General features: G+C 54.3%; 5 protein-coding genes across 9 annotated transcripts in view; 4 read left to right on the top strand and 1 right to left on the bottom strand.

Moving 5' to 3' along the window:
- The window catches only part of BMP15 (bone morphogenetic protein 15), a 5,896-nt gene extending 1,569 nt beyond the window's left edge, over window positions 1-4,327 (top strand). Inside the window, exons 1-2 of the mRNA XM_087727560.1 lie at window positions 1-925; window positions 2,307-4,327. The exon at window positions 1-925 is cut by the window's left edge and continues 1,569 nt beyond it. Of these exons, the coding sequence (XP_087583686.1) occupies window positions 577-925; window positions 2,307-3,160 (1,203 nt within the window). The 5' untranslated portion in view covers window positions 1-576 and the 3' untranslated portion in view covers window positions 3,161-4,327. The remainder of the gene's footprint in view (window positions 926-2,306) is intronic.
- Window positions 4,328-7,274: 2,947 nt separating this feature from the next.
- On the top strand, window positions 7,275-29,770 carry PHKA1 (phosphorylase kinase regulatory subunit alpha 1). Of its 4 annotated transcripts, none has more exons than XM_087728326.1 (31): window positions 7,275-7,440; window positions 9,589-9,747; window positions 10,713-10,760; window positions 10,952-11,120; window positions 11,266-11,348; window positions 11,782-11,862; window positions 12,175-12,273; window positions 12,518-12,664; window positions 12,781-12,834; window positions 13,287-13,409; window positions 13,530-13,625; window positions 14,972-15,079; window positions 15,465-15,543; window positions 15,782-15,916; window positions 16,158-16,267; window positions 18,824-18,968; window positions 19,106-19,184; window positions 20,360-20,439; window positions 22,263-22,439; window positions 22,613-22,701; window positions 23,860-23,999; window positions 24,272-24,428; window positions 24,521-24,600; window positions 25,474-25,552; window positions 25,641-25,770; window positions 25,910-26,011; window positions 26,188-26,303; window positions 26,886-27,056; window positions 27,601-27,654; window positions 27,917-28,117; window positions 29,204-29,770. In XM_087728326.1, exons 1-31 carry the CDS (start codon window positions 7,363-7,365, stop codon window positions 29,375-29,377), a joined length of 3,543 nt encoding a protein of 1,180 aa, XP_087584452.1. In that variant the 5' UTR covers window positions 7,275-7,362; the 3' UTR covers window positions 29,378-29,770. The 4 variants fall into 4 exon arrangements, with proteins under 4 accessions (XP_087584452.1, XP_087584450.1, XP_087584451.1 ...); XM_087728324.1 differs by having other exon boundaries at window positions 20,360-20,535; XM_087728325.1 differs by having other exon boundaries at window positions 19,103-19,184.
- A 603-nt stretch (window positions 29,771-30,373) lies between these two features.
- HDAC8 (histone deacetylase 8) lies at window positions 30,374-37,173 on the top strand. Of its 2 annotated transcripts, XM_087727253.1 has the most exons (11): window positions 30,374-30,502; window positions 30,868-30,920; window positions 31,000-31,130; window positions 31,220-31,361; window positions 31,479-31,591; window positions 32,903-32,980; window positions 33,118-33,226; window positions 34,720-34,892; window positions 35,572-35,666; window positions 36,603-36,708; window positions 36,810-37,173. In XM_087727253.1, exons 1-11 carry the CDS (start codon window positions 30,416-30,418, stop codon window positions 36,830-36,832), a joined length of 1,110 nt encoding a protein of 369 aa, XP_087583379.1. In that variant the 5' UTR covers window positions 30,374-30,415; the 3' UTR covers window positions 36,833-37,173. The 2 variants fall into 2 exon arrangements, 1 of the variants encoding a protein (XP_087583379.1); XR_015698283.1 differs by lacking the exon at window positions 36,810-37,173 and having other exon boundaries at window positions 35,568-35,666.
- A 1,066-nt stretch (window positions 37,174-38,239) lies between these two features.
- On the top strand, window positions 38,240-44,924 carry LOC106551801 (small ribosomal subunit protein eS4). Its single transcript, XM_087728260.1, has 7 exons — window positions 38,240-38,352; window positions 38,681-38,758; window positions 39,263-39,443; window positions 40,393-40,490; window positions 42,278-42,449; window positions 43,453-43,610; window positions 44,766-44,924. Exons 1-7 carry the CDS (start codon window positions 38,350-38,352, stop codon window positions 44,865-44,867), a joined length of 792 nt encoding a protein of 263 aa, XP_087584386.1. The 5' UTR covers window positions 38,240-38,349; the 3' UTR covers window positions 44,868-44,924.
- A 528-nt stretch (window positions 44,925-45,452) lies between these two features.
- LOC106551797 (uncharacterized) lies at window positions 45,453-49,003 on the bottom strand. Its single transcript, XM_014069952.2, has 3 exons — window positions 47,899-49,003; window positions 47,209-47,289; window positions 45,453-45,996 (listed from the first exon to the last, which is right to left on the bottom strand). Exons 1-3 carry the CDS (start codon window positions 49,001-49,003, stop codon window positions 45,830-45,832), a joined length of 1,353 nt encoding a protein of 450 aa, XP_013925427.2. The 3' UTR covers window positions 45,453-45,829.
- Between the last annotated feature and the right edge of the window lie 17,632 nt (window positions 49,004-66,635).

The following is a 66,635-nucleotide window of genomic DNA, read 5'->3' as shown; positions in this document are numbered from 1 at the left end:
GGAAACGGCTCGAGGAACGGGGGTGCTTTCCAGATGTGGCTGGCCTCCAAATCCCAGAGTTCCCGGTGGGCAGCTGAGTATAACTTCCCATTCCTGCTCGGGGCTTGATGCGCGGAGGAAGGCGCTGCTTTGCAATCAGCCAGAAGGGCCGCCTTTCCCGAGGCTTTTAGTCTGCGGTAGGACGGCTGCGGCAGCGGCTTCTCTCCCAGGGAAAGGCCGTCGAGCCAAGCGAGGGAGACGTTCCCAGAGGAGGAGCGGGCTGAGCCCCCGGCGCCTCGCCCACCTGCCTCCACCCGCCCCCCCCCCGCTAGCCGGCAAGCAGGAGCCCCCGGCCCTTTAAGGGCCGCCTTTAAACGGAGCCCCCGACGGCGGTGCGCTGCTTCTCTTCTCTCGGCCGGCGAAGCCCCCCCGGTTGCCCCACCCGCTGGCCTGGCTGCGGCTGCTCCTAGCATGGGACTGCGGGGGTGAGGCTTGCCCGCACCCCTGCTTTCCCTCCACCCCGGGACACGATGCTCCCCTTGGGCTCCCCGGCTCCTGCCTTGTGAGCCCGCGCCTCAGCGCAGCCGGAGGACCGGCATGTCGGGGCTGAAGCCGTGGAGCGCCGCTCTCCTCCTGGCCCTGCTCTTCCGCCTGGCGCAGCCGCTGGAAGGCGCCAGGGAAGCGCTGGAGCCGCAGGCGGCCGCCGCCTCCTCCTCCGGGGCTCCTTCCCTGCCGCTCATCCGAACGCTGCTGAGCCAGGCGCCCCCCAGATCTTGGCTCCCCGGGCGAAGCCGGAGGCAAGTCAGCGGGCAGCCGCTGCGCTACATGCGGAACCTCTACCGGAGCGTGGCGGATCGGCACGGCCAGCCTCGCCGGGACGAGCGGCTCTCCAGCAACACGATCCGCCTGGTTCGGCCCTCGGCGAAGGCCCGCCAGGCTGGGGCAGGTGAGCTGGGGCCGGGACTCTCTCCGGGACCGCCTCCTACGGGAGCCTGGGGTTCGGCGCCTGCTCGACGTTACTGACCGGTGCAAGGGCGTGGCAGTCGGCAAGCCCTGGGGGGGGGAGGCCGAGGGGCGCGTGCTGGCCTTCAGCTCGCTCTCCGGCACGCAGCTGGCCAGAGGAGTCCCAGCCGGTCGGGGGTGGGGCAGCCGCCCGAGCAGCAGGGACGTTGCCAGCCTACAGCTCAGACTGCCCGCCCTGGCTAGGGTTGCCCTGCCCTGGCCAATCGCCTCTAAGCGGGAAGGCGCTTTCCTTGGGCGGGCGTTCCTGCACCGCCCTCTGCATGCGGGCATGAGCTGCACGTCTGTCTTGCACACAGGAAGCTTTTGGAATTGGGCTCTTTCACGAGTCCTTATTCCGAAGGCTCTGCCTCCCCCAGGCCGAGGGCTGGTAGCCCCTCGAAGGCCTTCGGAGTTGGGGTGGGGTAGTGGGGGGCTCATCAGGTCCTGGGGTGAAAGCAGCTTCTATGATTTTTTAAATTGTGAATGCCCCAAAAGTGGCATGCAGCCCACCCCCATTGGGGAGTTGGATTAGCGTCGCAGAAAAATGGGCGGGGGGCTCTTCTTTAGTAAGGCTGTGGGTCTGTGGTGGGGGGGCTAAGGAGGGCTCTTGGGCAGGGTAGTTTCTCCTGCTCCAGTTCCAGGGGTGGGTTCCTGCCAGTTCTAACCTCTTCTGTAGAAGAGGTTCCACAAATCTACAGTGCCGTTTAGAACAGGTTCTAGTTCCCTCCCCCCCCCCCATCCACACATCATCAAGATGAAGAGCGAGAGGAGGAATTCTGGGAGTTGAAGTCCACAAGTCTTAAAGCTGTCAAGTTTGAACACCCCTGGGATTTTTTTTCCTAAAGGGTTAGGGGTGCAAGGGTCTTATAACTTGACAGCTTTAAGGCTTGCACACTTCAATGCCAGGGTTCCTGAGCCAACATGACTGGAGGAGGAATTCTGGGAGTTGAAGTCCACAAGTCTTAAAGCTATCAAGTTTGAACACCCTTGAGCTTTTTTTCCTAAAGGGTTAGGGGGTGCAAGGGTCTTGTAACTTGACAGCTTTAAGGCTTGTGTGCTTCAAATGCCATAGTTTCTGAGCCAACATTTTGGTTGCTAAGCAAGAGCGTTGTTAAGTGAGTTTCACCACATTTTACAAGTTGGCCATGCCCACCCAGTCACATGACTGCCAAGCCACTCCCACTCGGTCATATGTCTGGAAAGCCACTCCCACCTGGTCATATGGCCAGCACGCCACTCCCACAAAGCAGGCCACACCTACAGAAGAGGTTCTAAAAAAATTTGAAACCCACCACTGTCCAGTTCTGACTCCTTCTTTCTACCAGCAGGCCCCTGGTTCATCTGGGCCCTTGACTACCACCTGGAAGTTCAAGCGCCAGCCCAGCGCCTGGTCAGAGCCGTTGCTGTCTACGCTCAGCGTCCATCCTCCCCTCACGGCCCCCTCTGGTGCACAGCCACCCCGCTCCCTGGTGGAAGCGCCCCGCCGCAGGTGACGGTCAGCCCGGCTTTGCTGAAGAACTCCACCGCCACGCCTGCTGGGGACAGTTGGGTCGAGCTGGATCTCTCCGCGCACCTCCAGCCGTGGTCCTGGGCTGCCCAGAACAGCCACCTGCTCCGCCTGCATCACGTCTGCGCCTTCCTGGAATGGGCCTGGGGCTCTCCCCGCGGGCCTGGTGGGCGAAGCCCCCCCTCCCTGGAGGATCCTTTCTTGTTGCTCTACCTCAATGACACTTGGAAATCCCTCCGGGCCCCCGCGCGAGGGGAGCTCCCCCAAAGCTCTGCCATTGTCCACAGGGTGCGCCGGGCTGAGAAACTGGACCCGGACCAGCCTCGCTACAGCCGCCGGCCCCCCAGCGCCAAGCAGAACGAGTGTGCCCTCTACCCCCTGCGTGTGACTTTCCGCCAGCTGGGCTGGGACCACTGGATCATCGCCCCCCACTCGTACCGGCCTCAGTACTGCAAGGGAACCTGCCCCCGGGTGCTGCGCTACGGCTATGACTCCCCCAACCATGCCATCGTCCAGAACCTGATCAACGAGTTTGTAGACCCGAACATCCCTCGCCCCTCCTGCGTGCCCTACGAGTACAGCCCCGTGGGCGTCCTCATGATTGAGCAGAATAACAACATCCTGTTCAAGGTGTACGAGGACATGATTGCCAAGTCGTGTACCTGCCGCTGAGCAGCCTCGTCTCGGGCAACAAAGCTGCCTCCTTCCCTGGGCCTCCTCCTCCTCTCGCTCCCACCCACTGCCTCACCGAGAGAGAATCCAGATTTTAAGGCATTTGGCAACTTTTCACTTGGATCCAAGGGCCCTTCTTTCCGAGGGGCACAGAGGACTAGCACCTTGGCTGGGCTGTTTTACAAAAGGATTTTTATGCACAGGTTGGCAAATTCTCCTCCTCTTCCTTTTTTTTTTAACTCCTGGAATGATTTCACCTTGCCAGAGCTCGGTGGAGGATAGGTGAAAGAATCGCAGCTGGCACTCCCGGGAAGGGCTGCGGTGAAGCAGGCGGGCCCACAGGAGGCAGGAGGTGAGAAGATCGGCTGAGTCCTTCTGGTTTCCCTCGCCAGCGATTGTCTCGTTGCCTGCCTGCATGAGCATCTTCATGCCCGGAGCCACTATCCCTTTTGGCCCAGCAGGGTGGCTGAATTCTGCAGTGCAGCTTGAACAAAAAATGGGTGTACGGGTATTCCAGCCACAGGTTTCTCCCCCCACCACCAGAAGACCTTTTCTTCCCCCCCCCCGCCCCCAGCCAGTGCCCCTTCCTCCAGCAAGAACTGTGTGATCTCTGGACTACTTGAACCCCCCTTTTCTGTTCCCGTTGCTTAAGGGGCGCTGCTGTGTGGCCAGTTTTTTGCTCTGCTGCTTCTACCTCTACTCTGCAAATGAAGGCACACACACCCCTGGGAGATGCCAAGCAGGGAATGCCTGAAAGAATTTGAAAAGAAGACCCCCTGGAGGCGCTCTGATCCCCGAGGAGGCTGTTCTGGAAGCAAAGGGGACTTTTAAACCAAGGGAGAAGGGCGTTTAGGCGTGTGGCCCCCTCCCCTCCCGTCCTAGGCTTGGTGGAGTCTTGGGCGGGAGGGAGCTCCTGCCTTGGCCTTGTGCCTTGGCCTTGTCATCCACTGGAAGATGGAGCAGGGGGCCTCCACCTCCCCTGGCCCTCCCCGTGCTTCTGTGGCCTTGTCCATGGCTGTCTTCCTCTTCACCCTTATTTCTTTGCACTTGTCGCCTACCTGGCCAGAAAGAAAAGAAAAACTGCCATAACTTGGGAAAACTTTAATATTTATTAAATGGTGTATTTAAATGAGAACCTGCAATAAATGTAGTTTCTGTTTTGCTAAAGACGAAGTGAGGCCTCTGATTTGGGGGAAGAAGGGAAAATTGGGTGCTGGTCCTTGGATATGATTATTCTACACTATCATGCTCATATTTATAAAACTCAGTGCCTCTGTGAAAGGTAAGGATGACTACTGCGTTTGTGGTGCAATCAGAACATTGTGTGTGTTGAAGTTGTTGTAACGCAAACCAAAGATGCCTTTTAAAAGTTTACATCACATTCTTATGCATGCCAGTGCTGTGTGAGAGGTAATTTAAGGTGGTTCTGACAAGTGTTGTCGGCATCTTCATATCCGGTCACATGGGGGCAAACCACTCCCATCCGGTCACATGGGTGGCAAGCCACTCCCACAAAGGAGGCCACACCCACAGAGTAGGTTCAAACAATTTTTGAAACCCACCACTGGTGCTGGACAAGGAAGGGGGAGGAGCCCAGAGGAGCCCATCTGACCCCCAATTCAGCTCCCACACCAGGCGATTGTTGCCTCTGCAGTACAGAATCAGCCATTCCCCAACTCGTGGCTCATAGCTACTTCTCTGCGGCCACCTGGGCATCCTAAACTCTTGGCACCAGTTGCTGTCCCAACAAGGATGATCTGGGCCAACGCAGGAATCGGTGCAAAAGGATAACAACACATCCTGCCCAGCATCTTTCCAACTGGCAACTGGGTGCAATTGGTGGTGGGGGAGGAGCAATTCCAACTCCCCAATAATGGCAGTCCCTACTTTGCAGTCCCAGCTGGAATGGGCATCATGCCAACCCCCAAGGAGAGGATTTGGTTGGCTCCCCGGAGGCCCCAAAGCCTGGCTGCCAGCTGGTTGCAGAATGTGAGCCATTCACTCTTAAGCACATAATGATTTATGGTGGAAGGAAGATGAAGGCTGAAATGTTCCCGTACTAAAGTGCAGACTATCAGCAAGACATTTGAGGAACATGTTGCTTTATCAAATTTGCAGATGGCAGAAATTGGACAAAACCCTAATAACTTCAGAAATTAAATTTCGGAGCAATGTTGCAGAGATGGGCTAAAAACAAGGGAAGAAATCATTGCAAGGCTTTTCAGTTAAGAGATGAGGATACCTGTCTTAGTCAAAGCACACGTGGAAAAAGTAGAATAGACTGTGAACATACATACAACAACACCTTCTCCACCCCCACCCATTAAAGCAAAAGCAGAGCCAAGGCAGTGATGAGCTGCACTGTTTCCAAACCATCATTGTTTCACTGTGGCTTGGTTGGGCTTAATTGCAATGCCTGTCAGTTCTGAGCATGACTCACAGAAGGAGCCTGCTAGGTATGAGCAGGCTCAGGAAGGGCCAGGAGGAGGACTGGGGCCCTAGGCTAATGCTAAGTAAGAGAGGGGAAGTCTCAGTGACTGGGAAGGGTGTTTTGTTAGGAAAACAACAGGTAGCTATCACACCGGAGGAGTACGAGGGCTTGGAGGGCTTACAGCCGAGGTGGCGCAGTGGTTAGAGTGCAGTACTGCAGGCCACTTCAGCTGACTGTTAGCTGCAGTTCAGCGGTTCAAATCTCACCGGCTCAGGGTTGACTCAGCCTTCCATCCTTCCGAGGTGGGTGAAATGGAGCCCAGACTGTGGGGGCAATTTGCTGACTCTGTAAACTGCTTAGAGAGGGCTGAAAGCCCTATGAAGCGGTATATAAGTCTAACTGCTATTGCTATTGCTATTGGTGGTCCGTAAGAGGGACTCTTCCTCCTGCTTCACACCCCAATTATCCTTTTTCGGATCAATGGAGCCTGATTTTTACCACTGCTACACCAATGATGAAACTCACATACTTGGCCACTTAATGAGAAGGAAGAAGGACTCCCTGGAGAAGAGCCTCATGCTGGACGATGGAGGGAAAAGAAGAAGAAGGGGACGGCAGAGAAGGAGGTGGCTGGATGGAGTCACCGAAGCAGTCGGCGTGAGCTTCAATGGACTCCAGAGGATAGTAGAGGACGGGAAGGCCTGGAGGAACATTGTCCATGGGGGTCACAATGGGTTGGACATGATTTTGTGACTTAAGACTACCACCACCAGAGTTCATGAGCTCCCATTGCCCAAGGGCAGGTTTTTGAAAATAGGCCCTGCCAAAAAATACCCCTGCAGTTCATCTCTCCCAGAATTCTTGACATGGAAACCAGTATTACCAATGGCCTCACTGGCACCCTCTCAGTCCTGCTCGACTCCTCACCTAGAGGTAACCTGGACCCTCCTGTTCTTCCATCTGTGGCCTCACCCGCCCTTTGGCGCCTTGCCCTGTAAGTGCCCCAACTGTGGGAGAGGTCAAGATTGTTGCCAGCTGAGAGCCTTAGAACAGGGGTGTCCAAACATGGGAACTTTAAGACTTGTGGACTTCAACTCCCAGAATTCCCCAGCCAGCATAGCTTGGGAACTTTAAGACTTGTGGACTTCAACTCCCAGAATTTCCCAACCAGCGTAACTTGGGAACTTTTAAGATTTGTGGACTTCAACTCCCAGAATTCCCCAGGCCAGGGGAATTCTGGGAGTTGAAGTCCACAAGTCTTAAAGCTCCCAAGCTTGCCCCCCCCCCCCGCCTAGAAGATTCTCAATCTCCTTCGCGAGGAAAAGTGCCGCTCCCGCTCTGGGCAGCAGGGGGCGCGCGCCTCCTCCCCGCCAGCCCTCAAGAAGTAAACTTCCGAAAAAGCGCTGGAAGCGGCCGGTCCTGGCAGAACGCTAGTCTTCGGGGACCGCCACAGGCCGCCCCCCCCCAAGCCGCTGGAAACAGGTCTTCGCTACATCGGGGGCTCCTCGTTCCCCCTCTTTCGCTGGTGGGGAGGGCTTCTTCCTCCGCCCCCAAAGCCAGCGGGAAGGCGAAGCCTCCTGGCTACGTGGCTTCCAGGACCGCCCGGCAGACGTAGTTCCCCCTTTCTCCGGCAGGGCGGGGACTTCCAGCTGGCGGCCCCTCCCCTCCAGCAGGTGCCAGTAAAGAGGGCGGGGCGGGGCGAGCCGGGCCGGACAAACGGCGGAGCTGCGGGCTCCGGAGAGGCAACCGCGGCGACTGAAGGAACGCAGCCATGCGGAGCAGGAGCAACTCCGGGGTGCGGCTCGACGGCTACGCCCGCTTGGTGCAGCAGACCGTCCTCGGGCACCAGGTGAGACCTCGGGGGCAGCTTGGCAACCGCACCCTCGCCGTGGACCCTCCGGGCGGGCAGCCTCCCCCCACCTCTACCCAGTCTCAGCCGTCGGGGGGTCCGGACGCCGCGCAGCCTCTGCTTCCCAGCCCCCAAAGCGCTGCCCGAAGTTGCCCTCCGCTCCTCGGACTGGGAGGCTTTGGGCACAGAGGGGGCTCCGGGGTCTGGGACACCCCGCTCGCTGTACCATGGAGCGGCTCCGGACCTGCCCTCTACTCCGTCCGTCCCCCCCCTCTCAAGGCGTCTTGCAAAGCGACCCCATGGACGCCGCTCGCTCTAACGCCCCGCCGCTTGCTTAAGACGCGCCCGGGGCTCCCGGAAGGTGAAGGGAATGATGAAAGCACCTGCCTCTACAGACTTTTACCGTCCCCCCCCTTCCTCGTGGGCTTCCCGGACAGGCGGGGAGGGGGCACACCACACGCACTTTTTCATCAGTTGCCCCCCCCCCTCCTCTCAGAGCAGTCCTTGCGGTAGAGTCTCCCGGGAAGGGCGTGTCTTCTAACTTTCCTTGTGCCACAGGTGGCGGATGTTACATGCCAGGGGATTATGGCTCCACAGAAATCTGTTTAGAGGCTCTGGGGGAAGGTTATCCACTGGTGGGGAGGGGAGCTCCTTTCCCAAGGGAGAAAGAGGGGCCAGAGACCCTTCTCCCCTCATGAATGGGCAGGACTGAAGCAATGCCAGGCTCCCCTGCTCCCCAAACTGCAAGAGAAGGGAGGCTGGCAGAGCAAGCCCAAGAAGGGATGCCATGGGGCAGGAGGCAGCCAGGAGAGCTGTACCTTCAGGCGCTGGGACAGCCGGTGGCAGAGCCCACTGGGCGGAGGTTAGGAAGCAGGGGTGAAATTCAGCAGCTTCGGGAGAACCGGTAGTGTAAAATTTGAGTAGTTCTGAGAACCGGCAAATGTCACCTCTGGCTGGCCCCAGAGTGGGGTGGGAGTGGGAATTTTGCAGTATCCTTCCCCTGCCTTGCCCACCAAGCCACGCGCACAGAACCGGTAGTAATTTTTTTTTTTTTTAAATTTCACCACTGGAAAGAAGCCAGCAAGGATCCTGGCTGAGTGTTTTCAGCAACCCCCCGCTGGTCAGTGGGCCGGGGACGCCCGCCTTGCAAGGGTTTGAGAAGTCCGATGAAGGAGTCCTTTGCACGCTGGGCCCGTTGGCAGAATGCGTGGGAAGGGTGAAAGCATTTGAGAGGGTGGTGGGGTTACTTTGAGCCAGCTCTAGCGGGCCCAGAAGCTCCCCCCCTCCCCATTTGCTGGTGGCTCTCGAGATGCTGGCCCCGAGCAGCTTCTGGCGTGGTCTTGAGCAAATTTGCTCGGTCAGCAGCCTCTGAAGGAGAGTCGCGGGGGGGGCCCTTGGTCTACAGCAGTGTTTCTCAACCTTGGCCATTTGAAGATGTCCGGACTTCAACTCCCAGAATTCCCCAGCCAGCGAATGCTGAGTGTTTCTCAACCTTGGCCACTTGAAGATGTCCGGACTTCAACTCCCAGAATTCCCCAGCCAGCGAATGCTGAGTGTTTCTCAACCTTGGCCACTTGAAGATGTCTGGACTTCAACTCCCAGAATTCCCCAGCCAGCGAATGCTGAGTGTTTCTCAACCTTGGCCACTTGAAGATGTCCGGACTTCAACTCCCAGAATTCCCCAGCCAGCGAATGCTGAGTGTTTCTCAACCTTGGCCACTTGAAGATGTCCGGACTTCAACTCCCAGAATTCCCCAGCCAGCGAATGCTGAGTGTTTCTCAACCTTGGCCACTTGAAGATGTCCGGACTTCAACTCCCAGAATTCCCCAGCCAGCGAATGCTGAGTGTTTCTCAACCTTGGCCACTTGAAGATGTCTGGACTTCAACTCCCAGAATTCCCCAGCCAGCATTCGCTGGCTGGGGAATTCTGGGAGTTGAAGTCCGGACATCTTCAAGTGGCCAAGTTGAGAAACACTGGTCTACAGGATCAAAATCAAGGGCACCTTCCGGGCATCGCTAATCTGCCTTGCTCCCCAAGTGTGCTATGGGTCAAAAGGACCTAGGCATCCCTAGCAGGAATTGCCACCACGGGTGCCCGTCTCAGGTCCTCCTTTTTAAGCCGCCTGCCCTTCTGCTTTTGGTCCCAGAATCCCGTTACAGGGTTGCTTCCGGCCAGCTGTGACCATCCAGACGCCTGGGTCCGAGATAATGTCTACAGCATCTTGGCCGTGTGGGGGCTGGGATTGGCCTACCGGAAGAACGCGGACCGCGATGAGGACAAGGCCAAATCCTACGAATTGGAGCAGGTATTGCCAGCAGTGGGGAGGTGTGTGTGTTTGTGTGTGTGTGTGTGGCTGGCCGGCCGCCCATTGCAAAGCCCTCATCCTCTCTCACCGGCCAGTCTAGAACAGCTGCGGAGCAACCCCTCCTGCGGATAGGGTGGAAAGAGCTGGGGGGTGGAGGGGAGTGAGGCTGGTGGGATTTTGCTTTCTCAGCGCCCTTGACACGTTTCGCGCCCCCCCCCGCCGGGGGCTGAGTAGGCGAGGTGCGTCTCACACAGTTCCCCATTAGAGCAGCTTTCAACTGGTGAGGTTTGGGGGACAGAAGCTCTCTTTCCTGGGGGCAGAAGCTGCAGCCCTGCCCTGCGGCCCCCAGGAGGAGCCGTGCAGGAGGGGAAGGGTCTCTCCTGCAGAAGAGCCGACGGGCCTCGCCTCAGCTGCTAGAAAGGGGGGATCCTGGGACAAGCGGGCCTCTCTCCTGGCCCCACGGGTGTCCTGAAGTGACACCAGTAACCTTATCCCCTGCCTGTAAAGGTCAGGCTGGTAACACGGGATCTGGGGGCCAGGGCTGTCCTCTGAGGCCGGTCCTCACCTGGGCCTGGCCTTAGGGGCGGCTGCTCTCCCTCTTCCTCACCCACCCTGGAGGCCAAGCGCCTGGGGTGTCGCTGACCAGCTGGCTGGAATCGAGCCCAGGGAACCCGAGTGCCAGTCCAAGTATCCTTCAGCTCTTTCGGGGGAGGAGGGGTTCTATTTATGATGGCAGGACAAGTGGCAGGGGGTGGGAGGGTGATCATTTGCCCTGTGCCTTATACAAGCGCAGGAAATGGGGCTTCAGACATCCGGGCGGCAAGAGCCAGGCTGCATCAGCAGCAACTCAAGAACAGATCTGCAGCAGATGAGCCGGCTTTGGTTACAAGCCGGACCTCGGAAAGGTCATCTCGCCTCTTTGGCCGCTGTCCGACCCACTGCTCTTCCCTTTCCTCCTCTTGCAGAGCGTCGTGAAGCTGATGAGGGGCCTCCTGCAGTGCATGATGCGGCAGGTAGGGGGCCTTGACGGGCAGGAGGGCTGGCAAGGGCTGTGCTACTCCTGGCCCCAGGGCAAAGGTGGGTCCCTGAGTTTCTGCCCGGCTCGTTCCTGGCCTTCTGCAGACCAACCAGTGGCTTGCCAGCCGCTCGCTGAGGATAGCTGCGAGAGCAGCCAACTCCTCTTGGCCACCTGTTCCTTGTCCAGGTGGACAAAGTGGAGGACTTCAAATACAGCCAGAGCCCCAAGGACTGCCTGCACGCCAAGTACAATACCAGCACCTGTGCCACCGTGGTGGGAGACGACCAGTGGGGCCACCTGCAGCTGGACGCCACTTCCATCTACCTGCTGATGCTGGCCCAGATGACGGCCTCTGGTAAGTCCTTCCGTGACCTCCTCTTCAGGGCAGGGACGGGCTCTGCATGAGCGCTGGGGGCAACCCCGGCTCTCCTCTGGCCTCGCGGCAGAGCTCAGCAGGGAGAGAAGGGCCCCAGCTGCGCCTGGCATCTTCTCTCTTCCAGGCCTTCACATCATCCACAACCTGGATGAAGTCAGCTTCGTCCAAAATCTTGTCTTCTACATCGAGACCGCATACAAGACTGCGGTGAGCGGGGCGCGGCTTGCTGCTCTGGGAACCCGAGGGGGAGGAAGCCGTGGGGAGCGCTACTTCCAGAGGGCAGGTTTAGTGGGGGACGGCTTTCATCGGTGAGAACTTTGGGGCAACCGAAGTCAAAGGGCCTCGGCCAGTTGAGATCCAGCAGAAGAAGCGGGAGGAAAGCTGCTCCCTGGCTGAAAAAGCATGGCTGCTTTCCCAGGGACGTTTGTTGCCTTTGGGGGGTGGAGTCGAAGCTGGTGGGGGGAGGGTACAATCTGGCAGCCTGGCTAGGCACCCACTTTGGGCAGACCAATGGGGCCTCCAAGGGGCTGCTTTCCTTTGGTGCCCGGATGGGCAGCTGAATGCTCCGGGCCTCCCTGCCGAGAGCGATAAGCCTTCTGTGTCTTCGGGCATTATCCACACGGCCGTGTTGTTTCGACAGGACTTTGGGATATGGGAGCGTGGCGACAAGACAAACCAAGGAATTACGGAGCTGAATGCCAGCTCGGTGGGCATGGCAAAGGTGAGGGGGCTGCTGGAGGGGCTCAATCCCACTGTGGAGCAGCAGGCAGGGTGCCCCATAGGCTTTTCGTGGTCCAGTAGGTATTGGACGCACTCTCTGAAATCTCGCTCTCCCCAAAGCTATTCCCAATGTTAGGGAGCTGCAGGTGTCCCAGGGCAGAAGCATTTGGCCCCCCTGAGTCCTGCTGCTTCTGCTGGGGCTCATCTGCCATCCCCTTCCTAAACCTTCTGCTGTGCCAGAGGCCTCAGGGTCAGGATTCAGGAGGGACTGTGCCCAGCTTGCTAGCTGTAGATTGTCTCCAATGCTTCTCAGGCAGCTCTGGAGGCCTTGGATGAACTTGACCTCTTTGGCACCGAGGGGAGCCCACAGTCAGTGATCCACGTCTTGCCGGATGAGGTGCAGTATTGCCAGGTGAGGGGCAGGCTGGACCCCCCCTCCCCAGAGGCCTTGGATTGAGGGGGAGAGGGCGCAGGCAGCTGAGATTGGCAGAGGTTCCCACTTCAGGCGGGCCCTTGGATCTGCCTGCCAGGCCCCCCGTCAACACCTGGTACCTGTCCTGTGCCGCCGCCCAGACCATCAGGACGCTGTCAGTTGCGTGAAGGGCTGCAACCTGCCGGCCTGCCTCGCCCAACGTCTTCTGCTTCTGTCTCGGCAGTCGATTCTGCACTCCATGCTGCCGAGGGCCTCCACCTCCAAGGAGATTGACGCCAGCCTCCTCTCGGTCATTTCTTACCCTGCGTTTGCTGTGGAGGACAGGGATGTGGTGGAGAAGACCAAGGAGGAGATCATTGCCAAGCTGCAGGCAAGCTCTTCTGCCCTTGGCTGCCGGGCTGCGGCGATGGGGGTGGCCTGGCTGCCAATCAAGCTGCTGTCCGTGGGCTCTCCAAGAGCCTGACGCGGGTCCCCTCTGGTTCTCAGGGCCGTTACGGTTGTTGCCGGTTCCTTCGCGACGGCTACAGAACTCCCAAGGAGGTAAGCTCCAACGTGCCGGTCCCAGGCCCCAAGTTGCCCTGCCTTGAGCCGCCTGTCCCTGGGCAGTCCGCTGCAGCATGCTGCTTGGCATGGGTCGGGCCCCACACGCAGCCAGGTGAGCCTTTGCATTTTTGGAAGCTGCCTGTGACAGAAGCGAAGCCGTTGCGCACCAGGACTGAGCAGGGTGGGCGGAAGAAGCCGACCTGTGCTTTGTTGAGCAGTTGGCGACATTTTGTTGCTAGGAGAAATGTGGTCTGTTGTGTTGTTTGTGAAAAAGCAACAAGACGGGTGAATATTTGGAAAGTGGGTCGTGCCCTGGGCAGCTTCTGGTGCGGAGGCTCCTTTGCCAACCTCCTTTGTGCGGTTCTGCCCAGTGGCCTTTGAGGAAGGACGCGGGATGCTTCCAGGCTCCCCCAGTGATTCCTCCCTCCCCCCAATGCCATCCTTTGCAGGACCCCAGCCGCCTCTACTACGAGCCTGCGGAGTTGAAGCTCTTTGAGAACATCGAATGCGAGTGGCCACTCTTCTGGACCTACCTGATCATCGACGGCCTATTCAGCGGCAATGTGGAGCAGGTGAGCCGGGTAGAGTGCTGCGCTGGAGCATCAAGGGGGGAAGGGGGCTGTCCGGGACAGGGGGACCCGCATCCACCTGGGCTTTCGTGAACGCCGGGCTCTTCCCACATCTCTCTTCAGGTCCAGGAGTACCGCGAAGCTCTCGAAGGGGTCCTGATCAAGGGGAAGGATGGGCTGCGGCTGGTCCCGGAGCTCTACTGCGTTCCCCTGGAGAAGGTCAGCAAAAGAGGAGGCTCCCCTCTGCCCCCGAGAAGAAATGCCTGCCTGCCTCTGGCGAGTCCTACAGAGCCAGACTGTCAAGCATCCCAAGGGCCCGGGCAGGACTAGTGCTTAGTATCATGAGGGCGAACCTATGGCACGCATGCCGCAGGTGGCACGCGGAGCATTGCCCTGTTAGCTCCAGTGTGCATGCACGTGCTGGCCAGCTGATTTTTGCCTTCATTTTCGGCCATTTTTCACCCTCCGGAGGCTTCAGGGAAGTCTCCTGAAGACGAAAAACGGCCCTACGGGCAACCCACAAGTCCATTCCCGAACTTCCGCTTTGCCTGTTGAGCTGTTTTTTTTCGCCTTCAGGAGGCTTCCTGAAAGCCTCTGGAGCCTGGGGAGGGTGAAAAACGGGTCCACGGTGTGCCAAAAGCAGGGGGAAGGCAAGAGTCACGCGCGCATGGGCGGCGGGGGGTGTTTGTCGCACGCAAAGAATTATGGGTGTGGGCACACCCGCGCACAACCCTCCTGCGCTCCCCCCGCTTTTGGCACGCGATGGCAAAAAGGTTAGCCCTCACTGGCTTGGTACAATGGGCTCCAAGAGGCCGCAGGGACCGGTTCCGTGGAGGGAAGTTTTTCCCGCGGACCGGAGGGCGCGTGATTTCACATGCTGCCTGCATCCCGTAGATGGGGCTTGGCTTGTTCGCGCGGCCCGGTTTCTGGCATGTTGCGGCCCCGTATTGGTCCACAGACCTGGAATTGGGGAGCCCTGGTTTAGTGGATCGGTTTGCATCTTCTGATCCCAGGTTTTTTTTTTCCTGGACGCAAATGAACAGACGAACTGTCTTCACGTGTTTGGAGCGGTCCCTTCATTGAAAGCATCTCAACTGTTTTGGGGGTCCCGTTCATGGCTTTTTCCCTGTGCATGTCGTGGTTTGGTGGGTTCCGGATTTCCGTTGCAACCAGTATGCTGTGCACGGGTCCGGGTGTCTTGGTTGGGCCTGCGCGCTGCGTGCGTTTGCGCACTAAATCTCCCCTCCGACACCCAGCTGCTTGTCGGAGGTCGCGCAGGGGCCGCATTCTGTGCGCGGGTGCGCAATTGGCCTGTTGCTTCAAAAACTGGTATGGAACCCGGGCGGGAGGGTGGGCCAAACCAGCCACCATACCAGTACGGTGACCACTGTTGCCGGCTACTACCGGTACACTCGTACTGGGCCGTACCACCCGGAACCCACCACTGCTCTGGCTCTTATTTTTCCCAAGGATGTGGATTGGGCCAGCCAAGCGTCCCTCATCTGCAGCTCCCAGCCTTTTTCTGCTCTCTCCAATCTCCCATCTGTCTTGGTCTGTCTTGGTAGGTTGAGGAGGAATGCAGCCACCCCCACACCGTGGACCGCCTACCCGTGGGCAAGCTGCCACTGATGTGGGCCCAGTCCCTCTACATCCTGGGCTGCCTCATGGCAGAGGTGAGCTCCAGCCTCGGCCTTGCCTGGGAGTCGCCTAAAGCTCTCGGTGGGGGGCAGGGGAATCTCCACGCCTCTCCCCAGCCTGCTTGTAGCTTCTCTGGATGCCAGCTGGCAGAAGATCAGCCATGGGGGGCTTGTTAGGTCTCTGGGCTTCCTAAGATCAACGGCAGGTATCAGAGAGCTTTGCCTGCCTCCCGGCGAGTCTTTCTCCGTGCAAGAGTAATTCATTAGTGCGATGAAACCTCCACCCTCGTGAGCAGTATACCTGTCTCCCGCAACGGCAGAAGCAGACTTTTCCCTCTGGTTTTTGTGGGCAACCTTCCCAAAGAGAGCCGGCAGGGCCCTGGGGTTGGGGGAGTGCCATAACCCATGCCTCTCCTCGCAGGGATTCCTGGCTCCAGGAGAAATCGACCCTCTGAACCGAAGGTTCTCGACCATTCCCAAGCCAGTGGTGGTGGTGCAAGGTGAGAGGGAGCGGTGGGGGGGGGGACGCCCCAGGTGGGTCTGCAGGGGAGTTTCCCACCCAGTAGAGGCGGAGGTGGAAGGCTGGCACCCTGGAGGGGCCCTGTTGGGGAGGGGGTTCTGGAGAGTGCTTGTGTTGGCCAGCTCCCTTTGCCCAGCCTAGGGCAGCCAGCCAAGTGCCAACTGCCCCTCCGAGCCCTGTAGGTCTGCCCTGACCCCACCCTCCTTTCTCCTGGCTAGTCTGCCTCCTGGCAGAGACCGAGGCCATCCAGGCCATCCTACGCGAGGAGGGCATTCTGGTGGAGACAGTGGCCGAAGTCCACCCCATGCGAATTCAGCCAGCCAGGATCCTCAGCTACATCTACGCCCGCCTGGGTAAGCCCAAAGGACGCTTGGAGAGACCCCTCCCCTCTCTCCAGAGTTTTGCTGCTGGTGGTTGGGGGTAGTGGGAGGGTTTGGGGTCCTCCATGCTTGACCACCAGCTGGCACCTTGCCCCAGCAGCCCCCTTCCTCTCTTCTGCCTCTTGGTCAGCCGCAGGTCAAGTGGCCCTTCAGGATGAAGGGGGGGGGGCAGGGCTGCTTCTGCAGCTGAGCCAGCTGCTCCATCTCTTGGCAGGCCGTAACAAGCGCATGGGCCTCAGTGGGCGTCCCCTCCGGCACATGGGGGTTCTTGCCACCTCCAAGTTCTACGATATTCGGGACAACATCTTTGCTTTCACTCCTGAGGTGGGTGAGAGGAGAGGGCAGGGGGGGGGACAGCCAGGGGGGGGGGGAACTGGCGTCCAGTACATTGGAGAACCTTGTCGGTGTTTCGGGGTGGTGGTGGAGGTGTCCTTGTAATTTCAAGTGGGGAGGGTCTCAAGGCTCAAGAACCTGGCAGTTCCACAGTGATAATAACGTACGCATATATACTAGATTGATAATATGAGATTTTATATAATTTGTAAGTGAGGACTATGGAGGGGATGCAGAAAAGTTTTGTAACCCAAGATAAACAATTTTATAAAGCCTGGGACTTATCAATGGTTAGATTAAAAAAAAATTGGAAGCGAAATACGCTAGAGAATTTATAAAGATGTATTACTACTGGGTGGATTTAGGACGATGCGATGAAACGCCATAATATAAAACTATTTAAAATTTAGAATATATCTCACATAAAATGAAGTAATAATAGTTATAGTCAAATAAATGTTTAACAATGAGAATAACTGCATACATATATATCAGATTGATAATACGAGATTCTATATAAATTGTAAGTGAAGACTATGGTGAGGATGTGCAAAGGTTTTGTAACCAAACAAATTAAAAAAAAAAGAACTTGGCAATTCCTCCCCTTTTTCCTGGAGCACAGCCAGAGCACAGCCAGAGCACAGCCTGGCACACAGAAACCCCCCCCCCAGCCTCTCCCTTTAAGCCCCAACAGTCCTCCTACGCCTTGCTGAACCCCCGTGATTGAGGGGAAGGGCCTTCTCCCCCCCCCACTGCTCCCATTATCTCCGTTCCCCTCTCACTGCATCTGTTCTGCCCAGTGGGGGGTTTCAAATTTTTTTAGAACCTCTTCTGTAGGTGTGGCCTGCTTTGTGGGAGTGGCTTGCCAGCCATGTGACTGGGTGGGAGTGGCTTGCCAGTCATGTGACTGGGTGGGCATGGCCAACTTGTAAAATGTGGTGAAACTCACTTAACAACGCTCTTGCTTAGCAACCAAAATGTTGGCTCAGGAACTCTGGCATTGAAGTCTGCAAGTCTTAAAGCTGTCAAGTTACAAAACCCTTGCACCCCTAACCCTTTAGAAAAAAATACCCCAGGGGTGTTCAAACTTGACAGCTTTAAGACTTGTGGACTTCAACTCCCAGAATTCCTTCTCCAGTCATGTTGGCTCAGGAACTCTGGCATTTGAAGCATGCAAGTCTTAAAGCTGTCAAGTTACAAGACCCTTGCACCCCTAACCCTTTAGTCTCAAGGCTCAAGAACCTGGCAGTTCCACAGTGATAATAACGTACGCATATATACTAGATTGATAATATGAGATTTTATATAATTTGTAAGTGAGGACTATGGAGGGGATGCAGAAAAGTTTTGTAACCCAAGATAAACAATTTTATAAAGCCTGGGACTTATCAATGGTTAGATTAAAAAAAAATTGGAAGCGAAATACGCTAGAGAATTTATAAAGATGTATTACTACTGGGTGGATTTAGGACGATGCGATGAAACGCCATAATATAAAACTATTTAAAATTTAGAATATATCTCACATAAAATGAAGTAATAATAGTTATAGTCAAATAAATGTTTAACAATGAGAATAACTGCATACATATATATCAGATTGATAATACGAGATTCTATATAAATTGTAAGTGAAGACTATGGTGAGGATGTGCAAAGGTTTTGTAACCAAACAAATTAAAAAAAAAAGAACTTGGCAATTCCTCCCCTTTTTCCTGGAGCACAGCCAGAGCACAGCCAGAGCACAGCCTGGCACACAGAAACCCCCCCCCCCAGCCTCTCCCTTTAAGCCCCAACAGTCCTCCTACGCCTTGCTGAACCCCCGTGATTGAGGGGAAGGGCCTTCTCCCCCCCCCACTGCTCCCATTATCTCCGTTCCCCTCTCACTGCATCTGTTCTGCCCAGTGGGGGGTTTCAAATTTTTTTAGAACCTCTTCTGTAGGTGTGGCCTGCTTTGTGGGAGTGGCTTGCCAGCCATGTGACTGGGTGGGAGTGGCTTGCCAGTCATGTGACTGGGTGGGCATGGCCAACTTGTAAAATGTGGTGAAACTCACTTAACAACGCTCTTGCTTAGCAACCAAAATGTTGGCTCAGGAACTCTGGCATTTGAAGCATGCAAGTCTTAAAGCTGTCAAGTTACAAGACCCTTGCACCCCTAACCCTTTAGAAAAAACACCCCAGGGGTGTTCAAACTTGAGAGCTTTAAGACTTGTGGACTTCAACTCCCAGAATTCCTCCTCCAGTCATGTTGGCTCAGGAACTCTGGCATTTGAAGCACACAAGTCTTAAAGCTGTCAAGTTACAAGACTCCTGCACCCCTAACCCTTTAGAAAAAAAAACCAGGGTGTTCAAACTTGACAGCTTTAAGACTTGTGGACTTCAACTCCCAGAATTCCTCCTCTCGCTCTTCATCTTGATGATGTGCGACCGGGCGGGGGGAGGGAGCTGGAACCGGTTCTAAAGGGCACTGTAGATTTGTGGACCCTCTTCTATAGAAGAGGTTAGAACTGGCAGGAACCCATCCCTGGTCCTGCCTTGTCCCTACAGTTCATCGACCAGCAGCAGTTCTACCTGGCTCTGGACAACCAGATGATCGTGGAGATGCTGCGGACGGATCTTTCCTACCTGTGCAGCCGCTGGGGCATGACGGGACGGCCCACTATCACTTTCCCCATCTCGCAGACCATGCTCGGTGAGTTGCTTGCACGGTGGAAGGGTGCGCTTTCGAAGAAGGGGGCGGGGGTGGCAAGGCTGGCTGGTGCCCAGTTTGCCTGGCCTCCCTCTGAAGAGGCGCCAACCGCCGGCTGTTTTTTTTTCTCCTTTGAGAAGACGAAACGGGGGTCCACCTCCACCCAGCCATCTTGGCTACGCTGAGGAAGTTGCAGGACGGATATTTTGGAGGGGCAAGGTAAGCTCGGGTGCCTTTTCCTGCCAGGGGTGGCTCTGCTGCTCCATACCCCGGGTGGTACAGAAGTGCCCGTGGGGAGTTTTTATTTATTTATTTATTTATTTACTTATTTATTTATTTTATCAATTTCATATACACATTCACAATTATATGATCTCATAACTGTTATTAATAATATGTATTTATAACAATTTTTCCCTACAGTTGGCAATATACTTGAAGATTGCTTTCTTAACATCCCATAGATCCATCTTATCTTACAACGGTCCTACTTCTTCTTCCCTCCCTCCCTCCCTCTTTCCTTCCCTCGTTTCTTCTCTCCTACTCCCCTTCCTTCCCTCCTTCCTTCCCTCCCTCCCCTTCCCTCCTTCCCTCCTTCCCTCCCTCCCCTTCCCTCCTTCCCTCCTTCCCTCCTTCTCTCCTTCCTTCCCTCCTTCCCTCCTTCCTTCCCTCCTTCCCTCCTTCCCTCCTTCCTTTTCTCCTTCTCTCCTTCCTTTCCCCCTTCCTTTCCTCCTTCCTTCCCCCCTTCCTTCTCTCCTACATTCCCTCCTTCCTTCCCTCCTTTCCCCCTTCCTTTCCTCCTTCCTTCCCCCCTTCCTTCTCTCCTACATTCCCTCCTTCCTTCCCTCCTTTCTTCTCTCCTTCTATCCTTCCGTGGGGAGTTTTGTGAGAATGAGCCCGAGGACGCTCCTTCGGGGTGGGGGGAGGGGATGTTTGAATTGAATTTTAATTTATTGACATTTGTATGCCGCCCACTCCCTTGGGACTCTGGGCGGCTTACAGGCAAGACAAAAACATATATAAAAAATTAAAAATAAGAATGCAGTGGTTAAAATTTCACACCATGCATACTGTTAAGAGTGGGGCTGGATACTAATCAACAGCCCCAGGCCTGCCGGAACAGCCAGGTCTTAGCAGCTTTACGGAAGGCCGGAAGAGTGGTAAGGGTCCGGATCTCTACGGGAAGATCGTTCCATAGGGCCGGAGCAGCTACAGAGAAGGCCCTCCCCCAGGGAGCTGCCAACCGACATTGCCCGATCTGGAGGCCCAATCTGTGTGATCTTATTGGTCGTTGGGAGGTAAATGGCAGGAGGCGGTGTCTCTCAGGTAGCCTCAGGTTGCGCCCTCTGGCGCTTTCTCACCCGTCCTTCACCCTTCTTCTTTGGCCCCTGTAGGGTCCAGACTGGTAGGTTGTCCGACTTTCTCACCACTTCGTGCCGCACCCACCTCAGCTTCATGGATGCCGGGCTGGAGGGTAAGGTTTATGCCGATGACTATGGGCTCAGCCTTGAGAGCTTCCAGGATTTAGACCCTGAGGACTGGAGGCATGGCTTTCAGTTGGCAGAAGATGGTAAGGAGACGGGACCGCCCTGCTTCCTGCACCCGGGTGTGCGGTGGTCAGGAATGCCGGACCTCTTAATCTAGACAGTAACACCACAGCCTCCTAGCTGGAGCGTAACTCTACGGTTGTCAGCCCCGGTAATTAACCTCCAACCCGGCCTGCTAATGTCCCTTCTGGGTAGGGGCCCTGTCTCCAGGTCTGTATGGGGAGGCCAGAAGGCTCTGAGAAGGGGAGGGGGGTTTCACAACAAATCTTAAGATCCCCCCCCCCCAAACACACACCCCGAGGAATCCCAGCAGTGCTGAACCCGGAGCTCGGGAGGGGTGCGGGGCTCCCTCTGCTCAGCTGGGGGAGCCAAAGGCAATGGAGGCCGCGGTCCTTGTAAAACCAGGACCTCCCTGGGCTGGGATGAAAGAGGCCATAACCAGCTAATCCAGAGGTGTCCAAACTTGGGAACTTTAAGACTTGTGGACTTCAACTCCCAGAATTCTTAGTTCCCAAGCTATGCTGGCTGGGGAATTCTGGGAATTGAAGTCCACAAGTCTTAAATTTATTGAGCTATGCTGGCTGAGGAATTCTGGGAGTAAGTCCACAAGTCTTAAACTTATTGGCCTGGGGATAGCCTCTAATTTGCCCCACCCGAGTGTTGAATGTTGAATGCAAGTTGTGTTTTTATTACTTTATTGTGTTCACATATTGTTTATTTTGAATTGCACCCCCTCCCTAATGATTGTAAGCCGCCCTGAGTCCCCCCAGGGAAAAGGGCGGCCTATAAATCCTAATAAAATACCAAAAAAAAAACCCAAAAAAAATTGAGCTATGCTGGCTGGGGAATTCTGGGAGTTGAAGTCCACAAGTCTTAAAAGTTCCCATGTTTGGACACCCCTGAGTTAAGCTAGTGCATTGCCACTAGGCAGGTCTAGGATGAAAAACTTTCTGGTCATCCCGGAAGGTTTTTTTTTTCCACCTGACCAACCGCACCTCCAAACAGCTTTCCCTATGAAGCCATCAAAGGGCCTCTGCCAGGACTTTGCTGCCCCTAAGCCAGGTGGGAAAGCAGGCACTGGGCACGCTCACCACCTGCTGTCCATCTCCCCTCTGGAGCTTCCCCCCCACCCCATCATTGACAGATCCCTCCGCTGGCTTCTCCTGCTGCCACAGACACCTTTCTCCCCCTCCGCTTTCCCTCTGGATTCTTCTGACTCATCACCACCATCATAACAATGTCTGTAACCAGCCTGCGGTCACCCCCTCCGTACCACTTCTGAATACTGGCATGGATGCTGCATTGCTGCATGTCTGCAAGGGGGCGGGGGGGGGGCGGGGCGGAAATGCTTCAACTTCTTGGCTGCCACATGTGGGAGGTGGTGGGGTGGGTGTTAGTGTCGAGTAGGGCCCAGTGCGGGCGGTGAATCACCCGGGCAGCCTCGGAGAAACGCATGAGCATCGCTCTGGCGCTCTCAGCCTACGGGTTGCGGGAGAGAGTCGGACTTCTTCGGGGGGGCGGGGGGGCTCTGGCAATGGAAAATGGCTTTGCGATTGTTTGCTGGCCAGAGGTCCCCATTGTGGGTCTTGTGCCTTCTTTGAGGGGGTGTTCCTCCCCTGCTTTGTCAAGGAGTTGCCAGGCTGATGCCACCTTGCAGGCCGTCCCGGGGCTGTCCTCTGCTTTGGCCAAGGCCCTCTGGGCAGGCCGTTCTGCTCCTCTGGACCTCTCTGAGGCTTTCCTCTCCTTGCAGCTGACTTCTGCGATGACGTTGCCCAGTACCTCGACCAACTTCTCCATCGCTCTGCCCCCCACGCCAGCCTCCCGCCCCCAGCGCAAAAGGGGGGGCTGAACCGCTTCCGTGCCGCCGTCCACAACACCCAGGATCTCCTCTCCCTGATGTCGAAGGCGAAGGAGCTGCAAGTGGAGAGTGAGCAATTCACCTCTGATAATAGCCATGCGTAGCACGCACTGGGGGAGGGTCCCTCGCCCCAAAGGCCCTTCTCTTCTCCTGAGCCCTGCTGGCCAATCTCTCTCTGCCCAGCAAAGAGCCAGCCGTGCCACGCCCTGAAGGGGAGGGCATTGCTTCTGTCTCTCTTGCAGACGTCAGCCTGTACATCCCTTCCAAGCTTCTGCCGGATGATAAGCCCTCTGCTCACTTGCTGGGTTCTGCCCCACACCAGCAGGCCCAGGTGAGGCTCCCCCTCTTCTTCTTGGGCTTCTTTCTTTCTTTTTTGTATTACTCCTATCCCCTTTAGTTTGCTAGCCATCCTGAGTCCCCTCGGGAATAGGGCGGCATGCAAGTCTAACTAACTAACTAACTAACTAACTAACTAACTAACTAACTAACTAACTAACTAACTAACTAACTAACTCTTTCTTTCTCTTTCTTTCTTTCTTTCTTTCTTTCTTTCTTTCTTTCTTTCTTTCTTTCTTTCTTTCTTTCTTTCTTCTTTCCTTCCTTCCCTTTCTTTCTGCGCATAAGTTAAACACACCGCAGTTAGTAACATGTATAATTAGATAAAACACATCTTTCTTATACCCCTCCGGTATTATGCCTAGGAGAAAAATTTCTGGTTTGAACAAAATTTGATCTCCCACCATTTCTTCCAACTATAGCAATAGCAATAGCAGTTAGACTTATATACCGCTTCATAGGGCTTTCAGCCCTCTCTAAGCGGTTTACAGAGTCAGCATATCGCCCCCAACAACAATCTGGGTCCTCATTTCACCCACCTCGGAAGGATGGAAGGCTGAGTCAACCTTGAGCCGGTGAGATTAGAACTGCTGAACTGCAGATAACAGTCAGCTGAAGTGGCCTGCAGTACTGCACCCTAACCACTGCGCCACCTCGGCTCCCTATGACTGGATCATTTTCCAGTATCTTTTTTTGCCTCACTGCATGTCCAACCACATATGATAAAAGGAGCCTGGTGTCGTTTTGCACTTCCAAAAATTTGGGGCCAAATTTTTAAACATTTTGGGAGAGCCGTGCTGGGGGGAGATGCCATCTGTAGAACATCTAATAGAGATTTTCTTCATACGCCGTGGCCATTGTTAGTTTCCGATTAAGTATCCAAAGTTTTTCCCATTTAGCGAATTCCACATTATAACCAAAATTTTTCATCCTTGGGCTGCTTTCGTGGCCCAGAGTAGCAGGAGCCCCCCCCCCTGCTGCTTGCTAGCAAGTCGGGGGAAGACCGGGGGCCGTTTGTACCGGGGCCCCAGCCACATCTCTCAGTCCTGGTTTCCTGGTTTGGGGGCAGCTTTTCTTGTAAACTCCAGGGATGAGCTGGCTGACCCAAGAGGCATCTTTTCCCAAGCCCCCCCTGTTGTCTTTCCTCCACCAGCTGCCCGCCGTCCCTGGCAGGAGGAGCCTCCCCAAGGGTGCAAACGGGAAGGTGGATTGCCGAACCTTGGTGAACCAGCTCCGTGAATGCCAGACGCTGCAGGAGCAGGCCAGCTGCCTCCATCTCCTCCACACCCTCAAGTAGGAGCAAGGCGCAGCCCTCTCCCTTCTTTTCACCCTGCAGCCCCAGGGAGGGAGACTCGCCCTGGGAAAACTCTGCCCCTGTGGGGTCTCCCCCGGAAGGGATCGGCCTGGGGCGCCTGTAATGATTTGCGGAGAAGGGAGGAAGCCCGTTCCTAGCAGGGTTAAGCCAGCCAGTTCCGTTGTGCTGCTCTCCATGCTCTGGCCAGCTGGGTGCCCGCTGCTGCCCTGGACGGCCCCCTTTCCCTGACCAGCTCCACTTCTGCTTTCAGGGGTCCCGACTGGGACACGGAGATCCATGGCACCAGTGGGGCCACCGTCAAGAGCCTCCTGGCAGAGCTCTACGGCAAAGCTGGGGCGACTCGCCAATGGGCCCTGATCCGCTACATCTCTGGCATCCTGAAGAAGAAGGTGGAGGCCCTGGACGAGGTACTGGACCTTGGCCTGGGGCGAATGGGCCCCTTCCGCACCCCCCCCCCCTTCTCCCTTCTTCTGCCCACTGGAGCAACTCCTCTCTCTAGGCCTGCACAGACCTCCTGTCCCACCAGAAGCACCTGACCGTGGGGCTGCCCCCAGAGCCTCGAGAGAAGACCATTTCTGCGTGAGTCCCCGGCCTGATTGTCGTCTCTGGCTAAATTGTTACCGTCTTAATTGCTTAAGCAGACAGAGAAAGGAAGGAAGGAAGTATATCATTATAGCGGTCGTTACAATTCTATACTTATGTAATGCAACGGTTGAAGTCGGAGGCAGTTGGCGGTGGGCTTCTCCCTCCCGGAGTCCTGTGTAGGTCAGCCCCCCCCCACCACATGCTTAGCTTTCCCAAAGTGGCTCCAGCAGCCTCCTGGCCCCAAAGGGACATCCAGGCCCTGCTCGTGTTCAAGGTGTCAAGGCTCCAAATAGCATCCAAAAGGGAAATCAGAATCCAAGGCAAAGGATTCCTCAAAGTTCCAATTTATTCAGAGAGTTTCCCAGGTTGGCACATCTGGGAAAACCCGAATCTGAAAGCTTCCCGGTTTTCCCCACCCAGTTGAAAGCGCAAGATCTTGTCCCCCACACCCACAAGTCCATCCCATGGTCCAATCTCCCACTACCATGTTGGCAGTTCCACCCATCCAGTTCCGGTCAGGTGCAGAGACAAAGGATGACCTTGGTTTTCTACACCGAATTTTGTTATGGCTACATAGCATCCAACTCCGTACAATCCTCCCCTCGCATTTTCCCGTAATAGAAAAGGCATAGCGGAATAATAGAAAGTGTGGCAGGCCAAAGATCCAAAAGGAATATGGCTGGCACAAGGTCTCCTTCCAAGCCATTCAGGAGAGGGCAGGAAGGAGAGACGGGCCGGGTGTTTCGCTCCACTGCCCATGGGAGCGGTCCCTGCTCGGGCTGCGGGAGTCTCGCTTGGGGCAGCCTGGAGGTTGGCCTTGGATCCTCTGTGGGCTCCTCACAATCCCCGCTCCTGCTGCCTCCACAGCCCCCTGCCCTACGAGGAGCTGACCCAGCTGATGGACGAGGCCTGCGAGAAGAACATGAACCTCTTCATCCTGACACAGGTAAGCAACGGCCGGAGTTTCTGCGGGGAGCCCCCCCTACCCCGCCGTGGCCGGGTCTGCTTAGGACTGCCTCTCCCTCTCTCCGCAGGAGATCATGGTCTACCTCGCCATGTACATCCGGACGCAGCCGGCCCTCTTTGCGGAGATGTTCCGCCTGCGCATTGGCCTGATCATTCAAGTGATGGCGATGGAGCTGGCCCAGTCGCTCTGCTGCTCGAGTGAGTAGGACCGCTGGGCCGATTGGAGGCTTCCTTTTGTGCCTGAAACCACTCGGGGGTGGGTTCAAGTCAGGGGCTTTTCGGAGGGGCGGAAACCGGTGGTTGATGAGCTCTTCCTTTCCTCTTCCTTCGGCTTCAGGCGAAGAAGCCTCCGAAAGTCTCATGAGCCTCAGCCCTTCCCATATGAAGAACCTCCTCCACCACATCCTCAGTGGCAAAGAATTCGGTGTGGAGAGAAGCGGTGAGCTGCTTGCCTCAGGCGGGGGCCTGGGGAGGGGGTCCTCTGTGCACGGCAAGAGAGCCAGCCCAACCAGCTCGGGAATCCTGGGGGCTTGTAGCCCAGCTATCTGAGCTCACCTGCTTGAAGGAGGTCCAGGAACCCCCGGCTGGCATTCTGAGTCTCTGATGTTCCGGCAGTGCGGTCTACGGATTCCACCCTGACCCCATCCGTTTCCATCCGGGAGTTCGGGGCTGTGGGAGCAACGAAGTCGGAACGCGCTGGCATCGTCAAGCTCAAGAGTGAGATCAAACAGGTGGGCTGCTCCTTGCCTGGCCTTCCTTGCCCTGGCAGGAGGGTGGGGGGAGATTTTCAGAGGCAGGAGGGTAAGCGTGTGCCCCACCCCACTAGCAAAGGGAGATTTCTGGAGAAGTTGCAGGTTTCTCCCCACTGGAAGACAGCTGCTCTGCTGAGCTTCAGATGGGGATGGAGGCTACCTTGTGGGGCAGTCGAAGGCAGGGGGGACTCAAGGTGGCTGGAAAACTGGGGGGGAGGGCATTGCTTTTGAGCTGACTCCTCTACTAACTCCCCAGCCTGGGCAAATTTGCTCCTTTCTTCCAAGTGGGGTGGGTCTGGAGGAGTGGGTGGGGTTAGTGCCAGCGCTTTCTCAGCGCTTGGCTTTTGATGGAAGAACCAGCCGTGGCTCTCATGCCACGTTCTCCTGGTGCTCTGGCCGTGACTGCCCCCGCTCTTTTCAAGGGGCTGCTTTCCGGGCTGGGTCCCTGCATTCTTTGGAAGCCGGAGGGGGTCGTGCCCAGGCGAGTCCTCTCCCCCTGAGTTGCTCGGCCACCGGCCGCTTCTGCGGGCACAGTCAACCCTCCGGCTTTTTCCTCCACAGTTGTCCGGATCCTCCCTGGGTCCAGGCAGAAGATATCCCGCTGAGGCCCCCATGGATTCCTCCACCAAGGATGGTCGCCAAGGGCAGTGGCTGCGCCGCCGGCGGCTGGACGGGGCCCTCAACAGAGTCCCGGTGGGATTCTACCAGAAGGTCTGGAGGATCCTGCAGAAGGTGAATGGAGTGGCATCTCCCCTCCTCATCTTGGCTGTCCAGCCATTGGGCCACCTGAGTGGAAGCTGCAAAGGAAGGAAGGACGCGGATAAAAGGAGCTCTGGGAGGGTGCAGGCCGGCTGGGCAGCTCGTGTGGGCAGCTCCAGGCTCGCTCTCAGCTGCTCCGGAGGATGAGCAGGAGCTGGCATAATTGGGGCTGCAGGCTGGGCCTCCTGGCTCCCCTGAGAAGCTGTGCCGAGGTGGCGCAGTGGGTAGAGTGCAGTACTGCAGGCCACTTCAGCTGACTGTTATCTGCAGTTCAGCAGTTCTAATCTCACCGGCTCAGGGTTGACTCAGCCTTCCATCCTTCCGAGGTGGGTGAAATGAGGACCCAGACTGTGGGGGAGATATGCTGACTCTGTAAACCGCTTAGAGAGGGCTGAAAGCCCTATGAAGCGGTATATAAGTCTAACTGCTATTGCTATTGCTATTGCTGTGGGAGCTGTGAGAATAGCAGCCTGGTCCTTCGGAGTGTAACTGCTGCCTTTCTCCTCTTCCCCTGCAGTGCCACGGGCTCTCCGTCGAAGGCTTTGTTCTCCCTTCTTCCACAACCAGAGAGGTAATGGCTGTACTGTCCCCTTTATCCTTAAAAGGGGTGTGTGGATTTCCTGCTCCCCAAACATTGTGCCTGCAGGGGCTCCCTCCACTGCTCCTCCTAGCCCAACGCCAGAGAAGCCCTTCTGGCTTCTGAGGAAGACTCCATTCCTTCTTCTTGCCTTTGATCGGCTGCCTCGTGGCGATCGGGAGCCCTCCGTCCCTCCTTAAAAAGAGCCCCATTGGAGGGGCAGCTCGGCTCAAAAGAACCCTCCCTTTGGCCCTAGATGACTCCTGGAGAAATCAAGTTTGCAGTCCACGTGGAGTCCGTGCTGAACCGAGTCCCACAGCCTGAGTACCGGCAGCTCTTCGTAGAAGCCATCCTGGTCCTGACGCTGTTGACGGATGTGGAGGGTCCCAGCCTGGGGGGCCTCATAGCGGTGGACAGGATCGTGCATGTCGCCAACGATTTGTTCTACCAGGAGCAGGTTGGAGTCTCTTGTTGCTGGCCCTTCCCAGGCTGCGCGGCCGGGCTCTTGAGGGAGGAAAAGCTCTGGAGTTGGGCTGCTCACAATCCAGCAGGGAAAGCTGACCCCCCCCCGCTTGGGCGGCTGGACAGAGTCCTTGGGCCCGTGACGCCAAACCTGTGGCATGCGTGCTACAGGTGGCACGCGAGGCGTTGCCCTGTCAGCTGATTTTGGCCCTTCATTTTCGGCTGTTTTTCACCCTCAGGAGCCTTCCCTGAAGTCTCCGGAGGGCAAAAAACGGCCCAATACACAAGCCAGAAATCCATTCCCGAACTTCTGGTTTGTGTGTTGGACCGTTTCTCGCCCCCCTCCGCCCCCCAGGCTTCCTAGAAAGCTTCTGGAGCCTGGGGAGGTTGAAAAACACACTTACTGTGCCCGCTGGAAGTCAGAAAACGGACCGTTTCCCCCCTTCAGGGGGGCGGGGTAGGCTGTTTTCGCCCTCCCCAGGTTCCAAGAAAGCCGTGTGCGCATGTGTAGGGCAGTGGGGTTTGTGTGTGTGTGATGTGTGCATGCACAGGGGGCCCGGCGCATTAAATTATAGGGGTGGGCACGTTCACACGTGCGATGGTGCTTGTGTGGTGCTTGTGAAGAGCCAAGGTGGCGCAGTGGGTAGAGTGCAGTACTGCAGGCCACTTCAGCTGACTGCTAGTTCAGCAGTTCAGCGGTTCAAATCTCACTGGCTCAGGGTTGACTCAGCCTTCCATCCTTCCGAGGTGGGTAAAATGAGGACCCAGATTGTGGGGGCGATATGCTGACTCTGACTCTGTAAACCGCTTAGAGAGGGCTGAAAGCCCTATGAAGCGGTATATAAGTCTAACTGCTATTGTGTGCATGCTTTTGGCACCCCAGGGGGAAAAGGGTTGCCATCACTGCCCTCCCCTGCGGCTGGAGCAGACGGGGACATAAACACAGCCAGAGAGAGCGGGCGGGGGGTGTCTCTGGCAGACACCCGCTGCTTTTTGTCCCCTGCCCGGAATGGGGTGGGGGTGGGGTGTCCTTGCTTAGCCCCCGACTCTGGCCAATAACCTTCTCTTACGTTGCAACCAGAAAATCCTGGGAGCCGACGACCAGATGCTGGAGAAGGACTCGGCCACTGGCATTTGCAGGCTGCTCTACGACAGCGCTCCCAGCGGCCGCTTTGGCAGCATGACCTACCTCTCCCGCGCCGTGGTCACCTGCGTGCACGAGTTCCTCCCAAGCAGCGGCTGCGCCACCCAGTGAAAACTCTCCAGATCCCTCAGTAGCCCCGAGAGCCCACATTGGGGGCGTGATTCTCTCTGGGCTCCGCGCCCTGGAAGCCAGCAGCACAGCCAGCCCGCTTTCAAGAACTGCAGCAAGCAAGATGTGGACTGGGAGGGGTCCTGGCCCAGATCTTTTCCCATCTGAAGGGGTCCCTCTCCCCCTCCCCCTTCGCTTTGCACATGGAGCAGGAGCCCTACACTTTTCTTAGGAGGGGTCTTCTCCCTTGGAGGGGGCTCCTCTTAGCTCCCTTGAAGAAAGGGACGGATTTTTGTCAATCACGGCTGCTTTGCTCTTTCCTGGAGAGCATCTCCATTGCAGACGGAATGATGCCTTCTCTACAGCAGTGGTTCCCAAAGTTGGCAACTTTAAGACTTGTGGACTTTAACTCCCAGAATTCTCCAGCCAGCAGAGCTGGCTGGAGAATTCTGGGAGTTGAAGTCCACAAGTCTTAAAGTTGCCAACTTTGGAAACCACTGCTCTACAGGGAGGCCACTCAGTGCTTGGGGGAGGGTCTTTGCCACATATGACCGCTTTGGGAGGGGGCTTGGGCCATCCTGTGCCCATTGGTCTCCCCAGGGGCTTTTCAGCCCCACCAGAGAGGCGGCCTTAGCTGTGTGTGCCAGTGACCCCCTTGGCTTTGCTCCACTCCTTCTGCCCATGATGAACCCCTTTGAGGGGTGAAAGGAGGGAAGGAGGGAGGGAGCGGGCGAGTTGCATGTCCGGCGTCTTGTGGGGCTTTCAATAAAAGCGCTGAGCTGGAGTGACAGCTGGTCTGGGAGCCTCATCCTTGCGCGGCGGGCTCGGCAAGCCGAACGGGAGCTTCAGCCTCGGCTGCCGGTCGAAGACCTTGGGGTGGGGGGGGAAGGGGGCGCGCCTGGCAGAGACGAGGGAGGAGGGGAGGGGCCGCTCTGCAAGTGCCGCCCACCCGCCTCTCACCGGCAAGCCAGGACTTCATTTCCCGGCGCGCCACGCGGCAGCAGGAAGCCCGTCGCGAGGCTCGCTCGGCCCGGGCCGCTCATGGACGGCTCGCCGCCACCGCCGGTCTATGTGTATGGCGCCGAATGCCTGGCGCGATGCGACGCCCTCTGCAAGGTCCCGCGGCGGGTGCGTGGAGGGGTGTGCGTGGGGGCTGGAGGGGGGACGGGTGCGTGCGTGGGGGGGCGGGTGCGTGGAGGGGACGCTGGGGGTAGGCGGGTGCGTGGGGGGGTATGCATAACGGGTGGGGGCTGGGGGGGTGCGTGCGTGGAGGGGGCGCTGGTGCGTGGGGGAGGCGCTGGGGGTAGGCGGGGGCGTGGAGGGGTGTGCATGGGGGGACGCTGGGGAGCGGGGGCGTGGAGGGGTATGCATAGCGGCTGAGGGTTGGGGGGCGGGGGCGTGCGTGGGTGGAGGCGCTGGGGGGGCACGGGTGGGGGTGTTGGGGAGGCGCTGCCCGCGCGGGGAGGAGCTGAGCCGCCGCCGTCTCTCCGCAGGCCAGCATGGTGCACGCGCTGGTGGAAGCCTACTCGCTGTTGCAGCATATGAGGTAGGCGGGCGGGCGGCGACGTCCCGGGTGGGGGTCTCGCCTAGGAGCCCCCCCGCCCGCCTGAGCCTTGCCTCCCTAGGGTCGTCCAACCGCGCCCCGCCCGCATGGAGGAGATGGCAGCCTTCCACACCGACGCCTACCTGCAGCACCTGCGGCAGGTCAGCGAGGACGGCGACGAGGACCACCCGGACTCCGCCGAATTCGGCCTCGGTGAGCGGCGGGTGGAGACCCCTCAACCCCCCCAATACCACCCTCCCCCCCCCGCTGATTTGGCTTCCCTTCCCTCCTCTCCCCCGCAGGCTACGACTGCCCAACCAGCAAGGGCATCTTCGAGTACGCGGCGGCCGTCGGCGGTGCCACCCTGACGGCGGCGCGGTGCCTGGTGGAGGAGAAGAGCCGGGTGGCCATCAACTGGGCCGGCGGCTGGCACCATGCCAAGAAGTACGGGCTGGGGGGAGGGGGCGCTGGGTAGGGGGGTGCCGAGGCAAGCGCTTTCCCCGCGCCCTTCGCCCTCTGCACCCCGGGCAGCCTGGCCGAGCTGCACCACCTCCTTTCCAGGGACGAAGCGTCGGGCTTCTGCTACCTGAACGACGCGGTGCTGGGGATCCTGCAGCTGCGCCGGAGATTCGACCGGGTCCTCTACGTTGACCTGGACCTGCATCACGGGGACGGTAAGGCTCCTCCCCCCTCGACTTACCGCAGTTCATTTAGTGACCAAAGTTGCTGAAAAAAGTGACGTTGCCGTTTTTCACACCTGAGTATTGCATCGTCCCCTGGGACACGCCATCAAAATTCCCACACTTGGCAGCTGACTTGTATTTATGACGGTTGCAGTGTCCTGGAGTCACCTGAATGGGAAAGCCAACTTCCCCATGTTACTAATGTAACAACCGCAATGATCCACTTAACAACTGTGGCAAGAAAGGTTGCAACTGAGGCGAAACTCACTTAACAAATGCCTCGCTTTGCAACAAATATTGGGCTCCCTTGCGATTGTAAGGCTTCCTGTAGCAGCGGCGACGTTTGGCGAACGAACCATTCAGCGACTGTCCTGAACGAGCGGTACTTAACGACTAGTCCTCGGAGCTATGGCCGCCCTTGGTGATCTTTGCTGGCCTTCAGTGATCAAAAACGTTGGGGGAGACACGTGGCCACACGGTGTCTGTGGAGGTTGGGATTTCTCAGGGCTTAAGTTAGGTTAGGTTTATTTATCTTGTATGCCGCCCTACTCCCGGGAGACTCAGGGCGGCTAACAATAAGAAGGGAAGGGGGTACAAGAATAAAAACAGCAATTAAAAATTCAACAACAGTCATAACATCAGGTGGGGCTGGATAATTCAACAGCCCCAGGCCTGCCGGAACAGCCAGGTCTTAGTTGCTTTGCGGAAGGCCGGAAGGGTAGTAAGGGTCCGGATCTCAACTGGGAGATCGTTCCATAGGGCTGGAGCAGCCACAGAGAAGGCCCTCCCCCGGGGAGTCGCCAGCCGACATTGGCCGGCAGATGGAATCCGGAGGAGGCCTAGTCTGTGGGATCTAATAGGTCTTTGGGAGGTGACTGGCAGGAGGCGGTCTCTCAGGTAGCCAGGTCCAATGCCATGTAGGGCTTTAAAAGTAACGACTAGCACCTTGAAGCGTGTCCGGAGGCCAATGGGCAGCCAGTGCAGCTCGCGGAGGATGGGTGTAACGTGGGTGTACCGAGGTGCACCCACAATCGCTCGCGCGGCTGCATTCTGGACTAGCTGAAGTCTTCGAACACTCTTCAAGGGCAGCCCCATGTAGAGCGCGTTACAGTAATCCAGCCTTGAGCTGACGAGGGCTCGCCTGAGGTCACGCTTTACGGCTGTCGCATCCCACTCCCTCCTGCCATTGTTTGCTGAAAAGGCCCCACTGCCGGGGGGGCTGCATTCTGACCGGAGCTGGGCGAAACGGACTCCGGGTCTGTGCACAAAGGAGCAGAATCTCCCTCTTTGCCCTCTGCGCAGGTGTCGAAGATGCTTTCAGCTTCACCTCCAAAGTCATGACGGTGTCCCTGCACAAGTTTGCACCTGGATTTTTCCCAGGTAAAGAAGCGGCTTCCTTACCACCTTGGATTCTGCCTGGCGGGATCCCTCTTGCTCGTCTTCTTTATGGGAGAAAGATAAAGGGTGACCCAGCCTTGCTTTGCGATGGGCTAACCGGAGCCTTTCCGCCTGCTCAGGAACGGGAGACGTGACCGAGGTGGGCATGGGGAAGGGGCGCTACTACACCGTCAACGTGCCCCTGCAGGATGGCATCAAGAACGAGGTGTACTATCAGATCTGCGAGGCGTAAGCACCTGCTCCTCTGGGCCCCACCCCAAAAAATCCAAGCTGGTGATTCGGCTTGGCTTGCCTGCTTCCTGGATAGCCACAGGGGGGGGGGGGGTCTCTCACAGTCAGGAGAAATCGGGGGGGGGGGGCTGGGGTAGGGGGCTTTCCCCCCCACATCCTCTTTTGGAGTGGTCCCACTTGGCAGCCCATAGTGGAATTTCACCTTCTCAGAATTGCTGGCATGTTTAGTGGCTTTTTTTTTCCTTTTTTACAAAAAGTTTTTATTTTATTTTTTCCCTTTCACATTCATTCATAGATATACATTCTTATAATTGCTATTTAGCATTTATCTATTCATCATTATGTGTGTGTGTATGTGTATGTATGTGTATATATATATATATATATATATATATATATATATATATATATATATATATATATATATATATATATATATATATATATATATATATATATATATTGGTGTTTTTTTTAATTTCTGCTGATTAAAAAAACCCCACAAATATAACAAAGGCAACAGTAAAAATATTGGGTTTCTGTCGTGATGGACTCTTGTGACGAGCCGATTGACAGATGATGGAAGCAGTTAGCTTCCTCCCATAATTGGGGCTTACCAGGGGTTGTAAAAATCTAATAGATATATGTATAATATATATATATATTTGGGCATACCAGGGGTTGTGACTTTAAATGCATACCTATTTCCCTGGCTCAGCTGATAAGGAGAAGAACCTTGTGGCTTAGTGGTTAACACATCTGCCTAAGATGCAGTACAGCACAGGTTCTAATCCCAGTAAGGGTATGGCTAGCTGATGAGAGCTAAATAGATCTATAATAGTCTCCTTTTATTTATCAGCACAAATACAACACATTATATATGTATATGTATATGTATTATTATAATTATAATTAAAAATACAGTTTGGATCACTTTGTGGGCCACCCGGTGCCTCCGTCTTATTTTGCAACAACTTTACTCCTTCCACCTTCTCAACTTCCCTTCTCTGCCTTCTTCCCTCCTCTCCTTCCTCCTTTCTTCTTCCCCTCTCTTTCTCCTCTCCTCCTCCCTTCTCCTCTTTCTTACCCTCTCTCCTACTCTTAATTCTCCACCCTTACTTTCTCTGCTTTACCTTTTCTCCTTTCCCCTCCTCATCCCCCCTCCTTTCCGTTGTTGCTCTTATTTATTTTCTCTGATGGGTTTTCAGGGTGGCATTTCAGCCAATCCCAACTTTTATGTTTTCCTACAAATAATTTTCTCTGTTTACGTTTTATTTCTAATATTAGTTACACTTAGTGCCGTTTCTTATGGAGTATCCAGTATTCTAGAATCTCTGCCTGCCCCTGCCTTTGTCCCTCCCCGGGCTCTGCCCCCCCCCCCTCCAGTAGGGCCAAGGATCCTCGGAGGAGTCCGCAGGGAGGGATGGCTGACCCTCAGCAGGGGAGGAGAGCCGGGTCCAGCAGCTTCCCTCCCCTCTTTCATTCTGCAGGGTGCTGAAGGACGTCCATGCCGCCTTCCGGCCGGAAGCTGTAGTCCTGCAGTTGGGGGCGGACACAATTGCCGGCGACCCCATGTGTGCGTTCAACCTGACCCCGGAAGGGATTGGCAAGTGCCTGACTTACGTGCTGCAGTGGCAGCTGCCGACCCTCATCCTGGGGGGAGGTAAGCAAGGATGCAAGTGTGGCATCAGGCAGGCAGGCGCCGGGAAATGTAGATTGGGACGGAGCCCCAAAGGTCGGCTGGTATGTGTGTGTGTGTGTGTCAGTCTCATATTTCTTAGTCTCATATTTATTTTGAATATAATCAGTCCATCCTCTCCATTCCAATTTGTATTTCTCATCTGGAATGGTCCTTGAGATAATGCTGATATTTTAGCCATCTCCGATAAGTTTGTTACTTTTAACGTCCATTCTTGAATGGTAGGCAAATCTTCCTTCTTCCAGTACTGCGCCACCAACAGCCTTGCTGCCGTTGTTAAATTCAGAATCAAATTAGTTTCTATAACTGTACAATCTGTAGTTATACCTAATAAGAATAACTGAGGAGTAAACTTTTATCAATTTAAAGTCGTTCTTAAGGTTCCATAGAGTTAAAAATGAAATGACCTCAGTGCAATGTTCCCCATCGTCTGCAATGTTTCTTTCTGGGTCAGTGAAGTGGCTTGAGTCAACTCTGCAAGTCTCTCGTTTGTGTCACTGAGCCCGTCAGCTTGCGCAGCTGCGCAAAACGCTTCGTGCTCTTCTGAATGGGGCCAGATTGGCTGTGGTGGGCAAGTGCTTTTCACTTCACTTTTCTCTTTGCCCTCTTCCTTATGTGGTGTCTCGTTCCCTCCTGGAGATAGGAGGCTATCACCTTGCTAACACTGCCCGCTGCTGGACGTACCTAACTGGAGTCATCCTGGGGAAAACTTTGCCCTCTGAAATTCCCGATCACGAGGTAAGTCTCGAGCCCCTCCCCTCCTCCAAGCACAGGGGAAAAGGCTGCCCTTAATCTTGGACTCCCTGTGAAAATAAGCCTCTGATTTATTTATCTGGGGAAGTCGCAGTGGGTGTGGCCTCCTTTGTGGGAGTGGCTTGCAGGCCATGTGACCTGGTGGGAGTGGCTTACTGGCCATTTGTTTTCTCTCTCTCTCTCCTTCCTTTTGTCTCTGTCCCTTTTTCCTTTTTTTCTTTCATCTCACTTTTTCTTTCTTTTTTTCTTTCTTTTTTTCTTTCTTCCTTTCTTTCTCTTTCTCTTTCTCTCTCTGTATGAGTCTGTGTGTGTGTGTGTGTTTGTGTGTCAGTGCTGGGTTTCAAAAAATTTTCGAACCTACTCTGGGTGTGGCCTCCTTTGTGGGAGTGGCTTGCAGGCCATGTGACCTGGTGGGAGTGGCTTACTGGCCATGTGTTTTCTCTCTCTCTCTTTCTCTCTCTCTCTCTCTTTCCTTCCTTTTGTCTCTCTGTCCCTTTTTCCTTTTTTTCTTTCATCTCTCACTTTTTCTTTCTTTTTTTCTTTCTTTCTCTTTCTCTCTCTGTATGAGTCTCTCTGTGTGTGTGTGTGTGTGTGTCAGTGGTGGGTTTCAAAAAATTTTGGAACCTCTTCCGTAGGTGTCGCCCGCTTTCTGGTGGAACCTCTCCTAACTGGTTCGGTAGATTTGACGAACCGGTTCTACCGAAATAGGTGCGAACTGGTAGGAACCCACCTCTGGGTAGTCGAGAATGCTTGAGACCCCCTGCAATACACCCATGATGATCGACGTTTGAAGGAACTCGCCGCTGCTCAAGGCAGAGGCTGGGAATGAGAAAGGGAGGAAGTGGGCGGATGGCCCAAGGTATCCAGCCATGCATGGGCCACCCCTGGCTGGCTCTTGAGAAAAGACCTTCCCTCTCCCAGTTCTTCACGGAATACGGCCCTGACTACGTGCTGGAAATCACTCCCAGTTGCCGACCAGACAGGAATGAGCCTCAGCGTATCCAAGAGATCCTTAGCTGTGTGAAAGGTGGGTCCTCTCTACTCCCGTCTGGGGGGGGGACGGGACGATCGGAGGGTGGGCTCCGAGGGCCCCAGCAGGGCACAGGCTTGTATTTTCTCTCTTTGCAGGACACCTGAAACATGTGACTTAGTGGGAAAGAGGGTTCCCTTCTCCCCAGAGCCCCTCTGCCCCTGGGTGCAACGGTCAAAGCATCTGCAGAGAAACTGCACGGAAATGCGAGTCCCTCAGGAGTGGTTTGTGCTGCTTGGAGCAACACGGTGTTAAAGCAACACCCCTCCCACCGCCTCCAGTCCCCCAGCCTGGACTTCCAGCCTCGTCCCTTACAGAGGCAGCTCATTCTGGAAGGAGTGGAAGGCCCTGGGCCTCTCGGACTGGCAGGAGCACAGCAAGATGAGTCTCCCCTCCGTCGGCCTTTTTTTTAAAAACAGCTGTTTGTCTTGAAATAAAATAAAAAAAAACTGGATGACTTTGGCTCTTGTCCTGGTGTGTGTTCCTTGCATTCCCCTTGGACTAAGCTCCATCAAAAGTGTTTTCCATCTTTTTTTTTAATATATTTTTATTCTTTTTAAACAAAATGACACATACAAAACAAAGCAATGTTTTGACATGCATGTCACCAAGCATGTCGTTTGGTTACAAGTTTTTGTGCATCAATTCTTAAGATTAAGAATAACATCACTGGTTTTGCATTAAACATAACTGAATATTTCGCTGTCGTTGAGCATTATGTGTTCAAATTACCATTAATATTCTTTCATTTGTAACAATCCTTATTTCCTTGAATTAATAATTATCTATCTAATAATGAGTCTTTAAAGTATTATAATATCTCCAAGGAGAAAAAGGGGAGATTAGAACAAAGAATTCCCATTAATTTATAATATACGTTCATGGCAATGAATCCCACCGGTTTCTTGAGTGAGCCTCAAGATTGCACTCAACAAGGAATGTTACAATTTATCTAAAGTTAGCTTAATAAAAGTTAAAGTACAAGAGGGAGGTAGGATGCTAAAGTTAGTTAGCTTATGTTAGTGTATGATTGTTAAATGTTTATACCCTGTATTTTGCTCTGGGAGGTTGGGAGGGAGGGTTGGAGGGGAGGCAGGGTTGTGGGGGAAGGAGGAAAGGGGAAGGGAAAATATTTGTAAAATTTATTAAAACTCTTAAAAAAAAAAGATTGCACTTGATGGGAGTGACAGGGAGGAAAATGCTCCCCCCATGGAGAAATGCTTCTCCATTTCCCAGTGAAGCATCCTGCAGCATTTTCAGCGTCCGGCTTGCAGGTTCCCTGCGTGGCCCTTTGGGGTCTGCAGTCAGCTGCCCCCTCCCCCATTCCTGGCCCGGGTGGGAGACGCCGCAGACGGGACTTCCAGATGTGGCTTGTCAATAGTGGCCACGGAGCCCCCCTCCCCAATTGCATTTCGCATGCGCATGCGTGCTCTGACTTCGGAAGCTATGCGGAGCTGCGCTCCGTGGGCGGGTGACGGAGAGAGCGTCTTCTCTCCAAGTAAGAACCATCGTGGCGGCTAGGGGGAGCTGCTCGCTGTCGCCCGCGAGACTTTCTGGACGCGCGGAGCCGCCGTACTTCAGGCAGGATATCCGGCCGGGGGGGTGGAAGCGGCGGCCCTTTCTCAGCGGAACGCGGCCATGGTGAGTACGCGGCTCTTGGCTCGCGCCTCCCGGAATCCCTCGCCATCCGTCGGCCTAATCTGAGCGGAGCGCCCCGGTTGGCGGCAGAAGGACCGGCAGCCCGGCGGGGCACCGCGTGGCCGCTTTTTGGCAGCAAAGCGCCCTTCTGGTCCCAAGGAAGGCCGGCTTCGGAAGATGCGAACGGAGGGGCCGGGTCGCTCCCGCACTCGGCCTGCTCCAGGCCAGGAATCCGGGCTGGGCCGCCGCAGCTCCGGGGCCAACGCGGGGATGGGTCTCGCTTGCCTTCCTCGACCATCTGTGTAACGGCTGCTTTGCGCGGTTCTTGCAGGCTCGTGGACCCAAGAAGCACCTGAAGCGGGTGGCCGCTCCGAAGCACTGGATGCTGGACAAGCTGACGGGAGTCTTTGTAAGCTCGGCCGGTCAAGCACGCTGCCTTGGGGATGCGGGGGTGGGGAATGGTTCCCCTTAACGTGGCCTGAAGGCGGGCCGCTTGCACGCTTGGGCTTGGTCGGGTGGAGCTCCCAAGCCTTGAGCCCCTTGCAGAGATGCGGTTGTGCTAGAGGCCTTCCGCTGCAGCGGCCCTTCTGGCATTCTTGCTCCAAACCACAACTTTGGTGCGTTCTTGTTAAGATAAATGCCGCAGCTTTGAGCGTGGCATGCACTGAATGGCAGGAGGAAAGGAGCCTATGGGCTTTCCCCACAAAAAGCTGCCTGCGATTGATATTGAGAGAGGGAGGGGGAGAGAGAGAAGAGAGGGAGGGGGAGAGAGGAGAAGAGAGGGAGGGGGAGAGGAGAAGGAGAGCATCCCTGCCCTGTGGATGCCTTGACCCCTTTCCTGTGCCCTGAAGGGGGATTGATGGGGATATTGTGTGTGTGTGAGAGAGACTTTCCACTGTCTTTGTATTTACAGGCACCCCGTCCATCGACAGGACCCCACAAACTGAGGGAATGCCTCCCACTTATCATTTTTCTCAGGAATAGGCTTAAGTATGCCCTGACTGGGGATGAGGTCAAGAAAATCTGCATGCAGCGGTTTATCAAGATTGATGGCAAAGTGCGCACAGATATTACCTATCCGGCCGGATTCATGGGTTAGTAGTGAAAGTTAGGTTTGGGCTGGGCTGGGGAGGGCAATCTGTAGATTAGTAAAGGGAAATATACAAAGGAAATTAAGTACATATTAATACATCTAACTACAGATAGAATAGCATTTGCCTAATGCTGGAAACAAAATAATACCCCCTCGGATGAATTAGTGATTTAAAAAAAACTTTGGATTGTGCAGAGATGGACAAATTAACACTGAAATTAAAAGATAAAGGAGAGTCGGAATATTATGAAATTTGGAACAAGTGGTACAAATGGCTGCAAAACAGGAATTAAAATTAATGAAGCCAAAAGACGATATATATAAATATATATAGAACTGTGTATAAAGGTGTGTAAATATAGAAGCGAAATATATACATGTACAGGTACGATGACATAATGTTAATGTAATGACTGTAAGGTGTAGAAGGGAAATAATAATAAAAATCTGCTAGAAAAGAAAAGTGGGAAGTGACATTTTGATATTTCCTTAAAGGTTGCTGCTCATCCAGGAAACGTATTCTGTTCTTTAATTCTAATAGAATGCTTCGATTGTCCATTCCACAAATAATTTATCTAGCAGTAAGTAACAGCTTACCTTCTCCAGCCTAGTTCTTAGATGTCAACTTCTATAAACTAGACTCAGTTTCTGGGTAAGTGGTTATGGGAACCAACCTGGCCCATCTCCATTATGCAGTCGCCCTCACTTGCTTCCAGTTTTCCCCAAGTGGCATCTGACTTGCTTTGGCCTCTTTCTCTGGGTGTTTTGTCTTTGAAGTACGCCACGTTTCACTCTTTAGATCTCAGAAGAGTAAAAGCCTCTCTTGAGATCTGAAGAAGCAACATATCAAAAGACAAAACCGTGCAGTGGCAAAGCCATTTGTTTCGCCTCCTTTGGAAGCCAAGGACATGTCTCCCAATGCTTTTGTTTTTGGCTTGATTCCTTATCAGATGTGATCAGCATTGAAAAAACAGCTGAGCACTTCCGCCTCGTGTATGACACCAAGGGACGCTTTGCCGTTCACCGCATCACGCCGGAAGAAGCCAAGGTAAGCCTGCCAGGCAACCAGTATCGGAAAGGCAGAATTATATTCCTTGACTTAAGAAACTGGATGAATATCGGTCAGAGGAAACGTGCCCTGAAACTGTGACGTCGTTGCTCCCGGGTGTCTTTTGTCAGACTTAGCAAATCGTTGTTCCCTTATTTGAGTCCTGTTTTTGGAGGGTGCTGACTAAAATTGACCTCTGAACTTTCTGGATACCAGATGGGTGGGGGGAAAAGTCCCTTCATTTCCTGGAGTGCATCTCGCCAGGTTCCTGCTCTGAATGCTGAGGGGATCTGGGGTGGGACCGTCCTCAGAAATGTTTTTTCATGCTAGACCGGTGTTTCTCAACCTTGGCAACTTGAAGATGTCCGGACTTCAACTCCCAGAATTCCCCAGCCAGCGAATGCTGGCTGGGGGATTCTGGGAGTTGAAGTCCGGACATCTTCAAGTTGCCAAGGTTGAGAAACACTGCTAGAACTTGAGTCCCTGGATAGATAGACTAAGGTGATGCTTCCCAGCCGATACAATTGGAGGGTTAGGGTTTTCCATCTCATTCACATTCATATAACATTATTTCACTAAGCTTAATGTTATAGTATATTACACATTTAAACATCATGCTCTCCGTTTTCCTCTTGATGTCTTAATAACAATACATTTTAAACTTAAACATCCTTATCCTCATGTTATATATGTTTTTATGTTTACTAACAAATTTCCTTTTTGTTTACATCTTTATCTTAATATATTTTTACTTTCTCTTTAATCTTCATTTCCAAACTCCTTTTTTATTCTCTAGCCATTGATAAAATACCTCCCATATCACATAATATTCAGTTTTTCTCTCTCTAGCTGCTAATGTTAATCTGTTCATTTCTGCACGTTCTAATATTTTTCTTACCACCCGTTTCATCAGTTGGAATTTCTCCACTTTTCCAGTGTTGTGCAAATACAGTTCTAGCTGCGGTTAATACATGAATAATTATCAAATATACATTCTCTTTATTATAAATTTCAGGCAAAATTCCTAGCAGAAATATTTCTGGTTTCAGTTCAATACATTGTTGTGTCATCTCTTCCAACCGTGTGTTGATTTTTATCCAATACTTTTTTGCTTTTCCACATGTCCATCATATATGATAATAAGATTCAGATATTTGGAAGCATTTCCAACATTTAGCTGATTTGTCCTTAAACAATTTCGCCAACCTCGCCCATGGTAGATGCCATCTGTAAAACATCTTATACAAATTCTCTTTATATGCAGCTGACATTGTTAATTTGTAATTCCTAAGCCACAGTTCCTGCCATTTATCTAGTTCTATTGCATAAGCATTACCATGCTATCATTATCTCTTGTTCCTCTTCCTGTTTTATGCCCAATAAGTAGCTATACAATTTCTTTATTAGTTTTTTCTCGTGTTTCTGTTAAGATTTTATCTGACTCTGTTATTCCTTTGTAAAATCCCTGTGTTTCAACATCTTTCTCATATCTTGACTATCTGCACATATGAATACCACGTTACATCAACTCCTTGCTCGCTCGTGTCTTCTTTCGTTTTAAGTCCCCCTTCCTCATTTAGTTCCAGCCTGCTTCCTGATTGGGAGAGTGGTCTGAAGCGTCTGGTGGGCTCCAGGTCACCTCCCCCTACTCTAAGCAGCAGGGTCTGCTCCCCGGCAGTTGGCCAGGAGATCAACAGAAGGGGAAGACTGTTGTCCTTTTAAAAGCTTTGAAATGGCAGAAGCCCCATGTGACCCAAGTAACTCTCTCTGTTGGTTGGTTTCCCCAGTACAAGCTGTGCAAGGTTAGAAAAATCTTTGTGGGCACCAAAGGAATTCCTCACCTTGTCACTCATGATGCCCGAACAATCCGGTACCCAGATCCCCTCATCAAAGTGAACGACACCATCCAGATTGATTTGGAGACAGGCAAAATTACAGACTTCATCAAGTTTGACACAGGTTTGTTCTAAGTGACGTAACTGTGGGGTGTTCAGACTGCTGTGGGTCTGTTTTCAGGGGTTGTGTAGTTTGTGACTTGAAGCGCCTGCCCTGGAGAGCAGAACACCTGCTCTTTAGGGTTCACCGACAAATGCGCGATAGACATAACGCGCGCCGACAAAACCGCGACGTACAAATGAGCGCCGACAAAACCGCTAATTGGTTTTCGACAAATGCGCGACGACAAAATTGCATCATCAACAAACTATAGACAGCCCAGTGAGTGTGCTGGGCCGTTAACATAGTGGGACGCGTATACGTACGTTATAACCCTAACCCTAATTTTTTTCCGATTTTATTGTACTTGTCATTGCGCTTTTGTCGTCGTGATTTTATTGTCACAAATTTGTTGGCGCTATTTTGACGCCGCGTTTTAATTGGCGCTATTTTGACGGCGCGCATGTGTCTATCGTACAATTGTTGGGTCACGGCTCTTTAGATGGTGGGTTTTTGCAGCGGTTTTGGTGAAATAGGGTCGGTATTCCTGGAAAGCCATGCTGGGGCCAAGGGTTAGCGTTTGATTAGGGAACTGGGATTTATTTATTTATTTGTCTTGTGTGCCGCCCACTCCCGGAGGACTCCGGGCGGCTCACAAAAGACAAGGGAAAAGGGGGGAAACGAGACAAAGACAACATATTAAAAACAAAACCAACATTCACAATTTCCGTGGAGGTAGATGCTTCTCAGTTCCCCCCAGCCTGCTGGAACAGCCAGGACTTGGTGGCTTTACGGAAGGCCGGGAGGGTAGTAAGGGTCCGGATCTCGACAGGGAGCTCGTTCCAGAGGGCCGGAGCTGCAACAGAGAAGGCTCTCCCCCGGGGAGTCGCCAGCCGACATTGGCTGGCAGATGGAATCCGGAGGAGACCCAACCTGTGCGATCTAATTGGTCTGAGAGAGGTAATCGGCAGGAGGCGGTCTCTCAGGGATGGATCGTATGGGCAACTTCTTCCTTTTCCACCTGCAGGCAACTTGTGCATGGTGACCGGAGGAGCTAACTTGGGGCGTATCGGTGTGATCACCAACCGGGAGAGGCATCCCGGTTCGTTCGACGTGGTTCATGTCAAGGATGCCAATGGCAATAGCTTCGCCACCAGACTGTCTAACATCTTTGTGATTGGAAAGGTAAGCTGCTGGCAACGGGTATATGCAGCGCAGGGTAGAGAATTGGCCGGGCGCTTCTCCCAACCTCCTTTTGAGGAGCAGAGACGCAAAGGAGAGCCATTGTCGGCCCTTCCTGACTTGCAGGGGAGGGGCCTGGGTCTGCCATCCGCCTTCCCTCCTTTGGTTTCTACCTACCAAGAGGGAACTTGTGCCAAAGGATACATTCTGAAATCATACCGTCATAATTTTATGATTTATGATTGAGCCAAGGTGGCGCAGTGGTTAAATGCAGCACTGCAGGCTACTGCTAGATCAGCAGTTCAGCGGTTCAAATCTCAGCGGCTCAGGGTTGACTCAGCCTTCCATCCTTCCGAGGTGGGTAAAATGAGGACCCGGATTGTTGTTGGGGGCAATATGCTGTCTCTGTAAACTGCTTAGAGAGGGCTGAAAGCCCTATGAAGCGGTATATAAGTCTACTGCTATTGCTATTTCTGAATTTTTATTGATAAATTCTCAAAACTCTTAAAATCGGTTCAGAAACCATAAAACTATTCAGTACACCTTTGAAAATGAAAGCCTAAATATCCCGAATGTTTCAAACGTCCTTAAAAGAAAGATTGCTCGAATCTTTTTGCAATGAAAGCGAGAACTAGTTTTAGAAAAATGAGTCGGCGCACAAGTGTTCACAGATGGGAGCACGAGTGGCAACTGCGATTAGTTAGGTAACTGCTTCTAGGGCTAGATCTTGAACTAGTATTAGTCCATATGGTGAGAGTTGTCAAGTTTGATTCCCCCCCCCCTAATCAATAATTTGCTTTCTCAGTTTGTTAGATTGCAGCCCTCAAATTCAGTTCTATTTGTTTATTAAGGTTGCTTAATCTGAGGAGCACCGGAAGCCTCCGCTTCTGATCCATGCTGATCTGGCTATTCTGGGGGAGGGGGGTGTGGCCCAGTGGCTTTCCAGAGATTAATCTTGCAGAGCTGGAATTGGATCGTGGCTTTCTGGAATGTCTAGAACCCCTTCACTTGGGCCCAAAACTACTGACCACCCCCCTCTCAAGCAACCAGGTCGTTACGGTTCGGAAGGAAGTTAAAGATGCTTTGCTTCTAGCATCCCCAGGAATGGCTCGTGCGCGACGTGTTTCTCCCTAACGTATTTTCTCTTTCGAACTTCAGGGCAACAAGCCTTGGATCTCTCTGCCACGTGGAAAAGGAATCCGCCTGACTATCGCGGAAGAGAGAGACAAGAGGCTGGCAGCTAAACAGAGCAGCGGTTGAGCCCTTCCAATCCAGACTGATTTGCGGTTTGATAAATAAACCTTTTCCATACTTCTCTCTGGGCTTTCCTCTCCTTGGCTGTCCTAGGCCCTTTGCGTGGTTCTGCAGTAGGAAACAGGATGGGCAAGGGGAGCAGGGGATTCCACGAGGCTCCAGTCCTCATTTCTCTTGGGTTAGGGGCCAATTCTGGCAGAGATGAGTTTTCAGTTAAATATTTATGTCCCTAAGGGGAATTACCCTTAGGAGAGCCGAGGTGGCGCAGTGGTTAGAGTGCTGTACTGCAGGCCACTTCAGCTGACTGTTAGCTGCAGCTCAGTGGTTCAAATCTCACCGGCTCAGGGTTGACTCAGCCTTCCATCCTTCCGAGGTGGGTAAAATGAGGACCCAGATTGTGGGGCCGATATGCTGACTCTGTAAACCGCTTTAGAGAGGGCTGAAAGCTCTATGAAGCGGTATATAAGTCTAACTGCTATTGCTATTGCTACTCCACCCCGGGGCATTTTCTTCCTATGCCCACAAGAGGGAGGGGAGTCTAAGCCACCATCTGTTCTCTCTGTTCATGAAAGAAACAGTCAGACGCGTCTGTAGGTTTTACGAACACGTGTATATGCATGTGAAGGGAATATTCCGAAAGCATCGGAGGAATGAGGAAGAGGAGGAGGAGGAGGAGGCACTTAATTGAAGAGGTTGCAGTTGGTTACAGTGGTGTTTTTTTCCTTAGCAGGTCTTGCACGTCTACTGGGTCAGCTCTTTCTGGCAGTTCTTTATAAAATCTTTTTACAAAAACGGATCTTGGTTCTGGGAATAGAACAACTGCAGCACTGGTGCTGCAGTGCAAAAAACCTCTGAGCTGAGCTTCTTTTTTTTTGGGAGGGGAGCTACAGGTGATAGCTTGGGAAGGTGGACCAGAATATCCTGCCTTCACTGATTTTCCAGGGTGAGCGGGGATGGCCGCAGCCCCCTTACGTTCGCTTTGGTTGGCATCCGGCGCTGCCCTCTCCCTGTTCCAGATCTAGGCTTTGCAGTAAACGGCCGACCTGCGTGTCCTCGAAATCCTCCCAACCTGACAGGTGCTCCGAGTCCTTGGAGCCGAAGCTGCCGGAGTCGCTTCCACCAAAGTCGCTGTCATCTGAAAATGGGCAACACCAGAAGGCTTGGTTTGGGGGGGGGGGGCAGCTGAGCGCCTCATCCGAACCCTCCACAGGGGTGGGAGGGAGGGGCCAGGCGCTTCCCTTTGGCCACTGTGAGTTGGGTCAGAAGAGCGCCAGCGCGGGGTCAGTCAGGGTTCTCTAGGGCAGTGTTTCCCAACCTTGGCCACTTGAAGATGTCCGGACTTCAACTCCCAGAATTCCCCAGCCAGCGAATGCTGGCTGGGGAATTCTGGGAGTTGAAGTCCGGATATCTTCAAGTGGCCAAGGTTGGGAAACACTGCTCTAGGGAACTCTGGGGAAGGGGGAACCAGTAGCAACCTGGGCCAGGTAAGGACGGGGTTGTTTGCAGAGGAAGGCCAAAATGGAGGGGAAGGGGCTGGCAAGGAAGCAGTTTCAGAGGCTGTAACGGTAACAGAAAGCAGCAGGTTCTCTTGGCCAACCGAATGGCTGAGTTAGCATCAAGCAGTGTTGCCTAGTGCAGGGATGGCAAACCTTTTCGGCACCAAGTGCCCAAACTGGGACATCCGTGTGCACACAGGGGTGCCGGTTCCCCGAAGACCTGCTGGCTGGCACATGCATACCTGCTTTTGGGGCTGTTTTCAGGCCATTTTTGACCCTGAAAATGCTCTAAAAAACACCCCAGAAAACGGCCCCAAAACACCTGGAAAAATGGCCCGAAAAGCACTCTGAAAACAGCTTGAAAAATGACCTGTTTTTTGGCTGTTTTGCGGGCTGTTTCCAGCACCTGTGAAGACCAGCTGGTGACGGTGCGGGTGCCCACAGGGCTGTGTGTGCCACTTCCGACATGCGTGCCATAGGTTCGCCATCACAGGCCTAGTGATTCTTGCAGCCCAACCTTGAATTAACAAATGACCCTCCCGAGCTAACGCGCTGTGTGCTGCTTACCGCTCGTTCAGCTCTGCTTAATTCTTGGGTGGATGGGAGCCCGCCAGAGTTGTAGGCCAGACTAAGGGGTCCAAGCAAGCCCCAGAAGAAATAGCAAGGTGCCCCGTGCTGCTGCCAAGGGAAGCCTGGCGGTGCCCCTGTTGCCAGAGGAGGGGGGGGGTCTTCCCGGAGGCTCCCCTTGGTGGGTCAGGCAAGCGGAGCTGAAGCGAGCCATAGAAGCTGCGGTGCAGAGCGGCCCCACCCATGTGCCTTCTGCAGGCTCCCAGTGGCCGAAGAGGACTTACTGTCTTGCATGGCCCATTCAAGCGTGTCCACCGCATCGGCCAGGGCGGCCTCCTCCGAGTCCTCCCAGTTGTCCTCAGAAGCTGCGAGGAGGAAAAGGAAGTGGGTTGGTCTGGGCTGGGAAAGGCCCTTCGTTCTCTGGAGCCTTTTCCAGCCCAGAGTCTGGCGCGCTTTAAGAAAGGCTTTGGCTTTGAGCAGGATTCAAAGAGCAAAGTAAGAAGGGTGCCAATGGCTTCCTGAAGCCTGATCCAGCCCCCTGCTGCACGGGGAGGCCTGGTCCGGTAAGGGGAAGGAGGCTCCACATGTTCCTGCTTGCAGAGGGGCAAGCATCGAGGGGGAGGGCTGGAGATGAGAAGGAGACTGGCATCATCTGTGAGCAACGCCTTCTCAAGGACGCCAAACTGCCACCTTTGGCCTCCCACATTATTGAGAAACTGGCTGTTGGGGTAGAGGGACTTTCTAGCCTGCACTAAATTCACCGTATGTTTTATAGGTTCTCCCACAGACGATGGCATTTCAGGTTCACTGTTGCAATGAACTTAGCAACAGTGGGCACGCGGGCACGCTTTACTGCAAACTAGGCAGGCAAGCCGTGCTCGTCTAGGGTGGCAAAGGGATCTGGGAACAGTCTTTCGGCACCCTTATAAGGCCGAAGCCTTTGGGAGCCTTTGTGTCTGGCGAAGTAGGCTTACAGGTTTCGGTTGCCTCGGTGTTGACGGGGCAATCTGCATCTGAGCTGCTGCCGATGGAAGAAGTGCTCGTGTCCTCAAAGTCGGCCGAGTATTGCGAAGCGCTGCTATAGACACTCGGGCTGTCTGCAAGGGTCCAGGCGCGCTGCAGGGAGGGGCGCCAGGTAGAGCCGGGCGCCTCGGTTGCACCACTCAAGGGGGCCAGGGAGCCCTCTGGGGCGGCCTTGAGCAGACTGGGCTTAGCCCCCTCTCCTTCGGGAGGGGCTTCGGGCGGCAGCTGGCGGGGGAGCCGAGGCTCCCGGTTGAGGAAGTAAAGGCTGAGGTGCTGCTGGACGTAGGGGAAGGTGAGGATGGTGCTGGCACTGGGCCGGACTGTGGGGTCCTTCTGCAGGATGCTCTGGATGAGGCTGTGCAGGGGGGCCGGGTAGCTGGGCGGGACGGGGCTGGGGCTGGAGTTCACTATCTTATGGAACAGGCTGATCATGCTGAAGGCCTGGAAGGGGGGCTGCAGGGCACACATCTCAAAGAGGACACAGCCCAGGGCCCAGACGTCTGCCTTGGAACTGTAGGGAAGGTCCCGGCAGAGCTCGGGGCTGAGGTAATAGGGCGTGCCCACAAAGGTGCTGGCTAGTTCCAGGGTGCCGTCCATCACCCTGGAGATGCCGAAATCCCCCAGTTTGAGGATGCAGGTCTGGGTGAGGAAGACGTTGGAGGCTTTGATGTCCCTATGCAAGATCCTCAAGGTGTGGATGTACTGCACCGCCAGGGCCAGCTGCACAAACCACCGCATGATGACGCTCTCGGGAAAGGGACCCCCTTTCTGGATATGCTGGTCGAGGGAGCCCCCGTCGCAGTACTCTTGCACGATGAAAACATGCGCCTCCTCGGTGTCCAGGAAGTGGCCATGGCAGGCCACCACATGGGGGTGCTGCAGCTGCCGCAAGATGGCCACTTCCTGCAGGATGGCCTCCTTGCTGCGCAGCCGCTTCCCGGGCACCGTCTTGACCTTCTTGACGGCAAAGAGCTTCTTCGTGCTGGCGTTCCTCATCAAGAAGACCTCGGCGCTGGAGCCCTGGCCGATGCTGAGGATGGGCTCGTACTGTTCCATGCTGCCCCACCGAGGCCCCTCTGCCCGTGACCCCCGGGCCGACCCCTCCCTTTACCCATGGCCGGAGGACGAGCGGGCCAGGAGCAGGGGATACTCAGCCACCAGCCTGGCCTTGGCTTCCAGGGCATGGCTGAAGTCAGGCCAGGGTGCCAGGGTAGCCTGCATCATAAGAATGACTATGACACCGCCACACTCCTCCCCCCCCCCTCAGCTGGTTCAGCGGCAAGGCCAGGGAGGGGACTAAAAGAGGACCCTCCCCACCTTTCTCTGTAGCTGCCAAGTGAATCCCCTTCTGATGTGCAGGAGAGGGATGCCAGCCACCCAGGGTGGAAGCAGCAGGTTTGGGGGTCACAAGTATCAAGAAGGTGCTTTCTGTGGCCCCCTTCTTTCCCCATTGTCAAAGTTGGGCACCCCAAACCCTGTTCTTGGCTTGGTCAGCCAGTGGCCAGGAACAAAACCCAGAGAGGTGCTCTTCTCAATGGCGACAGCCAGTTTTGGGCCACCATTGTCACCTGCTAGTGGCCACTCTGCTGGTTGGTGGGGAAGGCTTCTACATGGGGCAGCCCTTGAAGAGTATTCGGCGACTTCAGCTTGTCCAGAATGCAGCCGCGCGAGCGATCGTGGGTGCACCTCGGTTCATCCACGTAACACCTATCCTCCGCGAGCTGCACTGGCTGCCTATTGGTCTCCAGATACGCTTCAAGGCGCTAGTCGTCACTTATAAAGCCTTTCATGGTATTGGACCTGGGTACTTGAGAGACCGCCTGCTGCCAATTACCTCCACTAGACCAATTAGATCCCACAGACTAGGCCGCCTCCGAATTCCATCTGCCGGCCAGTGTCGACTGGCGACTACCCGGAGGAGAGCCTTCTCTGTGGCTGCTCCGACCCTCTGGAACGAGCTCCCCGTGGAGATTCGCACCCTCACCACCCTCCAGGCCTTCCGCAAAGCCCTTAAAACCTGGCTGTTCCGACAGGCCTGGGGTTAAAGAATCATTGCCCCTATCTCGAATGGTATGATTGTTGCGCTTTTTAATTATGTATATGTATTGTTTTTTGTCTTGTCAACGGTCTGTATTCCCTTTCCCTTGCCGAGTTGTGAGCTGCCCTGAGTCCCTTCAGGGAAAAGGGTGGCATACAAATGAAATAAACTCAAACTCAGGCAGGAGGGTCAGACTGGGACTACCCACCCAAGTGACCGGAGCTGACCCACTGCTCCCCAGAGAGTCATGCAGCTGCCTGTCTTCCCCACCCCTGGCTTCATGCTCGGAGTCCGGGAGCTGGAGGCCTTCTGCCAGGGGACGACGCTGCTGCTGCCCGCTTGCCGTATGAGGGAATCCCTTCAAACCAGGCGGCAGCCCAGGAGCAGGGTTTCCAGATGCTCCCTGGTGTGTGTGTGTGTCGGTCCCGCCAAGGAGCCTGGGTGCATTCTGTTCACTCCCAGGCCGGCCGGCAGGAGGACTCCAAAGACTGCAATACGCAAACCCAGGAAGTGAGAAACGTTCAGAAAAGGCTCCTCCCTCTGCATGCGGCCTTTGGTGGATGAGGGGTGTGGGGGGTGTGTGCTGGTCATGTCAAGCCCTGTATACATGGGGAAGGGTCTTTGGGGTGAGCTGTTGTGGCAGTCGGGGACTGAACTCATTTTAGTAACCTGCCTGAAGTGTCCGGTGGGCACACGGTGCTCCTTATAGGTGGGTCTCAGAACCTCACAGCAAATTATGAATGGTGGCTGTTTTGATAACCGGTTGCTTCTCAAACCCAGCACTCTCCGGGATGCAAGCGGGCAAGACTGCACATTTCTCAGCATCTTCCCCCCCCCCCCAATGGCGGTGTGTAAGTGGGCAGAAGAGCTCTGCCTCCTCTGGGGGGGAGGGGCAGAAGGGTAGCTCTAGACTCTCATTGACGGACCTCGGGCCCCTTGACCTTTCACCCCCATGGGCACTTTCTGAAATGCAGCTGAAGCCTTGTGTGCCACGTGCAGGGCTGCAGGAGATTTAGGGGTGCCTTAAGGCTCAGGGACACACACACATCACAACACACACACACACCCCGCTCTGAGGTTACAGTAGAGCTGCAAAGGGGAAGTTGATGCACAGCAAAGGTACCTCTGGAAGAGATTGGGTAAAGGGGAGACAACAATCTACTGTTGGCTCTGCCTCCAGAAAGGGGTTCAGCCATGAGACAGACCCCTGGAAAGAGACGGTGGTCCAGAAGCAGGTGCTTTTCCCCCAGACCCATTTCTCTCCCAAGTGGAAGGCTGCAGCTTTGGCAGTACCTCAAGGGAGCTATTGACCTCACTGGACACATGGACCGGGTTAAAAAGTAACCTTGGTTTTGATTTTCCCATCCTGGAAAGGTTGGAACGCCGGTCTGAGAGAGGCTACACTGCAAGGCCCCCCTCCCTCCTCCTCATCCAGAGCCCGAGCCCTCTTTCTGCACCAGGGGTGCCGTGCGTTTAAGTGCTCAGGTGCAGGCAATAGCCCCCCCAGCCTGCCTCGGGCTGCCCCTTCTTCCGTGCTCCGCCACTTCCTCCAGCTCTGGTACTTTCAGGGTTCCCTAAGGCTTCAGGGAGCACAGAGAGGCGGGACCCCCGCGCTGACGTCAAGGAAAGCAGAAATAGGGGAAGTGGAGGGCGGGAGGGAGGAGGGTTGTGCCTCGGCCCAGAACAAAACAAATTGACGACAACACAGAAAAATGTTCTCGGTTCCACGCTGTTATGTAAGAAGACTCTGGAGGCGGGGGGGAGCGGTGGAGTGTGGAGCACCCCGCAAGGTCCAAGCTTGCAGCCTTGGCTTGTCTCCCCGACCACGTCCCGTTTCAAGAGGTTACATAACAGGCCCCTGCATTCCGCCCGCCTTGCGGTTTGGAAACTGTCCCTGGGAAGCCGTTCTCTGGCAAATTCCCTGTCTTGGCGCAAAGTGGGGCTTTGCAGAGCTCTGTTCCCATCTGAGAAGATTGGCAGAGGTGGGTGAAGGGATGGCAGACCCTTCCTCAGCATCGCCTCCCCCCCCCCCGCATCCTTGAGACCAGGTTAAGCACCTTCCTCGGGTAGCACCTTCTGCACCTTCCTCAGGTAGCACTGACCCGTCCCATTAGCTCAAGAATGCCAGGCCGCAATGGCCTTCAGCCATGAGTCTCCTGGGCAGTCCCGGATCCCAGTGCCAGGCACCCCTAGTGCACTTGTTAGGATTGCTGTCGGGCAGTCCTGAAGGAAAAAAGCCAGGGTGTGGAAGAGTGAGCCTCGCGGAGCGTCCGCCAAGCCCAGCTTCATCTGAAGGTTGGTTCACCAGAACCGTGTTTGGGACGCAGAAAAGGACGTTTCCTTCTCTCCTACATCACCGGCATGGAGGTGGCTTTGACATGGTCCTTCCAACTGCAGGAAGAAGGTCGGATGGACGGACACAGAGGGAGGGAGGGAGGGAGGGAGAGAGAGAGTGCTAGAGCTTTCCCCACTCTCCAGAGGCCCAGAGCAGCCTCAGTGGCTACAGACAGCGGAGAAAAACAGCCCTTGCATGCTCTGACCACCTGCCACCCTTCCTGGGCATTCTGCAGAAAGTGGCTGGCTGGGTGACCAAGGAGGACCAGCATCCAAACAGCCCTTGTAGCCTCCTTCCGGGGCCATTCGCCCCCCACCCCCCGTTGGCTCTTGCGGGTGCGTCGAGGGATCTGAACGGTCTCCGCACCTGGCACAGTGGCAATCCGTGCAGCGCCCTTGGGGTATTTTGAGAGGGACAGAGGGAGTCGCGTGCCTGCCTTGGCTGGGCTCGGGGAGTCTGTAGGCCGGGGAGTGCCTGCCCCACCCCTGGGTGCCATCCAGAGGCTGCTGCAATCCTGGCAAGGAGCTGCTGCCAAGTTATGCAACCCGTCCCTTGTTAGCATGGAGGACGTCTTGTTCTCGGCTTCTGCTGGCAAGTCCTTTGTTTTGGTGCTGCTGCTGCTCACCAAAAGGGCAAAGAGGGGCGGAGGGCTGAAGGGCGCTTGCTCAGGGAGGAGGGAAGGATGCAAATGCTTCCTCCCCCCCAGGAACAGCCCCTATTTCCACCCAGGGAGGCCCCAGAGTGGACACCGCTTGTCCTTGGCTGCAGCGGGCCCCAGGGAGTGAAGAGTCACCCACTGGGCACCAGGAGCTGCACCTGACTCCAGGTGCCCCCTCCCAATGGTGAAAGCAATCTAGCCCTATAGAAAGGCACATACTCACCCACCCCATTGGCTGTGGCCTCCCTTTTCACAGGCGAAACAAGACTTTCACTTTTGGGGCTTCAAATTGGATCGTCTTTCGCGAACAATGTGAGACTCTGTTATTGCTAAGAAAAGAGGTCATAATTTAGACTTTCTGTGCCAATCCTGCCTCTGTCCCCTTGCCAAATGGAAGAACTTACATAAGCTTTGATGATGCGTTGGATCTGCAAATAAACAGACTGAGAAGAGGCTGTTTACTCAGCCTCGGCTCTGCAAACTTCACAATGCATTGAACAAAGATTGCAGGAGCCTCCCAGAGCCAAGGGGAAGGTCCCTGCATTGACAGACATTGTCCCCGCGGCTCTCCACGCCCAGCCACCCCGAGTCCCTGCACCCTCAGTGAAGGTATAGAGCCCACTGAAGAAGGAAACGCGGAGAGTCACCTGGAGAGTCAGAGGTCCTGCCCTCAAGTGCCCCTAGAGAGAGGGAAGGAGGGAGAGAGAGAGAGAGAGGGAGGGAGGGAGGGAGGGAGGTACCATCCAGAATCTACACTTCTGCACGGGGAGACGGTGGGACAGGTGTGTGGGAGCCTCTGGGCTTTGGCAGCTGGAGGGCAACTGGGCTCCCCAGGCCAACATCGAAGCCAAGGGCCACTTACTGCCAGGCCTGGAGGCCCCCATCCGCCGGCCAGTGTCGACTGGCAACTCCCCGGGGGAGGGCCTTCTCTGTGGCTGCTCCGGCCCTCTGGAACGATCTCCCCGTTTGAGATCCGGACCCTCATCACCCTTCCGGCTTTCCGCAAAGCCACTAAGACCTGGTTGTTCCGGGAAGCCTGGGGCTGTTGAATTTCCAGCCCCATCCGAGGTTGTGACTGTTGTTGTTGCTCCTTACCTCCTCCTCAGGTGCCATCTTCCTTGGCCGAGGCGGAGGGAGAGGGGCTGAAACCACGCAATGCAGGTGGCTTCCTCTCTGCCTGGCAGTCTCTTCCTGCATTCCTCGGGGATGAGATTTCTAAGGGGGCACGGTGGAGAGGGTCTCGTAGCCCCCTCCTGCAGCCCCTGGAGAAACCTCAGTGTGGGGGTACCTGGGAAAGGCTGCCCCAGCTTTGCCAGTTGCTCCTTGCTGGCTCTCAACTGGCAGCCCCACCCCAAGCTCCGGGAGGGTGGGAAGGAAGCCCCCCCCCCCCACGAAGCCGGGAGGGGGCCTGAGGGGTGAGGAAGGTGACCAGCAGGGGGCGCCCTTCTCCCGCTGCTGGGCAGGGGATTCCCCAGTTGGCGGTGCTGGGCGGTGCCTTCTGCAGCTGGGTCTCAGAGGACAGCCTGGAGGAAGAAAAAGGTGGCTTCATAAAGGGTCTGGGGTCTTCTCTAAAGTGTATGTCTCCCATCCTCCCGTGTTCCTTTGAGGCTGGAGAGGAGTTTGGGATTGAGCCTGGGGAGGGCGCGCTGGAGGAATGTTTTTTTCCTCTTTAGCCCAGGAAATCTTCCAGTTTCGGAGTGTGTGAACAGCTGTCAAGAACGCCGCTGATTCATTTTCCCAAATATTTTACTCTGCCATGGGGCGGGCAGGAATAGCAAGCTATAATAACAAAGTCACAAGCAGTAAAAAAAAAATTTTTTTAAAGGCACCGAAGCCAGAATATTAGTTTAGCCGCAACGACCCCAGGCGATTCTGGCTCGGCGTTTCTGTTTTCTTTCCGCCTGGAGAGCATTCGGCCGCTTTAAGGGAGGCACCCCATCCAGAGCTCTCCCACACCAGGGAAGCCTTCTTGGGGTGCAGCCTTGCCCCCTTTCTCCTCAAAGCTTGGCTCTCTGAGAGCGGCCCATTGCTTGCCAGTCTCTCAAGGGTGGCCAGCTGCCCCAGTGCCAGCCCACAGGATGCCCTTTCTTCTTCCAGATGGAGCTGGGACTGGGGCAGAGGGGAAGAGCCGAAGGGAGGCTGGAAGGGAGCAGAGCCTTTCCCAGACTTTCTTTTCTGGTTCTTAATCTCCCCCCCCTTCTCCCTGGGATGAGGAGGGGAAAGAAGAAAGGGTAAAGTAGAGAAAGGCTGCCCCCCCCCCCCCCCGTACGGCTTCCAGGGCAAACCACTTGTTGGTGCTAGAACTGGCTGGATGCCCAGCAATGGCTGTTTAGGGGTTGCACCCCATCTGCAGGGTTCCTGTGGGAGCCCTGCCTTAATCTAGAACTTATGGCGTGAAGTTGTGGGGAGGGAAGAGCCAGCAAAAGGGAGCCAGCTCCGTTCTGCCTCGGCAGCCTGCTAATTGCTGGCTCCCTTCTCTCTCGGGCTTCCTGCGGTTTGCCGATAAGACTCTTTTCTGAACATCGTGTTCAGGACGTCATGGCCTCATTATATAACCGCTGAGGGTCTTGTTTATCTGCGGCTTCCTTGCCAGGCCGCCTCTCTGCCTGCTCCCTGGGGTTGCCGTCTGGAGCATAGCTGGCACCTCTGCAGGATGGGCAATCCCACACACACACACACACCCCCGACAGTGGCTGAGATGGGCTTTGGTGGCTTTGAAGCCAGGTGGATAATATTTGGCAAACGTGGTGATAAGAGAAGGGCTGTGACCTTGCAGGCGTCTCTCTGGGACTGTTATTTTCAAGAAGCGAAAGAAAGCAGCCAGATGTTGCAATGTTGTGACTGTAATTAATCGCTCAGCCTTGTTTGTGGAGATTAGGAGGAGGATTTGCATCCACCTTTTCACACGGTTTATTTGGCTGCTTCCTCTTTTTTTTGCAATCTGTTTTTATTTTTATTTTTAAACATTAAAAAAAAAACTATTTAAAAAAATGATCTCATCCATTACATACAGCGTGTCGTTTGGTTACAAGTGTTTTTGCATCCATATTCTCAGTTACATTTGCCATCACAGATTCTTCATCTAAAATAACTAAATACCTCCCTTTCATTGTACAATGTGTATTCAATTACAATTAATATTGACTATACTCAAAATAAATATGGGACTAAGAAATTCCAGATAGTTTATGGCTGCAGAAACAAGGAATGATATAATCTGTTTAGAGTCAGCCTAGCAAAGAGGAGTTAAAGCTCAAATGAAAGATGATTCTAACTTTCTTTAAGTTTTATTTTAGAATATCTTTGTTAAAGATTTATACCCTGTATTGGTTCTGGGAAGTCGGGGGGGGGGAGGTTTGGGGGGGGTTTGGGTGGGGAGGGTGTGGGAGGGAAGTAAACATTTGTAAAAGTTTTTTTTCCAAAATTTTCAATTAAAAAAATTTATTTCCCTGACATTCTTGATTGTCTGTTTAATAACAGTATACCTTGATATAATCGCAGATCCCGATGTGAGATTTACCAACCATTTATATTTGTATATCACTGTTTTCAATTATGCATAATCCCACCAATCAACTATTGAGGCTGCTTATATTCATTACTGTCCTTGTATATCATACATTCAAACAAAGTTGTTATTCCTTTCTGTGTTTTTTTTCCTCTGATACTCTTAATTTTGGACCTTGAATTTAAACCTAAAATGCTTTGAAGATTTCTTCTTTTTTTAGCCCTTTATTTGGCTTCTAACGCTTGGAAGACAAGGTGGATTCGCTGAGCCTGGGGGGGTGAGGAGATCAAGGGGTCTCTGCAATGAGGTGGGGATTTCGCCTGATTCCGATGCATCTTTATAGCCGTAGAGGCACACAAAACAATAAGAAACGGTGTGGGCCAGATTTTTGTGGTGTTGATCTTGGGCTTCGCCTCAACCAATGCAATGTGGGTGGGGAAGGGGGGGGCTGGCTCTGTGCCAGGATTAGCCACAGTTTCTTCGTAGTTAACAAACACCTAGAAAGCGGAAATCAGAAAGAACAAACTGTTCCTGAGACAGCCGTCGCTGCTTCTGCTTTCCAGGGTCAGCAAAACACGGGCTAGCCACCCCCCATCCCTTGGTGCAGCTGCTTTCTTGTAAGGGGGGGGGTGGCTCGCCAGCTGGGCTGAGGGAAGGAGCATGACGACACCCCTGAGCCTCTGGGGCAGCAAAGGGCTCTCCGTCTCTGCCTGAGGATCACCACGGTTGGCACGGTGGGGGGGGGGGCTGTGCTTCCCTTCAGCCGCCTTCGGGCCCAGGGAAGCCCACGGACCCCCAGCCTCCCGTAAGGCTGGGCTGGATGCTTTCCAGCCGAGAGGGCAATTTTGCTCACCAACTACCCTCTGGCTGCAGTCCTGGCTGCAGTCCTAGAGCCAAGGTGGCGCAGTGGTTAAATGCAGCACTGCAGGCTACTGCTAGATCAGCAGGTCAGCGGTTCAAATCTCACTGGCTCAGGGTGACTCAGCCTTCCATCCTTCCGAGGTGGGTAAAATGAGGACCCAGATTGTTGGGGGCAATATGCTGACTCTCTGTAAACCGCTTAGAGAGGGCTGAAAGGCCTATGAAGCGGTATATAAGTCTAGTGCTATTGCTATTGCTGGCCCTGTCCTAAGGATGGGCATCAGAGGCCCAGAGGCGTGGTTGCCTCCCCAGGAGGGCACCGGAAAGCAAGAGTGGGGGGGCATCGGAACAAAAACGGCTCCATCCCTTTGGAGTTGGGCTGCCCGTCGCCATCCCCAACCGGATACCCAAAGGGTCTGTGTCAGGTTTTGTCAAAAATGCCCTAATTGATGGCCTCAAGCAGGGCTTCCTAAGCAGAGCTGGGCCTTTCCCGGGCAGCTGCAGAGCTCGAAGAAACTCCGGGTGACTTGATTGCCATCCATCTCTCCTTCCCCAAAGTTTCCTTGCCTGGTTTTCACCGGCCTCCATTCCAGGGGGGGGGGTTTGTTGGGCAGGTGCAGACCCCCCCCCCCCCGAGGTCCTGAAAGGAGGAGGAAGAGGGATTGCAGCCTCTGACTGAGGGGCTGGGCCTTCCCAAGAGACCCCTCCCTCTCCTTCCGTGATGGGTAGGTGGGGGGGGGGGAGCCGAGCCTGTTGCTGGGCAGCAGCTGTGGGAGCATGCGAGGGAGAAGCTGCAGTTTTCTCCACTCTCAGGTCTCATCATGTGAATCTCATTCACGCATTGGGGAGGGGGGGAGGAGGCGGAGGGGAGCCTGACGTCAAAGGGCTCCGTGCAGGCTTCCTTCCTCTTTCGGCACCACAACTGGTATAAAAGGGCCAGAGCTATAATTACCCTCCTCCTCCTCCGTTGTTCTTTTCGGCTGCTGCTACTTCCCCTCCGCTCACAGACGCAGCCCAGGGAGCCTCTTCCCCAGCAAACCCCCTCCCTCCTTGGATTTGGGGTGGGGGGTGGGGGGGCTGGGGAGGCAGGCTACAGCCCTGAATGCTGCAGGCAAGATGATCCTCAGGGCGCCCGTGTGTGTGTGTGTGTGTGTGTGTGTAAATCTGGGTGCAGCAATGCAGCTTCCACCTCCTAGGCAGTCCCGTTCGGGCACCGAGCCTGGTGAGCTAAGACCCTGGGGAGTAACAGCCCTCCTGGCAGCAGTGAGAATAGCAATAGCAATAGCAGTTAGCCTTATATACCACTTCATAGGGCTTTCAGCCCTCTCTAAGCGGTTTACAGAGTCAGCATATCGCCCCCAACAACAATCCGGGTCCTCATTTCACCCACCTAGGAAGGATGGAAGGCTGAGTCAACCTTTGAGCCGGTGAGATTTGAACAGCCGAACTGCAGCTTAGCAGTCAGCTGAAGTGGCTGCAGTACAGCACTCTAACCACTGCGCCACCTCGGCTCTATCTATCTCTCTAGAAGAGAGAGAGAGAGAGAGAGAGAGAGAGAGATGGATGGATAGATAGATACTGCAGATAGATAGATAGATAGATAGATAGATAGATAGATAGATAGATAGATAGATAGATAGATAGATAGATAGATAGATAGATAGATAGAAGAGATAGATAGATAGATAAATAGATAGATAGATAGAGGATAGATAGATAGATAGCAATAGCAATAACAATAGCAATAGCAATAGCAGTTAGACTTATATACCGCTTCATAGGGCTTTCAGCCCTCTCTAAGCGGTTTACAGAGTCAGCATATTGCCCCCAACAACAATCCGGGTCCTCATTTCACCCACCTCGGAAGGATGGAAGGCTGAGTCAACCTTGAGCCGGTGAGATTTGAACTGCAGAACTGCAGTCAGCTGAAGTAGCCTGCAGTGCTGCATTTAACCACTGCGCCACCTCGGCTCAACCCTGCTGTGGCCTTGCCACCAGCCACAGCTCTCCTGGCCATGGCGCCTTGTGGACTTTCTCTCTGGGCTCGGCTGCCAAAGATGCCAGGGGCCAAGGCAGCCTTCGTGGAACTGTGGCCCCCTCCACCCATCTGGCTTGGGCAGTGTTGCCCACGTCCGCCCATCTGTCCGTCCCGCTTAGACCGGCCCCTCACTTTCTCCTCCTGGCTTTTGCCACCTTTTCCTGATTTCCCTCCTGCTCGGCCTCAGGAACCTTCTGGAGGCCGAAGGGTTGGGACGGGAGAGAGAAGCAGGCCTCCTGGGCCCAACAAGGGTGCCAATTTGGCTGCTCCGGGGCACTCGGGAGACAGAGCTCCCTCACCAAGTCGGTTTCCCCCCTCTCCGAATGCTGCTCTGCTCTGGCCCAGGATGCTGTGAGGACAAGGCCCACACTGAATGGGCACAAGCAAGGGGGCATTATTTATAGGCCCCCTCCTCTGAAACAGCTCTGTGTCCCACATTCAGGAAGGTTCCACCCGCCGTCTCTGGCCAGGGCCTCAAAGCCTCCCATTGAGCGCAGCCCATGGAGGCGTGCAGAGGGACTGGACCTACCTGGCCACAGCTGCTGGCGAGGGCCATGTGCTGCCAGGCTCATGTGTGGCTTCCCCAGACAGCCAGCAGCTTTCTGTATTTGGGGATGGAAGGAAGAAAAACCTCATGGAGAGAGAAGGCGTCTTTCTTCCCAAAGAGACCCCCCCCCCGCTCCCTCCCTCCCTCCCTCCATCAAGGCTTGCTCAGACCTTCCAGCACAGAAAAGGGCACAGCCTGGAAAGGGAGCAGAGCATCCCAAGGAGGAGATGGGGAAAGAGGTTGGCTGAAGCAGGAAACCAGCCACGGAGTTCGTCACGCGAGGAAGGTGGCAAGCAAGGCCGAAGGGGGTGCAGAGGGATTGGGGAAATAGAAGAAATGGGTGGATGGGGGAGCTGGCAAAAGAATTGTATCACACCAAGCTAACCGCCCAATTAAAACTGAAAAGATCCCTGAAGAAATACACTGAGCTTGTGTGTTTGGCAACACACACACACACACCACACACACCGGTGTTTTGTTTATGGTTCCATGTCTTGTGTGAGACAGGGGTAACCGAGGACACCGCGGATTCATCAGCCAGGCCAGCATAATTCAAACTTCCTTAAACCTTCCAACGTGAAACCGGTGACCTCTAACAAAAATAGGCCGATGGACAGTATAAACATTTTGTTGGAAAGTGATGGTGCAATTTGCTTTTAAAAGCAAAGAGAGGGGGGGGGGAGAGAGTCGACAACTGGGGAGTTAAAGTCCTCCGTGGCTCCACTGCTGAGAAGGGCAATCGCTCAGCAGACAGCAGGAGGGCCCAGCTCTTTCCGACAGCCTCCAGGGAAAATGGGGGGGGGCTTTCCCCGAGGGGGGGAGAAGAGGCCAGGAGTCTCCCTCTGGGCCCAACAGGAGCAAGGGAGGAATGGCATCAGAGGTGGGTTTCTACCAGTTCGCACCTATTCGGTAGAACCAGTTCATCAAATCTACCGAACCGGTTAGAAGAGGTTCCACCAGTGGACCCGGAAACTAGGCCACACCTACAGAACGAGGTTCCAAAAATTTTTGAAACCCACCGTTGGCAAGGATCTTGTAACTTGGCAGCTTTAAGACTTGCATGCTTCAATGCCAGAGTTTCTGAATAGCTACTTTGGACCGACCTAAGTACTAATTCATAATTTCATATCCGGTCACGTGGGCGGCAAGCCACTCCCATCTGGTCACATGGGTGGCAAGCCACTCCCACAAATGAGGCCACACCCACAGAGTAGGTTCCAACAATTTTTGAAAGCCACCGCTGAATGGCATGCAACTCAATCTGCTTCCTTCTCATCGGGAGGAGACCCCCTTCATACGAGCCAGCGAGGGGAAACTAGTGGCAATGTTGGGTCGGGGGGGAGGGGGTGAGGACCACCAGGGTCAGTGGTGGCCCATTCTGCACAGCGCAGACACCTGCCCTGGGCGCCTCACCTGGGAAAAGGATGGACTCTCTCCCACGTGCCAGGGAGGAAGGCAGGGTGGGCTCAGCGATTCCAGGCCAACTATCCAGCCAAGAGACCCGGGAACGCCCAGCCATCTGACGTGGCATCGGCTCTCCAAGGTTCCAGTGCTTCAGGCTGGGAAGTTTGGATGCTCTCCAAGGAGGACATCCCCATTGCTCGGACCACACAGAGTCCCCTGCTCTGCTCCCATTTCTAAAGATTTCTGATCTAGAGTGGGACCCTCCCTTCCGTCCCGCGCAAGCCAGGATATGGGGCTGGAGACCTGCTACGGGGTCAAAGGAAGGCTTGTGACAATGCTAAGGCCAGGCATGCAATGGGTGGGCCGGGCCAAGGTGTATCTCCAAGCCAAGAGAGACGGGAACCTCACCTGCTTCCCTTGGGCCCTTCCTTCTTCAACCAAACCAAATTATTCTCAAGGTGATGTTGTTGAATGTTGAATGTTGATTTTATTTATATGCCGCCCTTTTCCACCGAAGGGGACTCAGGGCGGCTCACAACTCAACCAGGGAAGGGGGATACAAACAAAAAATTTAAAACATTAAAAAAAAACAATGCATAATTAAAACACAACAGTCATACCAATTCGAGACGGGGGGAACAGTTCTTTAGCTCCAGGCCTGTTGGAACAGCCAGGTTTTAAGGGCTTTGCGGAAGGCCTGGAGGGTGGTGAGGGTTCGAATCTCCACGGGGATATTTCCCTTTTCCTCCTTCCCAGGTGCAGGCAATCCCAGGGATCTTTTTCAGGGGGGTGGGGCATCGAGGATGCTCAGAGCAGGAGCTGATACACACGTCGAAACTTAAAAGTGATCCAGAAACATCTGGCCTTCTAAACTGCCATGGAAAAGGAAGGAATATAGCAATAGCAATAGCAGTAGACTTATATACCGCTTCATAGGCCTTTCAGGCCTCTCTAAGCGGTTTACAGAGAGTCAGCATATTGCCCCCAACAATCTGGGTCCTCATTTTACCCACCTCGGAAGGATGGAAGGCTGAGTCAACCCTGAGCCGGTGAGATTTGAACCGCTGACCTGCTGATCTAGCAGTAGCCTGCAGTGCTGCTCTTAACCACTGCGCCACCTTGGCTCAGAGGAAGTGGGGGGTCCAACAGAGGTGTAGTGGCCCTTCCCTTTTTTGGTGGGTGCTGGAGAACGCCAGGGCCTCTGAGCCCTCCAAAGCCACCAGAGGTGCCATTGCTGACTCTGTGGCTTGAAAGGCCACTCTTTAGGAGGGCAGCATCTGGCAGCTGTGGACACATTGATTGAGACGTGGTGTCTCGCATGTCTTTTCTGAGGAGGAGCCACCCTACTTACATCAGTTGGGGATTTTCTTCCAAATAGGCACAAGGGCGTGTTTTGAATGATGCACAGGCAACGCTTGGTCTCGGATTATAGCTGCCTGATTTGAGCACCACCAGGCAGCCCTGTCTGCATAAGCCCATCCATCAATTAGTCCCCACCCCAAGCTCCTCCCGAAAGCTGCTGGCCGGGCATTTCCCCAGCTGTTGTGCAGTGTCTTTGGAAATATATACCCAGCGTGACGTCAAGGCTTCCCACGCTTGGGGGTCATCCGGCAGAGGCTCCTCTTGGCTCCCAGTGTGCTTACGCAACTCCTGGCAGTGCCTGTGAGTCAGGCTTCCCCTTGGTTAGCAATAGCAATAGCAGTTGGACTTATATACCGCTTCATAGGGCTTTCAGCCCTCTCTAAGCGGTTTACAGAGTCAGCATATCACCCCCCACAGTCTGGGTCCTCATTTTACCCAGATAGATAGATAGATGATAAGATAGATAGATAGATAGATAGATAGATAGATAGATAGATAGATAGATAGATAGATAGATAGATAGATAGATAGATAGAGAGGGAGAGAGAGATATTGAGACAGGGAGGGAGGGATAGATATAGATAGAATAAATAGATAGATAGATAGATAGATAGATAGATAGATAGATAGATAGATAGCAATAGCAGTTCGACTTATATACCGCTTCATAGGGCTTTCAGCCCTCTCTAAGCGGTTTACAGAGTCAGCATATCGCCCCCCACAGTCTGGGTCCTCATTTTACCCAGATAGATAGATAGATGATAAGATAGATAGATAGATAGATAGATAGATAGATAGATAGATAGATAGATAGATATAGAGAGAGGGAGAGAGAGATATTGAGACAGGGAGGGAGGGATAGATATAGATAGAATAGATAGATAGATAGATAGATAGATAGATAGATAGATAGATAGATAGATAGATAGATAGCAATAGCAGTTAGACTTATATACCGCTTCATAGGGCTCTCAGCCCTCTCTAAGCGGTTTACAGAGTCAGCATATCGCCCCCACAGTCTGGGTCCTCATTTCACCCACCTCGGAAGGATGGAAGGCTGAGTCAACCTTGAGCCGGTGAGATTTGAACCGCCGAACTGCAGCTTAGCAGTCAGTTGAAGTAGCCTGCAGTGCTGCACTCTACCCACTGCACCACCTCGGCTCCTTGGTTGCAAAGGAGACCGACAACACACACACCCCCGGTCTATTTTCAGAATTTTACCCCAAGGCATGCTGAACCACCACCCCTTCACTGCTTTGGTGAGCTTTGCTTGCCGGCTTCACAGTCCAGGGAGGGGCTAACGCTCAGAAGTCCTCGTTTACTGGGGACAACTGTATTCACACCAATGCTTGTAGGATTCAGTCGGATGCAACAGAGCTTTTAAGAGCCACCAGGAAGCTTCCAGCAGAGCCGTCTTATAGCAATAGCAGTTAGACTTATATACCGCTTCATAGGGCTTTCAGCCCTCTCTAAGCGGTTTACAGAGTCAGCATATCGCCCCCAACAACAATCCGGGTCCTCATTTTACCCACCTCGGAAGGATGGAAGGCTGAGTCAACCCTGAGCCGGTGAGATTTGAACTGCCGAACTGCAGATCACAGTCACCTGAAGTGGTTGCAGTACAGCAGTCTAACCACTGTGCCACCTCGACTCTTGTGTCTGAAGGGCCCAGGCCTTGCCAGAGTCTGGTTTGAGCCTGTTTGGACAAGGCCTCCTGCTGGAGCATTGATCTCTGGGGGTGGGTGGGAGGGAGAGAAACCCCAAATGGAGTCCAATTAATGGCTACCAACACAAGCAAGTGGAATGCCTGGCTATATAAATTCATTCAATCAATCAAATAGCAGAAGAGCAGCAATATGGAATTGGGCCTTGGGGAGATTCGGGGGAGCCCGATGTCCGTGCGGAGGGGGCCCTCTGGCTCAACAGAGCCCTTTGACTTAATGCAACCTGTACAGTTATAGAGACTAACTTGATTTTGCATTTAATAACCGCAGCAAGACTGCGCAATACTGGAAGAAGGAAGATTTCCCTACTATTCAAGAATGGACATTAAAAGTAACAAACTTAGCAGAGATGGCTAAAATATCAGCATATCTCAAGGACCACTCAAACGAGAGCTATAAACTGGAGTGGAGAAGATGGATTGACTATACTCAAAATAAATACGGGACTAAGAAATTCCAGATAGTTTATGACTGCAGAAACAAGGAATGATATAATCTGTTTAGAGCTAGCCTAGCAAAGAGGAGTTAAAGCACAAATGAAAGATGATACTAACTTTTTTTTTTAAGTTTACCTTAGAATATCTTTGTTAAAGATTTATACCCTGTATTTGTTCTGGGAAGTTGTGGGGGGGGGAGGTTAGGTGGGGAGGGGAGGGGGAGGGAGGTAAATATTTGTAAAAGTTTCGTTTTCAACATTTTCAATAATGGCAACCTGCCTCGGCAGACGAGAGCAGGATAACGCCCCCCCCCTCCTCTGCCAAGCCCCCCACCCACCCATTTGACCTGCTGCTGAGGGCAACTGCCCTTTCCTCCCTGTCCCCCCCCCGGTCCTCCCCCCCCCCCCCGTCCTCAGCCTGGATTTGCATCAGCAGAAGCCGCTTCTAGGCCATGCTGAACTGGGGTGTGAGTGTGTGTTTGTGTGTCCGCGCACTTCCAAGAAATGTGTCTCTGGGCACTTGCCCAATGGAAAGTTGAGACGGACTCAGAACATCCCAGAAGTCACACGGAAAAACAAACTTCGGAAAAACAAGGGAGAACTTTGGCTGGGTGGAACTGTTGTTGTTTTCAACCTTTGATCTATAAATAGCGTTTCCTGCTCTTCGTTTCACGGGCAGCTGAACCCGATTCCTTCCAGATGCTGAGTTCCTGGGAATTCAGGCATGACGTGCACCAGAGCTGTCTGGCTGGACACAGGGGGGTGGAGAGCAGGAATCTGGAGAGGGAGGGCTGCTCTAGGGGCCCATGCTGTGCCCCCCCCTCTCTAGTGCCCCCCTGCTTTTGTGGGGCACTAGAGGAATTGGCCTGAGCTTCAGATTTTCCTTTTGCACCTTGGCTCCAAGGGGTTCGGGACCTGGCTTTTGGGGTGATTTTTTTTGCTGGGGGTTTGGGAAGCTTGAGAGACGCTGCCAGTGCATTAACACTACCCATGCCAGGCAATGTTTGTATGCCACTCTCCATCCGGAGGGAATGTGCACACAGGGACAGTTTTTGATTCCCCCCTCCCCAGTGCTGGGTTGGGCACAAAGACTCCCTCATCATGGGGGCTGTGGGTGGAGGGGGAAATCTGCCTCTCTGTTTGTCTTCCAGCCAATCAGGAGAGTCAAGAAAACAGCGGGGTTGGGTAGAAGGAAGGGAAAGGAGACGAGGAAAGAAGAAAGTAGAGACGGGAGGGAGGGAGAGAAAGGAAGAGAGGAGAGGAAGAGAAGGGAAGGAAGATAGAGAGGAGAGGAAGATGGAAGGGAGAAGGAGAGAGAGAGAGAAGGAGAGAGGGTAGGAAGGGGAAGAGGAAGAGGAGGGGATAGGTAAGGGAAGAAGGAAGGGAAGAAGGAAGGGAAGGAAGTAGAGAAGGGAGGGAGGGAGAGAAAGGAAGAGAGGAGAGGAAGAGAAGGGAAGGAAGATAGAGAGGAGGAGAGGAAGATGGGAGGAGAGAGGGTAGGAAGGGGAAGAGGAAGAGGAGGGGAGAGGTAAGGGAAGAAGAAAGTGAAAGGAAGAAGGAAGGAAGTAGAGACGGGAGGGAGGGAGAGAAAGGAAGAGAAGGGAAAGAAGATAGGAGGGGAGGAAGATGGAAGGGAGAAGGAGAGAAAGCAAGAAGGAGAGAGAGTAGGAAGGGGAAGAGGAGGGGAGAGGTAAGGGAAGAAGGAAGGGAAAGGAAGAAGGAAGGAAGTAGAGAAGGGAGGGAGAGAAAGGAAGAGAGGAAGGGAAGGAAGATAGAG

The sequence above is a fragment of the Thamnophis sirtalis genome, unplaced genomic scaffold, assembly GCF_051295495.1.
Source record: "Thamnophis sirtalis isolate CommonGarterSnake01/CBP01778 unplaced genomic scaffold, rThaSir2_p1.2 scaffold_13, whole genome shotgun sequence".
Classification (NCBI taxonomy): domain Eukaryota; kingdom Metazoa; phylum Chordata; class Lepidosauria; order Squamata; family Natricidae; genus Thamnophis; species Thamnophis sirtalis.
The sequence above is the reverse complement of the archived record's forward strand: the minus strand, read 5'-3'. Positions and strand labels throughout refer to the sequence as shown.

Excerpts from the sequence above, each read along its gene's own strand:
- PHKA1 (XM_087728323.1), top strand. The coding sequence starts at position 7,363 with ATGCGGAGCAGGAGCAACTCCGGGGTGCGGCTCGACGGCTACGCCCGC. Across the intron at positions 26,012-26,187 it reads ATTCGGTGTGGAGAGAAGCG|TGCGGTCTACGGATTCCACC; the intron begins GTGAGCTGCTTG and ends ATGTTCCGGCAG. Across the intron at positions 27,057-27,600 it reads TCTGGAGGATCCTGCAGAAG|TGCCACGGGCTCTCCGTCGA; the intron begins GTGAATGGAGTG and ends CTTCCCCTGCAG.
- HDAC8 (XM_087727253.1), top strand. The coding sequence starts at position 30,416 with ATGGACGGCTCGCCGCCACCGCCGGTCTATGTGTATGGCGCCGAATGC. Across the intron at positions 31,362-31,478 it reads GGCTGGCACCATGCCAAGAA|GGACGAAGCGTCGGGCTTCT; the intron begins GTACGGGCTGGG and ends CCTCCTTTCCAG. Across the intron at positions 35,667-36,602 it reads CTGAAATTCCCGATCACGAG|TTCTTCACGGAATACGGCCC; the intron begins GTAAGTCTCGAG and ends TCCCTCTCCCAG.
- LOC106551801 (XM_087728260.1), top strand. Across the intron at positions 39,444-40,392 it reads CTATCCGGCCGGATTCATGG|ATGTGATCAGCATTGAAAAA; the intron begins GTTAGTAGTGAA and ends ATTCCTTATCAG. Across the intron at positions 42,450-43,452 it reads CTTCATCAAGTTTGACACAG|GCAACTTGTGCATGGTGACC; the intron begins GTTTGTTCTAAG and ends TTCCACCTGCAG.
- LOC106551797 (XM_014069952.2), bottom strand. The coding sequence starts at position 49,003 with ATGGAACAGTACGAGCCCATCCTCAGCATCGGCCAGGGCTCCAGCGCC. Across the intron at positions 47,290-47,898 it reads CACCGAGGCAACCGAAACCT|CTTCTGAGGACAACTGGGAG; the intron begins GTAAGCCTACTT and ends TCCTCCTCGCAG. Across the intron at positions 45,997-47,208 it reads TGAATGGGCCATGCAAGACA|ATGACAGCGACTTTGGTGGA; the intron begins GTAAGTCCTCTT and ends GCCCATTTTCAG.